Below are 72089 nucleotides of genomic sequence, written 5' to 3' on the forward strand. Positions count from 1 at the left end.
TAAGCCGATCCGGTGCCTTAAAGAAGTGCCGATGAAACAGATGCCCAAGGATGTACTCAAAGATCTAAAGTGGTGGTTTGTTGATTGTGAAACAGCTGAAGCAGTGATGGAAGACGAAGATGAACAAGAGCTGCTAAGAGTTTATGATCCGATGCATCTCGTGAACTTGTCGCAAGCTGATCTGCAGGTGCTGAATGAGAAGAAAATCTTTTATATTCCTGCTTGGAAAGACGAAGCGAAGAAATATCAAAAAATTGTATCAGTTTGTGTACGCGAAGGAGTTCATGCTTGAAGATGAAGATGCAAGATCGTTGAAGATTACAAGACACGTGTTTGAAGCTAAAGAGATGAAGCTACTGCCAAGGGGGAGTCTGTTGGTGCATGATGTCAGTAGTTCAGTGTCGAGTGTCTGTAATCGTGTTAGTTAGATTTGAGTTTTGTATGTAAGCGAAGTTGCTAACAAGTTCGCTGATATAGGCGAACTTGTTAGACAAGCGAAGTTAGTGACAACTTCGCCTGAACATGCCAGGCGAAGTTGTCGTGAATATATAGTCTAGGTTACGGATTAGATTAAATAATTGAGAGAGAGTTTGTATTCGAGTCAGAGAGTTTGTACTCAGTGATCTTTGTATCACGTGTTTACGGTTGAAATACAACGTGTGTTTGATTATCGTATCGTGTGTTGGCTCGTATCATTTTTCTATACTCGTAACGTCTTACGTAGGGATTCCGCACCTACGTAGAACGAGATATCTCGTGTAGATCCGGCTGGGAACCTACAAATATTAAAATTAGCACTTTCCTTGAGTCGTTGTGGAGACGACCTTACCTACCCGTACTTATTATAGATATTTAAGTCTTTAAAGTTGATTGTTTGACTAGACCGCGACAACCTACGTCAAAATGGCGCCGTTGCCGGGGACTCAACGCGCTTAGTGCTAGTTTAGTCTAGTCTAGTTTAGTTTAAATTAGCATAATTTAGTTTAATTTTAATTTATTTTCTTTTCTTCGTTGATTTTACGCGGGGTGTGCTTGTTCGGTGTGTGCAGTTAATCTTTTAGGTTGATGCATACGAGATTTTCCCGAGATAAGGAGGTATTTATTGCAGTTTGATCCTGAGATTGAGAAAGCCACGAGAAGAAACCGAGCAAATCAAAGAAAAGGTGAACCTCAAGGCCCAAAAGTAGAAGACATGAACCATCAAGAACATAACCCATACCCAATGCCACTGGTGTTTCAACCCGAGAATCTTAGCCCGCCACCTCAATGACCTACCACCACTCCACCAACACATTAACCAAAACCAAAACCCAAGAGCTCAAAGAAGATACCAAATGTGAGATAATCGTTCCATAAGGTCTAAACCACCAAATAATCAGGTCAATTTTGAGTTCGAAAGAGTAGCTATCGGCGGAGGTTGTTCGATGAATTCGACGTGTTTGAGGATGAAGAAGAGATGGAGGATGCTCAAGGGGGTCGATATTATATAAGACAACAACAACCCCATGAAACCGAACACCCGAGCCCATTCAACAACCAAGAAACCACCGAGCCCAAAGATGACAAGAGATTCCCGAGACACAATTTTCCGAGTACGAGTTTAATGATGGGGTTCCGAGGGCATTTGTTCCACCGCCCGTTCGGGGAGTTCAAAGCCACTTCATTCCACAAGTGGCCACGAACCCGCTTCCCATTGTCATCCTGGTTAGAGAAGGAAGAACGTTTTCGGTAAGACAAAGTAACCTAACCGGGATGCCTACTTTTCATGGGAAAGAATATGAAAACCATACTTGCACTTGAGAGAGTTTAATGCTATTTGTGCCACCATCTCAAGTCAAGGGTTCACTGCCGATGAAGTCAAGCTAGTTGTGTTTCAGTTCAGTCTCAAAGATCTAGCGAAACAGTGGTTCTTATCTTTACCGTCAGCAGGTATTTACATATGGCAAGATCTGGCTCAGTAGTTTTTGGACGAGTATTACACACAACAAAGAACGTCCGAGGCCTGAACTTCAGTCAGAAACTTTCAGCAAGGGTCGAGCGAAACATTCCATGAAGAACGTCCATGATTTATGATGACAAACGATACCCTAACCGAATTGTTGACACAAATGACCCCGGACAACACAATTGCCAATTCTATGTGTAGGACAACTAACTCAATGATAAGGCTTGATGATTCTAGTTCAAGTACACAAGAGCTTAAACCCAAAATGTTGATGAACAACCAAACAAACGTTACACGAATCAATAATCGCAAACACAAGCCTTAATCAACCAAATAACTAATTAAGCAAGACAAATTCATATAAAATCAATCAAGCTATATTCATTAAGCATAAGAATCTGATCATAACAATATTTCACACAAAACCATAGCCTAGAACGAACACATACGACTAGTCGGACATCGACATAATCGTTAAAGCACTTATCTTGATGAACATATGATCAATGACAGAACCGGAAGCTTCGGGATGGCTGAAAATCGTCCTAGAGCACCTCTTCTGCCTTTGGAAGTTGATCTATCCGAAATAGGGTCGAAAAATCGTTTATATAGTGAAAACCCTAACTTTTGCCGACATTGAGCATCTTCGCGTATCGCGAAGTTGCATGTCCTGCATCTTCTCGATACGCAAAGATGCAATTGACTTCAAATTCAGATTTGTCTCGTCAAGAAACATGAAATTCATATATTATGGATTCCGTAACTCATTTTCTAGGCCGAGATATGCCCGTTTTACTAAAGGACACTTTCTTGGTAACCGATCTTGTTTAGTTTTCACTTCGGCTTCAAATTTCTCATCCAATCCTTTCCCGAATCCTTCTTAACCCTCAATATATGTTTTCCCATCCTTCCATCTTCTCGAGGCTTGCTTAATCTTTATCTGGATGGCTCTGAATTAGCTCGTTTAAGCTCCATAACTTCCAATGTCCTGAAAACACATAACAATGCTTGAAGTACCAATGTTCATTCATTTATTTAACTAAATATAAATAATTAATATATAATAATAACTAACTTTTACCTAACCTTCACGCGACGCAAAGATGAAGCCTTGGCATGTAGTAGCGATGTGTGGAGTTGTGATGGAGGACGAAGAAGATGAAGAAGAGGAGGTGAATTTCGTTCAGGGTGAGAAGCGGTACAATAATGAAAATATGAATTCAAACACCTATAACATGAGCCTCTGGAACCACCCCAACTTCAGTTATGGAAACCCGAACACACAACAAAACCCGAATTTTCAAGGTAATTCCCAAAAAACAGGTTATCAGTCAAATCAAAGGCAGTATGGGAATGAGAGGGGTAATGGTCAAAGCGGGTATAATCAAAAGGAGTCGGGGGTTATTATAAGGATTATCAGCAGGGTCAGCAAAGTCAAGGGGCAGCTCAAGGTAAAGGAAGTTCTTCGGGTAACAAGGAAAAGTCGATTAAGGATGTAATAGATTTTCTGAAGCAAATGAAGACAGATCAGGAGGCATTAGAATAAAAGCGTGAATCAGATATTGGAGCTTCAAGAGAAAGCTAATGATGCGAGAGATAAACAGGTAAGCCAGCTTGCTGAGGAAGAGGCTAGTTTGAAGAGAAATCCATCCAAGTTGCCGAGTGATACCTTGAAGAACCCGAGCCATCAGAGTAGCAGCTCTTTAAACGGTAAGAGTGCCCATGTCAACCAGGTAAGTACCCTTAGGAGTGGAATGGTATATAATAATGGGGTAGCTCCACCACCTTTAGTTGAAGGTGTGGTGGAGGACTTGGGGGAAGATGGGAAGAGTGACGATGAGGTTGAAATTGAACCAAAAAATAAACCGAAATAGAAAAATAAAGATAAAATTGAAATTGAAATTAAAACAGGAACACCAACCGCTAAGGAGACGAGCCCAACGAATAAAATCGTTCCGTTTCCTCGGGCATTGGTGAACCCCAAGACCTCATCGGCACTTAGAAAGAGGGGCCCACGGCAGGAGGAAATGTGGGAAATATTTAAACAAGTAAAAATTAATTTACCCCTCATAGATACAATTAAACAAGTCCCTGCATATGCTAAATATTTGAAAGACTTGTGCACTAAAAAACGAACTCACAAGTTGCCCAAAAAAGTTGACATAACTGCAAATGTGAGTTCGGTTTTGACGGGTATCCTCTCACCCAAGCTACAAAATCTGGGAACGCCAATTATACCCATTCAAGTGGGAGATTTTAAAATGACTAGGGCGTTGTTAGATCTTGTGGCTGGGGTGAGTATTCTCCCAGGAAGCTTGTATGACCAGTACGACTTTGGTCCACTTAGAAAAGTCGATACCACCGTGGTGTTGGCCGATTTGACACTCAAGCTTCCTAGGGTAATCGTGACCGATGTGATTGTAATGGTAGAAGATTTCTATTACCCGGTTGACTTCCTGGTTCTAGACTACGTGACGTTTGACCTGAAACGGAAACCGAAGGTGATTCTTGGTCGGCCCTTTTTGGCCACCGCAAATGCTTTAATAAACTATAGAACCAGTGTAGTGGACATGGCTTTTGGTAATAAGAACCTTCGTCTTAATGTGTTTTCAAACGTGTCTAACCCTCTGATGAGTGACGAATGCTTCGCGGCTGAAGTCATTGACGGGTTAAACCCTCACGAAAGTAAGGATGATGCCACAGGGGAGTGCTATTTGTTGCAGGAAAACAATTGAGCACGCATTGCAATTGCAAGAAGAAGAAAAAGCATTGGAGTTGTATGCTGCGAGTATTGGGAAACCGATATTGTCTCAGCAGATAGAGAGGTTGCCCGATATGATTGATTCAAAGTTGAGACCATCATTGGAGAGTCCGCCGGCTGTTGAATTAAAGGAGCTCCCGAAACACCTGAAATACGTGTTCTTGGGGGAAGGAGAGACTTTACCGGCCATCATCGCGGCAAATTTGGAAGACGAGCAAGAGAAGGCGTTGGTGGAAGTCTTGAGATAGCATAAGGCGGCGATTGGTTGGACGATAGCAGATTTGAGAGGGATCAGCCCATCCATTGTCATGCATAAGATTATCACCGATCTTGAGTCAAAACCCGCTCATGATGCACAAAGAAAGTTGAATCCAAATATGCGGTAGGTAGTGAAGAAGTAGGTCTTGAAGTGGTTGGACGCGGGTATCATTTTCCCAAACTCAGATAGCACGTGGGTAAGTCCAACACAAACAGTTCCGAAGAATACGGGTATTCAGATAACCCGTAACGAGAAAGGTGATGAAATCGCCACCCGACCGGTAACAGGGTGGCGGATTTGTGTTGATTATAGGAAGTTGAATGCGACATCTAAGGACCAGTTTCCCTTGCCATTCATTGACCAAATCATCGAGAAACTTGCAGGTCAGAAGTTTTATTGCTTTCTAGATGGCTATTCGGGGTACAATCAGATTGCTATTCACCTCGATGACCAACATAAGACCACTTTCACGTGTCCATACAACACTTTTGCATTTAGGCGAATGCCTTTTGGTTTGTGTAATTCCCCGGCCACCTTTCAAAGGTGTATGATGAGTATCTTTTTAGATATGGTCGGGGATTCACTTGAGATTTTTATGGACGATTTTTCGATTTTCGGATCATCTTTTGAAAAATGCTTAAATGTATTAACTAAAGTTTTAAAAAGATGTGTGGAAACGAATTTGGTCTTAAGTTGGGAAAAGAGCCACTTTATTGTTCAAGAAGGGATGGTTTTTGGACATGTCATCTCAAGTAGGGGATTGAGGTTGCCCAGGCAAAAATCCAAGTCATATCTAATTTACCGCCACCTACTAATATAAAAGGGATTACGGCATTTTTGGGTCATGCTGGTTTTTACCAAGTGTTCATTAAGAATTTTAGTGTCATATCGAAACTGTTGTGTAACTTGTTGTTGAAAGATGTGCCATTTGTTTTTAACGAAGAGTGTCTTAAATCTTTTAATGTACTAAAAAAACAAATTGGTGGAAGCCCCGATCTTTTTGTCACCTGATTGGTCACTTCCATTTGAGATCATGTGTGACGCAAGTGATTACGCGGTCGGGGTCGTGTTGGGTTACTGGTGGATAAGAAGCCCGTTGCCATATACTACGCAAGCAAAACCCATTCCGATGCTCAGATTAATTACACCACTACGGAAAAGGAGTTACTTTCGGTAGTATATGCACTTGATAAGTTTCGATCTTACATTTGGGGGAGCAAGGTTATTGTTGTTTCAGATCACAGCGCAGTCAAGTACTTGATGGAGAAGAAGGATGCAAAGCTGCGCTTGATAAGGTGGATTTTACTGCTCCAGGAATTTGATGTGGAGATCCGTGACAAGAAAGGAAGCGAGAACGTGGTAGCGGATCATTTGTCGAGACTTGTAGGACAAGAGGAGGAGGAGAAAGACGAGAGGGCCATCAATGAGTCTTTCGCGGATGAGCAATTGTTTTTTGTTTCAACTTTGCCATGGTATGCTGACATTATTAATTTTCTTGTTGCAGATACAACTCTAGAGTTTTGGCCAAGGAAGAAGAAGTAGCATTTCCTCTCGCAAGTAAAGTATTATGTGTGGGAAGATCCGGAGTTGTTCAAAGTTGGTGCGGACCAAGTGATGAGACGTTGCATACCGGATGAAGAGTTCGGAGTGTCTTGCATCATGCTCAATCATCAGCTTGTGGAGGCCATTTCAGCCGCCAGAAGACTGGACATCGTGTGCTTGCGTATGGATTTTATTGGCCTACCATCTTTAAGGATGCAGTAGTGTTTTTCAAGAACCGTTTTAGATGCCAACAGATGGGGGTATTTCAAAGAGGGACGAGATGCCCATGCAACCAATCCTAGTTGTCGACATCTTTGATGTTTGGGGGATTGATTTCATGGACCCGTTCCCTAATTCATTTTGTAATCTTTATATCCTGGTGGCGGTCGATTATGTGTCTAATTGGGTAGAAGCAATCGCCACCAAGACGAATGACCATACTGTTGTTTGTAAGTTTGTCCGGTCTAACATTTTTTCACGTTTTGGTGTTCCCGCATTATCATTAGTGATGGGGGTTCACATTTCAAAAACTTCAATTTTGGCAAACTACTTAAACGGTATGGCGTAAACCACCGTATTGCCGCTCCAAATCACCCTCAAACGAGTGGGCAAGTGGAGGTTTCCAATAGGAAAATCAAAGAAATGTTACAAAAAACTGTAAGGCCTGATCAGAAAGATTGGTCAAATAAACTAAATGATGCTTTGTGGGCTTACCGTACCGCTTATAAAACGCCAATTGGAACCACCCCTTATCGGTTGGTTTACGGGAAAGGGTGTCATTTTCCTATTGAGCTAGCCCATCGTGCTCTATGGGCGGTTAAGAATATTAACCTAGATTATGAGTGTGCAGGTAAACAAAGGAAGTTGAACGTATGCGAGCTAGAAGAGTTAAGAGATGAGGCTTATGAATGTGCATCCGCCTATAAAGACAAGATGAAGAGGGACCATAATGCTAAGCTTAGAAGAAAGACATTCGAGGAGGGAAAACGAGTGTAGTTGTACAATTCGAGATTGAAGCTTTTCCTGGGCAAATTGAAAAGCAAGTGGACGGGACCTTATCAAGTCAAAAGAGTTGGAAAAGTATGGAGATGTTGAGATCGAAGATTTTGACAATCATCTGAGGCAAGTGGTGAATGGCCATCGTTTGAAGCCTTACTTGGGAGATGCGGATTTGAACAAAGAGATACATGAGTCGGAGGTTTGCTTCTTGGCGGACGAGCCGACTTATTCGGTTGACTGAGGAACCAAGGGATGTCGAGCTATAGACATTCAATTCAGCGCTAATTGTAACATTCATTAAATTTCAGATTCTAAAACCTGACCCATTTAAAATTTCTGATCTATTGTTATTAAATCAAATTAATTATTGATCATTTATTTAATTACTTATTTGATTTAACTATCAAAGATATACAACATATGCCCTTAATTAATCTTTAACCCAAAACTGTGTCCACCTCTATTGTTCAGGTACTTATTTGCAAAATAATATTCAAACACCCTTCTTCTCCTTCTTCCCTCTCTTCCGTCACCGACACCCCTCCCCCTCTATGGCAACTCGTGATTTTCGCCTTAAATCACGAAGATGATTAAACAAAATGATTTCTCCACTTAATTACAACCACACCGACACTATAATTGTAGTATATATCAACCATACGACAGCTAATCGCGTACTATTGAACCCGCGATGAAATCGACTCTTTAACACTATAAATACACGAGTATAATTCTATTAAACGTCACCACACCTTCCTCACAATATTCCGAACGTAAACTTTAACCTAATTGCATCAGGCAATGCTGCTAAGATCGATTTCTGAATTCAAGTTTGGGCCGTGAACCAGTTCATCAATATTCCTTAATCCATCATCAATTACAGTAATTAAATTATGTGTTTAGGTCGTCTTTAATCCACAATCAGTAACCCTAAATTAATTGTAAACAACACCGACCAATTAACTCGTTTTGAAAACCTAGGGTTAGTTTTGGGGAAGAACAAGAACCAGGGTTACTGCATTTAAATTTTCTGTTCTAGCTGAAAACAAACCTGCGTGCTAGCTCAGATGGACAACTCTGTTGTAATTAAGACATGTAAACCGGCCTGGGCGCGGGTTCGAAGCCTTCCAGGCCCGGTTTGTCATTTTATTTTTATTTTTGAATCTTTTCTTGTTTATTAACTATATACAAAAGGTATTATAAATAAAATAATGATATTCTCTACCACTCGCTTGACGAACCAAAACATATTACATATTCAAATAAATTTTTCGTTCAACTTTTCCGTCAATATATATATATAATATATATATATATATGCTTACTTACTTATCTATAATTAGTAATTATTTTATTCAAGCATAAATGTAAATTAATAATAATAATAATAAATAGAATGATTTAAAAACCTGAAAGACTCCAAATCTTTCAAACCGATTAAATCACAATAATGACATTCAAACTAATAGTATCCCATCAAATCTCAAATCGCCATGTCTTATTAATTCTTTTCCTCATTTATTAATTATACTATCGTTAACAATAAGATCTTTTGTTGACGCATTTCAAGGAGCTTGACCGTTTTTTCTTAAGTCTTATCGCCACTCTCATCTTCTTTAACCCACTCGATAATGTAAGTAATTCACACCCCCCTTTTTACCGTTTTACATTTTGGGGGCGTTATGCGTTCACAATTTAATCATTTTATTTCACACTACAATTCCATTAGTTGCATTATATGATATTGCTCAATTAGTTATATGTGCAAATGTGATTATGTGTTTATTTTATGTTTTGGTGGTTGGTATCCCATCCTCATCCTCATTAGTATGATCAAATGCCGTCAGAGTAGCTCGTTATCTATGTGATTCGAGTGAAAAGACAATTTTTATATTTATTGTTATGCTAGTTGTAGTAGTTCATATTATCGCAAGGAATTGCCATTTTTAATATTATATGTAATCAAAAACCGTGATTACTTGCTCAACTCTATGTTGAGAAACTATGTATTTTCACGCATGGCGCAGGTAGCTGTATTGAATGAAGAAACAAGAGATTAAAGAATAGATTGGACCTTAGGATGCATGATGAATAATGATGAACTTTATTTCAATTATTTGTAGTTGAAATGTTTATTTCTTTTTGAGACAATGTTTGTGATTTTGTGTACTTGATATATGAAATAAAGAATTTAGATATTGACACGTGTATTTTACTTTAGTGTCTTTTGAGCTATGATACAATTATGTCGCGCCCCGACATATTCCGCCTTAGGTTGGGGTGTGACACTAACCGAGAGGCAACCCGACATTTGTAAGTTGTATTCTTTGTATATTGAGTCTAATTAGCTAAGTGTTTTCCTCAAAACGTGCAGTATAGAGCAAGGATCGAGTGTGGGGAAGCGACATGTCGATCATCATTGTGGAGAATTGGTATGCACATGCGTCGCTAGAGGGAGCCCCAGGTACGCAGTGATTGGTATTTGGCAACCGAAGTTGGTGACGGGGGAAAAACAGCTTAAGAGACTTAAAAGATAGATATTTTTTAAAACACCAAAAACCGTAAAAATTACTGTGAAAATGCAACTTCGCTCGACGCGAAGTTGAGTTGCCAGGCTTGCATCTTCGCACGACGTGAAGATGCCAAAGTCAAAGTCAAAATTGAAAGTCAAAGTCAAGGTGCAACTTCGCGCGATGCGAAGTTGCGTGTCTGACATCTTTGCGCGACGCGAAGATGCTCAGATCTGACGAAAAAAATTATATAAAACCGGATTTCCTTTCACTTTCACCACACATTCTTCATCTCTAACCCTATCCACACATCAAAATCCGGCCGCCCCCTCATCCGTCACCACCGTCGCCGGCTGCCACCATCACCACTGTCACTATTATTGTGTATTTGCATCATCTACATTTAAACCGATTTAAAGGTATGTTGTAACAGCCCAGCTACCGCCGCACCATAATATTGTCCGCTTTGCCTAGGACGTACCACCATCACCTCACGGATTTGCTTTTGGTTGCCCAGGTGGAGACTTCCCAGGAGGTCACCCATCCTTATACTACTTCCACCAGAGCACGCTTAACTGTGGAGTTCTCCTCTCATCCACTATCATTAAGCGCCCAAAACGCGTTATAATGGGGAAGGTATCCACCTCCTTATAAAGAAGGCTTAGTTCTCCTCCCCAACCGATGTGGGATGTCACAATCCACCCCCCTTAAGGGGTCCAGCGTCCTTGCGGGACCTGGCACCACCGGTCCGGCCCTGGCTCTGATACCAACTTGTAAGACCCCGAATCCCGGGAATCCTACAGTTGGTAATCATATCCAAAAATTCTAGAAAATTTAATACCAAACAGATTCATCTTATTAAAATCGTTTCAGAGTACTAAACAGCGAAAAGTCAAAAACAGTTCATTCCATTAAAATAACCAATTTAGAGTATGATTCAGTGGAAAATCATAATTATTAAAAACAAGTTCCCAAGACCCGGGAATTATGCCCAAAATCAAATTTCAATGTATTTAACAAAACTTTGAAATAATAATGTTCATTATTAAAACTTCCGACTAAGTATGTCTTTCACCGTCAAAGTAGCTTCTTGCACGTCCAAGCGGTAATGCATCCTCCTCCCAACCTGAAACTCACACTAACATGCGCACAAAGTCAGCTTGAGCTGAGCGAGTTCAAGTTTTAATAATTGACACCTAAAATAATAATAATCATAATCATTCCAAGAGTTTTAAAATAAACAGGATACAACAGTTGGGCCATCATCAGTAATAAGTAATCATACTTATATATATATATATATATATATATATATATATATATATATATATATATATATATATATATATATATATAAACATCCATATAATTATATCCCTATAGATATCATCCAAGTAATAACATCAGGGTCGAGCACACGTACAACCCAAACACATAACATTCGATGATGATCATGCCACACGAGCCCCCCCCCCCTCACGAGCTTTCCAGGGCCCGCCACAGGATTTAAGAACCTGAGTAGTATAGTTTGGCCCGGCCAAGATCACCATCCATCCGTATGCAAACACAAAGTAGGCATACGCAACATCCATCCGTATGCAAACACAAGTATAGTCGGATAAAACTGTAATATGGTGTGCATGCTAGCCCAAAACGTAAAAAGAGTAAAAGGGGCATCATGAACTCGCCTGACGCAAGGCACGAATTCACCACGAGCTAGAGGACCCCTAAGTATTCTTGAAACTCAAACGCCTGTCGGTTTACATACAAACATCACTAACGACATTGAAAGGACTCGTTTATCCTACGAGACGTTCTAACATGGTTCGAGTTACATAAAGGCTCGACCTCCTCAAACTCATTCATAACAGCCCCCGGGGCCTTAAGTTTACCAACACGACCCTTAAATACTCCCTGGAATAAAGAATTCCCAAATTACCCCCGGAAGTACTAGGTGATACTATCACGCGCGTTTAAGAGTTGTTTAAGCTCTTAACATCCAACTCAGCCCCGTGTGGACCCAATATGATAATTTCACAGCCAACAAGTCCACACGACGCCACATGAGTCAAATGGGCCGGTAACTCGCAAGTACAACGCACTAACTATTCAATAAACTCAAATGCGAGTTGTACCGACCCGTTTGAGTAACCGACAACCAATTCAGCCCCAATACTTATAAAAATCATTTTCCAACAGCCCTTATATTAAACCGAAGCTATTCGAACTGAATTGGTCATCACTTAGTTCATCCCTCGCGTTAAACGCAACAATCTACCATTCTAGCTAACCGAAAACTATCTTTCAAACAACAACTAGTTGACCAATCAAACGAATACCAAAATACATGATTTTAAATATGTTATATGGGACATACCTAGGAAGATTTTGGTGCAAAAACTCACTTCAAACAGCCCCGACAAGAACACGATTGAACATCCACCGATTAAGCCTAAAACGAACTTATCGATCAATAACAAGTAAAACGGGCAGATTTTAGCATGCGAAGATGCATTTAATTACAATAAGCGCGTTAATATGATCAATCAAGGTGTATAGGACTTGGGGGAACATAGAACTAACCTTCAATTGAAGTTTTGGACCTTAACCTTGGCTGCACAAAAGAAAAACGAGGGTGGGGAGGCTGCACAAACTTCCGATCGGCTGAAGTGGGGAGGAAAGGGTTAGGGTTTTGTTTATGTTATAAAAATCTTACACTCTAGCCCCTCAAATTTTAAATAAGTAACATCTTGGTTGAACTTGCATGAAAAGTCAAGTATGATAGGCTTACGAGGGTGGCACCGAGCTCCCGGAAGAATGCCAGATCAAGCCCGAAAGGTATACACAATGCTACAAGGTTAAACTCTTTTTAAAGGAAATTAACGAGCATTACAAGTGAAACTCTATCCGCATTAGTTCCTGTCGCATCGGGATTCGGGGACGAATCCCATTGTAAGGGGGTGGACTTGTAACGCCCGCTAATTTTCGGTTTAAAGATTAAAGCATGTAGAGTATGTATAATTCTCGGGATTTAACCGACACTTCTCGGAAACCTTTTCGTCATCACGGTACGTTAGAACGTTTAACTTTTTAGCCAAGATGTTAATTTTTCATAATTTGAGGGACTAGATGTGAAAAAAATGTTTATAACATAAACAAACCTAACCCTAACTACCCCATTATTCCGATCGGCAGCTTCCAACCCCCCCCCCCCCTCCGCGATTTTCTTTATTACAACCAAGGTGTGAGCGTAAAACATCAATTGAAGGTTAGTTCTACGATTCCCCAAGTCTTTTACACCTTAATTGATCATTATATCACGTGTATTGATCGTTAAATTGCGTGTTGTAGGCTTACCGGGTGGCTGTCAATTCTAACCTTTTTGGGACTGTTTTGGTTGAGGCTTTTACACCAAAATCCTCCTAGGTATGTCTAGTATATCATACTTAAAAATCATGTTCATTGGTGTTCGTTAGGTTGGTCAACTAGTTGTAGTTTGAAAGATTGTATTCGGTTGACTAGAATTGTAGTTTGGTGTGTTTAACGCGAGGGTTGAAGTGATTAATGACCAATTCAGCTCGGGGGAACTTGGTTGATGTACGGGCTGTTGAAAAATCATTTTTATAAGTTATGGGGCTGAATTGGTTGTCGGTTTCTCAAACAGGTCGGTAGAATGCGCAATTTCATTTATTGAATAGTTGGTGCGTTGTACTTGCGAGTTACTGACCCATTTGACTCATTTAGCGTCGTGTGGACTTGTTAGCTGTGATTTTATCATATTAGGTCCACACGGGGCTGAGTTAGATGTTAATGGCCTAAACGACTCTTAAACGCGTGTGTTAGTGTCACCTAGTGCTTACGGGGGTAAATTGGGAATTCTTTATTCCCGGGAGTATCTAAGGGTCGTGTTGGTGAATGTAAGGCCCCGGGGGCTGTTATGATTGAGTTCGATGAGGTCAAGGCTTTAGGTAACTCGAACCATGTTAGGACATCTCGTAGGATAAACGAGTCCTTTCGGTGTCGTTAGTAATGTTTGAATGTAAACCGACAGGTGTTTGAGTTTTGGGTTACTTAGGGATTCTCTAGCTCGTGGTGAATATGTGTCTTGTGTCAGGTGAGTTCATGATGCACCTTTTTACTCTTTTAAGATTTTGGGCTAGCATGCACACCTAAGCGATTTTGCTTGATGAATTGTTTAAAATTATTTTGGATGGGCTTACTTGTATAGGGTAGGCCTTGAGATGGTATTATCGTATGTATGTATGTATTATTGTATGGCCAATATTTGGCGATGTTAGTAGTCGTTATCGACTACGGATGTTACATATGCCTACTTTGTGTTTGCATATGATGGATGAGATGTTACGTGTTTGGGTTGTACGTTTGCTCGACCCTGATGTTATACTTGGATGTTTAGATAAATATATATATATATAAGGATGATTATGTATTGATGATGTTGGTCTAACTGATGTACCCCTTTGATTTTTAATATCCTTGGAATGATTATTATGATTATTAATTATTGATGTTATTTATTAAAACTTGAACTCACTCAGCTCAAGCTGACTTTGTGTGCATGTTAGTGTGAGTTTCATGTTAGGAGGAGGATGCCTTGTCGCTTGGACGTGTTTGAAGCTACTTGGACAGTGAAGGGCATACTTGGATGAAAGATTTAAGTATTAAACATTTCTTTTTAAAATTTTTATCAAATATATATTTTAATTGGTTTTGGGCATAATTCTCGGGTTTTGGGAACTTGTTTTATTATTTATGATTTTCCGCTGAATTATACTCTAAATTGGTTGTTTCAATGGAATGAACTGTTTTCAAGTTTAAGTATTTTTATAAGTATTATGTATGAGTACCAACTGTGGGACTACCGGGATTCGAGGTATTACAAGTTGGTATCAAAGCCCTGGTTCGAGGGATCCTAGCATTCCCGAATGCTTGGACTCGAACTGTAAAAGAAAAGACTATATATGCCAACCGCGAGTAACTGCACGCCAAGAGGTAACTTTAATTGTTTAGTCATTCTTTTGAGTTTTAAAAGTTCCATTATATGATTAATTGCTTAAGTGTTAGATATAATGCTAATGTGGTTAGGGTCAGGGGGTGCTTAGGATGGGCAGGTGAGGTAAACAATAAATAACACTTAATCAACGTTATTAGCAGTTTACCGTTACCTTCCATTTTCTAAATACTACTTATGCTTGACCGTGTTAGGGTTCTGTCTTTGTAGGGAGAGGATATGGATAATGCTCGTGTCGAAAGCGTTACCGTTCATCTCATTCCTTGAATTCTCCCATTCATTCCTCAACGTCTCAAACGCTTTGTGCGTAATTGTTTAACTAAGGCGTAGCATGCTGTCACTCTGGACTCCTTTTAAATTTGTTGAGCTGCGGGCTTTGTTCCTGTTTGTAGACTTTGTGCCCGTAGAGGTTTTGTCTCTTCCGTTTCTTATATGATTAGATGATTAGTATTTGTCTCCATCTGCGCTCGTTCCTGTATAGTGGGATTCGGGGACGAATCCCATTCTAAGGAGGGTAGACTTGTAACGCCCGTTAATTTCCGATAAAAAGGGTTTAACCTTGTAGCATTGTGTATACCTTTCGGGCTTGATCTGGCTTTCTTCCGAGAGCTCCTTGCCACCCTCGTAAGCTTATCATACTTGACTTTTCATGCAAGTTCAACCAAGATGTTACTTCTTTAAAATTTGAGGAGCTAAAGTGTAAGATTTTTATAACATAAACAAAACCCTAACCCTTTCCTCCCCACTTTAGCCGATCGGAAGTTTGTGCAGCCTCCCCACCCTCGTTTTTCTTTTGTGCAGCCAAGGTTAAGGTCCAAAAATTCAATTGAAGGTTAGTTCTATGTTCCCCCAAGTCCTATACACCTTGATTGATCATATTAACGCGCTTATTGGTCGTTAGGGTTGAGTTTTTGTTATAACGATTTCTGACAGATTCGTACTCGTTTATTGTTCGGTCTATAAATCGATGCTAATATATTTTTTTTTGATTAATTCTTGTTTCTATGATGTTCTAATTTTAGTCTAGTTTCCAGAAAGGTATAATACATAAATTTTGGACGATATTTGAATACTTTTTATGATTTTATAAGATCGAGTGTCAAAGCTGATGTGGGATGACGGATTCTGGTCTGTCTTCCCGACATCATAACTCTTTTTCGACAAGTCCAAATTGGTTGGTTCTACTTCTAGAAGTTAATATTTTGAGTTAGGAACCAAACCCAATTGGAATCGTTTAATTTGGCTGGGTAATGATTTTTATAAAAATAAAACCATTTTGTTGCGCACTGAAATATCTGCACATACCTTTCTGTGTTGGAGGAATTTTTATGATTTTTGTGTCCACTGGAAAAATATAATAAAAATAATTTTATAAACCAGAGATATTTATTAAAGTCTGGTAAAGATTTAATTATTTATTTAAAAGTTTATCCTATGTAATTAAATGCATCTTCGCATGCTAAAATCTGCCCGTTTTACTTGTTATTGATCGATAAGTTCGTTTTAGGCTTAACCGGTGGATGTTCAATTGTGTTCTTGTCGGGGCTGTTTGAAGTGAGTTTTTACACCACAATATTCCTAGGTATGTCCCATATAACATACTTTAAAACCATGTCTTTTGGTATTCGTTTGATTGGTTAACTAGTTGTTGTTTGAAAGATAGTTTTCGGTTAGCTAGAATGGTAGATTGTTGCGTTTAACGCGAGGGATGAAATAAGTGATGATCAATTCGGTTCGAATAGCTTCGGTTTAATATACGGGCTGTTGGAAAATTATTTTTATAAGTATTGGGGCTGAATTAGTTGTCGGTTATTCAAACGGGTCGGTACAACGCGCATTTGCGTTTATTGAATAGTTAGTGTGTTGTACTTGTGAGTTACCGACACATTTGACTCGTGTAGCGCCGTCTGGACTTTTTGGCTATGAAATTATCATATTGGGTCCACACGGGGCTGAGTTGGATATTAAGTTCTTAAACAACTCTTAAACACGCGTGTTAGTATCACCTAGTGCTTCCGGGGGTAATTTGGGAAATCTTTATTCCCGGGAGTATCTATGGGTCGTGTTGGTAAATTTAAGGCCCGGGGGCTGTTATGAATGAGTATGAGGAGGTCGAGGCTTTAGGTAACTCGAACCATGTTAGAACGTCTCGTAGGATAAATGAGTCATTTCAATGTCGTTAGTGATGTTTGTATGTAAACCGACAGACGTTTGAGTTTTGGGGATACTTAGGGGTCCTCTAGCTCGTGGTGAATTTGTGCCTTTCATCAGGTGAGTTCATGATGCCCCTTTTACTCTTTTTTCGTTTTGGGCTAGCATGCACACCATATTACAATTTTATCAGACTATGCTTGTTTAAACTATTTGGATGGTATTACATAGCCTTATTCGTACTTGTGGATTTAAGAAAATATGTGTGAATTATACTCTATGCTTTGGAATATTCGAGGCTCATCTATGGTTATATATTTTATAAGGTTATAGACATTACTTATGGTCTAAACCAAGGATGTAGGCTTACTGTTATTGTAGTATGTCATGAGATGATATTTATGAATGGGTATGCCGGTGTTACTTTATGACCCTAGGCTTACTTTCATGATGGTATGTTTGGGATTATATATATACACACACACACACACATATAAATATATTTTGTGGCCAATAATTGGCGATGTTAATTAGTCGTTATCGACTAAGGATGTTGCGTATGCCTACTTTGTGTTTGCATACGGATGGATGGTGATCTTGGCCGGGCCAAACTATACTACTCAGGTTCTTAAATCCTGTGGCGGGCCCTGGAAAGCCCGTGAGGGGGGGGGGGCTCGTGTGGCATGATCATCATCGGATGTTACGTGTTTGGGTTGTACGTGTACTCGACCCTGATTTTATTACTTGGATGAGATGTTACGTGTTTGGGTTGTACATGTGCTCGACCCTGATGTTATTACTTGGATGATATCTATAGGGATATAATTATATGGATGTTTATATATATATATATATATAAGTATGATTACTTATTACTGATGATGGCCCAACTGTTGTATCCTGTTTTATTTTAAAACTCTTGGAATGATTATGATTATTATTATTTTAGATGTCAATTATTAAAACTTGAACTCACTCAGCTCAAGCTGACTTTGTGTGCATGTTAGTGTGAGTTTCAGGTTAGGAGTAGGATGCATTACCGCTTGGACGTGCACGAAGCTACTTAGATGGTGAAAGGCATACTTAGTCGGAAGTTTTAATAATGAACATTATTATTTCAAAGTTTTGTTAAATACATTGAAATTTGATTTTGGGCATAATTCCCGGGTCTTGGGAACTTGTTTTTAATAATTATGATTTTTCGCTGAATCATACTCTGAATTGGTTATTTTAATGGAATGAATTGTTTTTGACTTTTCGCTGTTTAGTACTCTGAAATGATTTTAATAACATGAATCTGTTTGGCTTTAAATTTTCGAGAATTTTTGGATATGATTACCAACTGTATGATTCCCGGGGTTAGGGGTCTTACATATGTCGTTCGTTTAATTTGAAATTGGTTGTTTACTTCTTGAATCGGTTATCTCAGATTGTTGAGGGTATGGAATGCATGTGTTTTGAGTGTGTATTTGGTTGGGATTGACGGGTTTTGGTGATTTAGTGGGTGTTTAATGTCGGTATTACCGGGTTGGGTTTACCGGATCGTTAAAGTTTTGACCGAAATTTGGTATAACTTGATGTGTTTTTGAAGAATGGTTATGTTTTTAAAGGTTTTTGGGGTACCGGAATATTTTCCGGCGAGATGTCGGGTCGGAGTTTTTGAAAAAGTTTGACAAAGTTTTCGATATAGTTCGTATTTTAGGCCCGATTTTTTATATATGTTGTTGATATTGTTTGTTTTTGGGTAATCGATTTTTTTTCCAGCAAAGTGTTAGTGAAAAGTTTTGAACATTTGACAGGTATGTGTGTCGGTTTGTTGAGATTGTAAGGAGTTTAAAGGTGGTTGTTGGTTTGTTGGGTTTGTTGGTTTTCAAAAATGTCGGGTATAATTTTTTTTTTTTTTTGGAAATGTCATGCTTTGTCTTTACACGTGCGCTTTGAGGAATTAGTTATTTCAAGTCTTTTGTTTTTACGTTGCTTAAAAAATATATATATATATATATTATAATTTAGATTATTTTTAGTTATAAGTTTTCTCTATTGGGGACAATCGCGGCCGAAATGCTATACGGTTGTCGCCCGTAGTTGTTGCGACATGGACTTACTTGGTATATTTTTGCCCAGATGACGAGAAAAGGGTCGAAGAAACAGCAGACTTTTGACTTTGCATCTTAGCAGTATACGAGGGTACCGATTAGATATGTGGTTGATGAGATAGAGGTTTTCGAGGCTTCTGTTGAGGATATCACGGGGGAGACGAGGAGGATCACATCATTCTATGATTTGTCCCCAGTACTCCGAAATATGAGGTATTTGAGTAGATTCGTGACATGCAGTTATTGAGACAGTGTACATTTGATTGGGACGTGTTGGAATCAATTGGGCGGCGGGGAGAGTTAATGGTTTCTTACCGGGACGTTGGGCCGATATTCTGAGGTTTGATGACAAGCAGTATGTGGAGTTGGTTTATAAGTTTTACTCTACTTTTCGACATAATCCTAGAGATTTTGATGAGCCACATGCAGTAAGTTTTGCTTTGGGGAGAGAATTGTTTCAATTCCCGTTTTGTTGTGATAGCGGGATTGTATGGGGCGCATGAGGTTGATGGTCCCGAGTTTTGGGAGAGTATTCGGGGTTTTACTACTGGTTCTACTGCCTCTCGGCCTCATGGATTTCGACTACTGAGTTGGCCGAGTTCTGGAGTACGATTGCAGATGGCGCTCATTTGAGTAATGTTGTTTCTTCGGCCGTTCGGGACCCGCTCCACAGGTACATACATCGGGTTATTGCTTTCACTTTCGTGGGTCGACAGTCGGGACACAATAAGTGTAATAATATTGATTTGATGTGTTTGATGGCCACGGTGGGAGGAAGAAATGTTAATATGGCCACTTTGTTGTTGAGTTCTTTGGCTAGAGGAGGTCGTCGAGCGAGTTCGGCCGCGCCTCGATTGGCATTGGGACCGATTATCACGAGAATTGCTTAGTCTTTGGGGGGTTTTTTGACGTTATCCGGTGAAGTATTTTGAGGAATGACCGGATACGGGTGTGGTTACACTTAATGATGCCTAGAAGGCGGGCATGGTTACATATGATAGTCCACCACAGATGGTAGATGTGAGAGCTGCGGGGTAGTTCGGGGGGACGGAGGGACAGAGAGAACTCTTCAACGAAAATCAATCTTGAAATTAAATAATAATAATTTCGTTCAGTAGGAAATTTTCATTTTTCATTTCATTAAATAAAAGATAGAATCGTTCAGTAGGCTAATCTTCAAAGTTTATCGATTGAGACAGCGGCAGGCCCAAAGAGCTCTACAGTAGTGCCTTGCGAGATCGTAGCTCGTTCACCTAAGATGGAAAAGCACTTGGTTGAAAGCCTAGCAACGAGAAAAAAGAGTCCCATGCATCCTTTAGTCAACAACCATTAGTAAAGAATAGGATCAGACCAAGTGCGAGATTGGATCAAAAATAACGTATAGAAAGGATTTGGAGGCAGCGTGTGGAAAGGCCACTTGCCCGGTCCACTCAGAGACGACAGCCCAGTCCACCACCGGTGCAGCACCCACAGCCCATGACGTTAGATTACATGTTTGAGTAGCAGTTACAGATGAGGGATGAGTTGCATGGGTACCGGGATGAGTTCCGAGAGTATAGGGATAAGTCACGCGGATATTTCATAACTATGTTCGATCATTGGAACATCCCATTGCCGGGTTCTTTGCAGCAGCCACTGCCAGCTACTGGTGGCTTTGATATGGGTGGTACTGGTATGGATATGGTGGAGGTGTTGGTAGCTATGGAAATGTGTCGGCTGCTGGATATAGTGGTTATGGTCAGTATGACATGAGTGGTTTTTATGATGCAGGTGTTAGAGGTTCTGGAGCTGGTGGAGCTGGAGATGATGATGAGGATGACGAGGATGAGCAGTAGGTGTTGATGAAGCAGCCGTACCAACCGATATTTTGGGTCCTATTTGCATTTTTCTTTTTATTATGTTTTTATTTTCTTGTTGGGTTGTACTGATATAATTATTATTTTGCTTATTGGTAGTATGGGCGGTTCGATTGGGTTACTTGAAGGGATTTATTTTTATGGGTGGTTGCTTGTATATTTTGTATTTGAACTTGGTGGGTGTACTTCACTATAAACCCTCACTAGACCATACTCGTCCACCAGGGCTACCGGGGGGTTTAAAGGACTTGTTGCATACGCTAAATGCAATCGTGATTCCTACGAAAGTGAGTTAGGTTTTTTAACATTTTTACTCACTTAAGAAATTTTGTTATGAATTTAATTAAGCTTGGTTGGTGAGTTAAAATTAATGATTTTTGCAAACGATTTAAAGACCTATATTTTTAACACTTGTGAGAAGCTTGCTTCTACATGTTTGAGAGTTTGCAGATTTTATTTTGAGAGTTGAAGAGGTAAGTTCACCAAGAGCATCACCGAGGGCACGAGAGTTGCACATGAGAGTTATATTTTCTATCAGGTGATTTCTTTTTCATTACCCTATTTGTTTTATTAGTTTTTGTGTTAAAAGTGTAGTTGTATAAATGTATAACCGCCATCACATTAGGCCCGGTTTTTAAAATTGGCAAAGTGAATTTTAACCACGTCCCTATTTTAGTTGTCATATTTTTAAACATTGAGGACAATGCTTGCCTCAAGTGTGGGGTGGGGGAGAAATTGAATTTTTTAAAAGTTTTAATGTTCCTTAAATCAAGATTATTGCACAATAATGGAAGATGATAGAAAAATCGGGGGTTGTTTTTCAAAACTATTATATAATATGAGATAATAAAAACGGGAATGCACTTAATTTGGGATGTGTCGGTAGGCTCAGCCTTGAGAATGAAAGGATGGTTTGGTTGTAAACTTAATTGAACTTTAAAATGCTTGATTTTTAGTGGGAAATGCCTTCAGGGTTTTATTTGTTAAGCTAAGCCTGTGTAAGGACTGAAATGATAGATTAGGCCATACTCAAGCCTTTTATTAGATTTGATCACCAAAATAATATTTTAATATGAATAGTTATTGTACAATGGTTGGATAGGCTTAACATTAGAGTATGCTAAATGGCTTGTGATATAAACATAAATGAAAATACTGCTAGTTTAAGTGGTTAACACTTCATAGGCGTATAATTTTATAGCCTTAAATCCTGTATTGATGGGATGCTTCAGGGTTCGGAGACCATGGGTCTGTATGTGGTTTATCATATGGGTATGCATATTTCCTAAGTTGATTATGTATATTATAAAAGCTTAAAAAGAGCAAACCCGCAGTTTATCTGCCAAATCATAAGTCATTAAACATGGTCACTATGTGCTTTAAAAAGTGCAAATTCACTACTGATTTGATCATCCACGCTGTTAGTCATATGGGGTCCCCATGCTCGCGTCTCATTATCATTAAGAAACGGACCACACGGGACATGTCATATGTAAGCCCTACAGATGAATTCGTGCCTACTCACCTATGGTGATGGACTTTAAGGTATTGCTTGATAACGGGGGTATGTCATGTAGTGGGGGCTATTTGCTAGTTAGTTACTTAATTGCACCTTAAACGTATCTAATGGCCATTCTGGTAAACTTTAATGCTTAAGTTTAGGTTTTGGTTTCGATAAAATATCCAAGATTGTCTTAACTATTACATATGGGCTTGAAAATTGTACACATGTGCAAAATTTTGATCGTCTAATTTTAAGGTTTAAGTCAAGTTTGGGGTGGTCTGGTACAGTAAAACTATAATAAAGCATGGTAAGGCGGCTTCAAGGCTTTGAGGTGTGGGTTCCATTTTAATCATATGAAATAACAAAACTGTCACACCTTATTTTTCCCGGTAAGTATTAAGGCATGGGTTTAAGTGGACAAAAATATCGGCAATCGCGGTTTTTGTGTCCTTATGCTTAATTAAGATAATCTAAAAAGTATTTCGAAAATAGTCTCTAATTCTGATTCCATTGCAAAATCTTTTTCAAGACGAAAAAGGATAAGTGTAGGGATGTGATGGTTGGGTAAAAGTTAGTTATTTTATATATTAATTAGTCAATTTCAGGGACATGGAAGTTATGGAGCTTATCGAGGATATTTACGAGCTTGGAATGAAGATTTAGAAGTAAGAGATTGGAAGCGCACGCATCACGATGCTGTAAAGAGAAGAAAATAAAGTTTTTCGTGATTTTACATCTTCGTGCGACGTGAAGATGTATGAGGGGCAACTTCGCGTGACGCGAAGTTGCAGGAATCTGAGCCCGACTATTTTGTCCTTCACGTGATGCGAAGATGAAGCCTTGGCACCTTCGTGCGACGCGAACCGACTTAAAACCGAAAAAATCTAGGTTTTGCGTTATATAAACCTATTAACTTCACCATTCGGCATATCATGACTTCCAGAGGAAAAAGAGGCTAATTAGGGCGATTTTCTATCATTCCAAGGCTTCCGGTTCATCTCGGGTTTGCATGTTCATTAAGATAAGTCATTTAATCGATATGTTGATGCTCGGCTATGTCTCGTGTTCATTCTAGGTTAGGTTTTGTGTATTTTAAACTTCTGACCAGATTCAAATGCTTCATGTTTAAGAACTTGATTGAGTTATTGCCTATATCTTGTTTAATTATTGTTTGATTATTTAAACAATTTGTGTTTTGGGATTATTAGTTAAGACATCACTTGTTTGGTTTTTTTCATCAACACTTACGATTAGCCTCTTGTGTCATTGGACTATTGATCATCAAATATTGTTCTTTAATTGGTTTTCACAAAATATAAATTGGTAATTAGGTAGACCGAGTTCAATTGTGTCATCAATTCGGTTAGGGTATCGTTTGACATCACAATCAAACTACTAGGTCTAGTAATTACTGCGTAACCAGGATAGGTGAATCTGGAATTAAGTTGAAAATCACATCACCCGACTCTAGAATGAATATTTTTATTAATAGTATTTACAAATCTTTTTAAGTAATCGTTAATTTTAAATAAATCTTTTTCTAAAAATCGCTTGACATCGTCTGTCCGCTTTAGTTATTAATTAATTTAGTAATATTAAAATTAGCACTTTCCTTGAGTCCCTGTGGAGACGACCTTACTTACCCGTACTTATTATAGGTATTTAAGTCTTTAAAATTGATTGTTTGACTAGGCCGCGACAACCTACGTCAGCATGCGATGCGATTTCTTTTTTACTTCTGGAAACTTAATATTTCTTGGAAATTGATTTGTACTTTGTACCAACTTTGGCAGAATTTTCAAATCTCAAGTACACTACCACTTCTAGAATCATGCGATTTGAATGTTCAAATCATATATTTTCAACCCGTAAACACAAATCACACAACAAACACCTTGAATCTTTATAATTTTCACCAAGAAACACGTAAGCGCACTTTCTTTTTCTTTTAAACTTTGTGAACTTTGTGATTTTCTTTTAGAACCCGTAGACACACATTCTAACCCGTAGACTCTTGAAACTTTTCAAACACACGTCTTGAAACTCACAAACAAGATCAAAACCCAAGGTTGTGATCCAAGAATCTCAACTAGTAGAGCCGAAAGCTCTGATACCAATTGTAGGTCCCGAGAATGGATCTAACTATTCTTTGATCAATCTAACTTAGTGCTTAGCGAAAATCACACTAAGTACCTTAGATCTCGGATCTTATCTTGAGGTTCTTATGTTCGGATTTTGAGAGAGAGATGGAGGGTTAGTTGAATGGATAAGATTTTCAAAAGCTTATATTGTGACATGCACATGCTTCCTATTTATAGGGAAGGTATGGCATGCCACCTTTCTATTATAAATAGCCCAATGGACTTTGTTTACAATGGCCTCGGGCCCAATAATGAACAAAGACGAAACATACGAAACGTAAGTAATACAAAACACTAATAATATACAAAATATGGCCCAACATTTAGTCTTTTGTATTATTTCGTTTTGCTATCGGTTGTATATTATGCTTTTGTTTCTTAGTTTATGTATGTTTAAGCTTGAGGCCAGTGTAAACAAGCCCTTTGGGTCTTATGAAAATAAATTAGAATGCACGAGACGTGCAAGCTTCTCATGCACACATAACCTTTTGACAAATACTAACTCCCACCAACTCTCTCTCTGTCTCTCTCCCTCCCCCCCCTCTCTCTCTCTCAACCTTATCTTCTTTAACTTTGCTAAAGTAGAAAATAATCAAGCACAACACAAGATCCGAGATCTTAGTTAGTTGGTGATTTCCTCTAACCAACAATCGAGATTGATTCAAGAACAAGTTGTAAGATCCGGTTTAAGGGACCTACAATTGGTATTAGAGCTTTCGTCTCTAGTAGTTGAGGTTCTAGGGTCAAAACCTTGAATTTTGGTCTTGTTTTCGTGTTTGGCAAGTGTGTTTAAGTGTACTACGGGTTAATTAAGGTGTTTGAAGCTTCCGATTTGGCTAAAGAAGTGTTTATGTGAAGATTCGTACGAAACAACGTGTTTTGCGATTTCGTACTGTCAATTAGACGATCACGTTCGCATGAATCGCATTTGGAATTCCTAATTGCATCATATTTGGAATTCCCAACCGCATCGCATTTGGAACTCCCAATCGTATCGCATTTAAAAACCCCAATCGCATCGCATTCTAGAACCCAATCGTATTCGCATCAGATTTTGCGATTACAATTCCCAGTACTTAGATTTTTTCAGAGATTATTGCTGATTTTGATATTGTTTTGGCCTAGTGTTTTACCGATCAGTTTACAAAGATGTCTTATGATCTATAATTGTTAAAGAGCTTCATGATACTTGAAAATAAAGTTGGGACCGTCAACAAACCACTTAGACTTCTGAACTTTGAAAGCAACTTTAAGCATTGGAAATGGAGGTTTAAGAACTTCATAAGAGCAAATGACTTTACAATCATAAGATCGATAGAAAATGGACCTAATAGACCAGTAACAATAACTCCTGCTGGACCAGTGGATGTTCCTCCTGAAAGTCTATCTAATACTGATAAAAAGGCATATGGCTATCTCATTATGTGTCTCTTTAGTGAAATCACTGAAAGCATAAAAGATGTGCTACTACAAAGGCACTTTCGGATGCCTTGGCGGAGAAATTTGAAGGAAACTTGGATATGAGGGAAAGCCGAAAGGAAATGTTGAAAGGAGAATTCAATATGTTCAAACATGTTCAACGAAAAACAGTTTCATCACTCCTTAACAAATTTGAAGCCCTGAACGCTAAAATAAGAAGTGCTGGTATCCTTTGGGACATGTCTAAAATCAATAAGAAGTTGTTGAACTCATACATTACACGTGTAACCGTAATGTAACTACCATCAAAAGAACCATGAATCTGAACACAACAACTCTTATGCAGTTAACCTCCACCATCAAATCATTGGAGATGGATGATAAGCTTCGAATGAATAACCACGCCAGTTCTCTAAATTATGTAAGTCTTTCTACATGTTCAGGGGTTGAATCAGCTTTCCTAAGTCGGTCACATCCTACTGTTCATGCCGTTAATGGGGTTAATGGGGCTCAATCTACAGTCTTAGCTGATTAGAACAAAGCTTTCATATCATCTGTGAGTGCATCAGAATCGTCAACATCAAACTCTGTTCAGGAATTGGTAAACCAAGCTGTTAATCAAGCTCTAAAGGCTCATGGCATCAACCAGTCTTCAAGCATCAACTCAGGTAGTTCAAGCCACTCCACTAAGCATGTTGATGACCCCAACATTTCACTATTCCATGCCTTTATGGACAGTTATGAAGAATTGTTGAATGGAAAGCTACTTACTGTCATACCCCAACCTACGACGAAATGCCGGGGCGCAAATTGTTGGTTCGCATCTCATAAGACACTATTATGCAATTTATGACTGTATCTAATTTATTTATTTCAAATTTCAAATCAAGTACACAATGTTTCAACAATTACAAAATGATCCCAAAAGAAAACAATTATTCTTAGACAAATAATCCAACTAAAATAATTCATAGCACTTTATCTTTACATTAAATAGCCTATTGTCTTTTCTAAGTGATCATCACCTTCGCTTCACATCATATGATACCTGCAATATACGTACAAAATATATATGCTTGTCAACACGAGGTTGAGTAAGTAATCACTAGTTTTTGACACCAACTATAATATATGAGAAAGACTGCAAATCAATACTGTGACTATAAGTAATTAAATAATGAGCAAATAATTTGTGTCATTTAACTATTGCCTTGCGAATTGGGCTTTGGATACTAAGACGAAAGAAATATAAATAAGGGTGTCCGTTGACCATTGCCTTGCGAATCGGGTGTTGGCTACTTGCATAATAATAATAGTAGTGGTTGTAGCACTAGTAGTAGTATGAAGAGTTTAAAATCCTAAAACTAAACTTCAAAGTTCTTTTAATCATATTATAAGCTAATACTTAATGTTACTTTAGTTAAAAATTTCAAGCATATATAACACATAAAAAACTGAAATTGGATTATAAAATTTTGAATGCAAAACACATTGCATAAATAAGAGAAGTTACTCAAGTTAGACTAGCTCAGTTTGCTTTTTAATTATTTTTGATAAATAAATGATAATGGGCCAACCTACACTCCATGAATACAACATATTAACTCCTGCAACGGGCCGGAGTGTTGTATATGTATTGAATTCTGATTTTGGCGTTTCACTAATTCTGTTAGTAGCGGGTTTCATGCTGCTTTAAATAATATTGAAAGCACCACATACTTTCTGGTATATAATGATTACTAAGGTGAAATATCATTGATTCAGCTAGGGTTTGAACTACTTGATTTTTTCCTTTCGGAAAATTATTATAGTTATATGTATATTAGGTTTTTATGCTTACTAGCTCAAAGATTTACTTCATATGGAAATCACCCACTGAAGTGATTTCTTTTAATTAATTTTCATCTCTAATTGCAATAATATGTGGTCCTGAGAGAAAGAAGCAAGGCAAAACTACTCGGATGATTTTTTTTTTTTTTCATGTTTAGGCCGTTTAAAGCGCCACTATAAGTGGTCAACCAAATATAAGTACCACTTTTGGGGTAAGGGCTTGGGCGAAAAACACTTATCAAACAAATATGCATTAAAATTTTGAAATTAAAGAATTCTAAGGTACATGTCATAATCAATCTAGGTCCTGCTCATTTTGGATTAAGCTGCGGAGTCGGTTGATCAGAAGGCGAAATATTCAAGCAAACAAGAAGATGTAAATATAACCTGTTGTTGTATTAGAATGTGACTGTGTGTCTATGTGTTACAAGATATGAAATGAAAGTGTACTACAAAGAGTCTAACTGCCCACTGACTTTTCTATAGTCCCGGTCTAATAACAACAATATAAACATAAAAGGTTCAGACGGTCTTCATCCGTGAAAACACTTGATTTTAAACGACTAAAAGAATGCTCGGTGTGGTTCCCATCTAGCTTAGGAGAGAACGTTAAAATTAGAAGTTATATGGTTAGAAAGTCCTTTATTAGATGACTATATTGGGGTATTTTTTGCTCATGAGAAAACCCAACAAATTTTAATATTCATGGGCTATTATATATTACTATTATTATTTAGTAATGATAAAGAAAAAGAAATATATATATATATAGAGAGAGAAGATAAAGAGAGAACTCCTTTTTAAAGAAAGAACTAGAGAACTAATAAAGAAATATTTTTAATTTAATTTAAAAAAAATATTTTTAAATTTCCGTTTTTGTCATTATTCTTATATTTTGTTACCATTTACTCGAAAAATATAAAAAAAATAAAAATAAAATAAAAAATAATAATAAAAACTCGTTGTAGTGCACATATGCAATACATCGATTTTTTTTTATTGCATATATGCACTAGTGTGTATTTTGATATGTACAATAATGTTGAATAGCATATATGCAATATTTTGTATTGTATTAGTGCAATAGTGTTATATTATATACAAAAATACCAAAAAAACATTATAGTGCATATGTGCATTAGTGTTGTATTACGTATATGCGATAGTTTGTTTTGAGTACAATTATTAGTGTTTGTATTTGCATGTATTAATAGTGTGTATGCAATTGTGTTGTATTATATGCAATAAAACACTATTGTATATATGCAATACATATTAGTGCACATATGCACTACATCGCCGTTTTTTTTTAGGAATAATATCATGTTATTAGAAGGGCGAAAGAAAAAAAATCACAAAATATTTTTTTAAAAAAAGTTAAAAATAGTTTTTATTGATTTCTATTAGTTCTCTAGTTCTTTTTTAAAAGGAGTTCTCTTTATATCACACCCTTATATATATATATAAATAAATAAATAAATATATATATATATATATATATATATATATATATATATATATGTTTTCACGGATGAACAAATACACACAAATTATACTTGTGTTTTTTGTTTTATGTGGGCCTTTAGTCAAAGAATGGTTTTGTGTGCTTCCTTTGGGGAGCACGAAAAGAATATTATAAAAGGGTTTTTTATGGGCACATACAGACAACGTATGAGACCGGTAGTTTTCTCGTTGGTGATTCCTCTTGCTCGTTACTCTTTTGTATTTGATTTCATATATTTAAGGTTAGTTTGTACCAAGTATATGATGATTTGTGTATGCCTCTAGTTTTACCTAGAGAAGACTTTGTATTGCTATTATTGGTGATAGTGGATTTGAAGCGGCTCCAGTAGTCCTGTGGTTTTTACTCTCGCCTTGAGAGGTTTTCCAGCTAAAATTTTTGTGTCACTTACTTTTAGATTACCTTATTTGTTTGCATCCTTATTGGTTCATTCGGGTCGGGAAAAAGTTTAGCCAAACGAAGATTAATTCCGCAATTTTGTTTACCGTTCGTGGCTAGGTGGTCGCTTTTCCCAACATATATATATATATATATATATATATATATATATATATATATATATATATATATATATATATATATATATATATATATATATATATATATATATATATATATATGGGTGGGTCCAATGAAAACTCCTCTTAAAGAGAAAACTTAAAAACTCTTAAAAACATCTAAAAACTATTTTTAACTTAGTTTTTTAAAAAAAATTTTTAAAGTTTCTTCTTTTTCCATTATTCTTATATTTTGTTATTGGTTTAAAAAAAAAACCTTGTCGGTAACTTCGTCGGTGTAGTGCACATGTGTAATGGTGTGCATTGCATGTATGCAAAAGTGTTTGTATTGCATAGTATACAACACTATTACACATATTTGATATACACTATTGTATATATGCAATATAAGACTAATACGCACATCGATTACACATTAGTACGTATGTGTAATACAACATTAACGCACATGTGCACTACATCGACTTTTATTTTATTATTATTTTTTTTCATATAATACAACACTACTACACATATACAAATTACAATACACAAATATTGAATATATACAACTAAACACTATTGAACTTAAAAATACATAGTAATACACATGTGTAATACAACGGTTTCGCACAGTAGTACGTATGTGCATTACAGCGGGGTTTTTTTTTAAATTTATTTATTTATTTATTTATTTTTTTATTTTTTTCGAGTGAAGGGAACCAAAATATAAGAAAAATGGCAAAAATGGAAATTTGAAAATATTTTTTTATATTTAATTAAAAATAATTCTTTGGGAATTTTTAAGTTTTCTTTCTAAAAATGAGTTTTCTCTTGATCCTCTCCCTATATATATTAGCAACAGTCGTGGCCGCCCCTTCTAATTAAGGGTTGTGTCGGTTAGCTATTAACTGCCATCATCTTCATGTATATGCATCAGGCATATCGCAAACATTCGTAAATATCTACGAACATATTTTACATAGAAACATTATTGTTATGCATAGATACTTTGTTGTTTTAACCACCTTATTTAACATAAAGCAAGTTATATGTGGTTGTCAATATTAATAAAGCATTAAGCCTCTTTTTCTAAATAGGCCCGAATGGTCCACCATATAATTGGAGTTATTTACGTTGTCTACATATGTGAGATTGGTTTAATCATACACCATCATATATTATTGATATAAAATTCTATGTGATTGATAATAGGAATTCATTGGAAAGTTAGAGAATTATATATATGCAGATCAATATTTGACATACATATAATGCTTCCTTTTATTTGCAGATAACATGAATCAGACTTTTACAGCTTCATAAGAACTTGCTTACAGATTCTTCATCAATTCAATTCCATTTGGAGGCTGGAGCTTTTCTCTCTCCACACAAGAAACTTTGCAATTGAATGCTGTCTGATCTGCAGTACCAAAAGCACATGATCATAGTTTTACTCCCTGTGAATTAGTTTTTATGCCTTTAATACCTTTTAATTATCAAAGTACATGGCCACAAAATGAGTTGTGATTTGCAGGTATTTATCAACCATCACATGTAAATCAACTTAATTTTGCTTTCTTGTATTCATTTTCTCAACTATAATCAGTTGCTATTTATAATAACAAAAATTGCATGTTTTAGATCTGGAAAGAAAACCCTAGTTTTTGGTTGATGTGTTCTAGAAAAATATTTAACTCATATTTCACTCGTCTACTTTTTTGATCTTCTTAATTCAAAGCAATTTGCCTAGTTCAATTAGTTACTTATTAACCTAAGCAAACCCTGATATTTCAGAATATAAAAAAGCACAAAAATCTTGTACATCCCAGATGAAGATAAGTAGCCTATAATGCAAGAAATAAGATGTTCAAACAATACTTCAGGAGGAAAAGACTTTCAAGCGAAGCAAGAAGGCGATAGCAATGAGCCGATGTTACCAAGGTATACATCATCTTCAAGACAATGGGCTGGTTTTAAGAACCCGAGAATTGTAAGGGTATCTAAGGCTTCTGGAGGTAAAGATAGGCATAGCAAGGTATACACTGTAAAAGGATTGAGAGACCGAAGAATTAGGCTTTCAGTTCCTATGGCTATTCAATTGTATGATCTTCAAGATAGGCTCGGATTGAACCAACCTAGTAAGGTCATAGATTGGTTACTTGATGCAACTAAAGATGATATTGATCAGCTTCCACCCCTCCAAATGCTACCTGGAGATTTCAATCAATTTCATCCAATATTGCCACCATCCTCAATGCCACAAGAAGCAGTCGAAAACAAGTGTAACAAGCATGAAAATGGAGATGGAAATAGAGGTTTGAACTTATTTCCTGTACCTCAATATTCTTATCCATTTATGTTTCCATACAACCCTTACTATAATTGGGAACCTTCTTCAAATCTATCAATATCCCAGTTTGGAAACCAAGGACGAGTTTCATCTCAAACTGATTCATTAATGTCTCTACCATTTGAATCCCAATTTTCATTGTGTCCTTCTGCCATCACGCAATCACCTTACCCACCATATCTCATGCCTAGTTTGAGAGAGCACCATGATCTTATTAGACAGAATAATCACTTTCATTTGTTAAGCTCAAGTTCCCAAGACGTACCACCAAATTCGCTCATGCCTTGGTTTAACGTGAGTGATTCTCAAGACAAAGTACCATTTGCTTTGGATGCCCGTCTCATGGTCCAGTCCCATAAAAATGATGATAGGTGATCACTTCAATGGAGTGTGATTTAAGACATCACTTCGCATATATAGTTTCAATACACAAATTCCTATGTATGATTTCTTGTAATGGATATCAAGGGTGTGTAGTATATATATAGATATATGGAGACAAGTATTTGGTGTTTGAGTTACTTGTTATGGTACGTATCTTCATTTCCATAAAGGGGTATGACTGTATGAGCCTAAGTTTTTTATTACTGAAGATACGGAGACTAATAGCTAGCTTGCATCATCTACAAGAACCTCTACTTCTACAATTCTTGTAAGTTCAAGTATTTTTCAGCATCATGAGCCCGACTCCTTGTTTTTGTGGTTATATTTGTTTCGTAACTATGTTAAATTGATCGATTCTTGTCGACAAGCAATGTTTGATTTTGGAGTAAAAGGGTTTGTTTATTGTTTGCATTTCAGCTAGCTAGTATAGTATTTATCAGTTATTGATGAATTCTCATGGGATGGATTAACATTTGTATTTTATGTTTGTGAATATGTATGAGCTAGGCCAAGCCCAACGGGCTCTCTGTAGCTGTAATCTATTACGGGTTTACCCTTACGGAATAGATGATTGAATCACTGTTACCATAACCACTTTTATGGTATAGAGTACTATAGAGCCAAGGCTTTCAACCAAATTTTCTTGTGCAATCCTTATGTCTCACCGCCGCTAGCATTGCAACCGCTGATCGAAAACAACCATCGTTTCGTCAAGCCATGTGCCCACACGCATCACCTAATTCTTTTCCCGACGACTCAAGTTCTACAGGAATGTGACAACGTGTCGAACCACCTTTAGTCATCGGTTTTTCATAGGTTGGTCAGAATCCTTGTCTGATCATTATTATCACGTTGGTTTTTTGTTTTGATAGAAGTTTCTTTTTTCTTTTTGTTATGTCTTGGTTAGTTTGCGGGTGTTCAAGTTTTATCAATGACTGACGGGCAGTGGCAGAGCCACATTATTAACACCAGCTTCGGCCGAACCCGGACATTTTTCAGTTTTATATATACCCTATAGTGTCAAATTAATGAGCGAACCTATTGTTTTCTAAAGAGCGAACCCAACTTCGTTTTAAATATATTCGAAGCCACTAATTATGAAAAATTTAGTTATATTTTTAGTAATGAATATTCTTTTTATAAAATATTAAAAGCGTTTAAAAAAGCTATAAAAATTATTAACAAACATTATATATGGGTCACTAATAACCCATATATAGTTTATTAAAGGAATATTGATTTTTAAAACTCTCAACTTATACCCGTTGGCTGATAACACTCCTAACTTTCGATTTTTTACCCATCACTCTCAACTTTCGCTCTATTCTTTTAGTCACTCCATCACTAACGAACAACTAACGTCATTAGTGAAATCCTGTCAGAAATCATACCAGATTGCCGGATGCACTTCACAAACGTTGGTACGCCCTTGCATCTTATCTATTGGTCCATTCTTTGTGTCAATCAGACCTTGGAATTGCTGCAGCCGCCTTTGGTATATATTTGAACCACCCTGAATCATAGGTCGCCGACTACGGAGGAAACCTAGCCGTGTGGCCTACCTTTTATCTGTTTCCGATCGTCTACTTCGCTGGAAATTCGGGATTCTCTAGAAACCCTAGTCGCGCCACCTCCCGCTTCTTTGTTTCCGGTCATCTGCTTCGCCAAAAATGGGGATTCCACTAACGGTGTTAGTCGTCCGTTAGTGAAGAAGTGACAAAAAACAAATAGAGCGAAAGTTGGGATGGATAATAAATCGAAAGTTGGGAATGTTATAAGGCAACGATGAAAGTTGGGAGTATTAAAAGCCAATATCCCTTTATTAAAAAGCTTAGAATTACTCATACAATGGGTCAATAAGCCCAACCTAATTAGCATTCTTAAACATAATCAATGTTGTAAAAGTAGGTTTTCAAGACCGATTACTCCCCAAGTACTCGCTACAAGGTATGTTGTCGAGAGGAGTTTCTTTAATTCTGCCTAGTTACTAAGAATCGATTAAAATTGTCAAACTCAGCCAGAATTGCATCTGGTCGGTGAACTTGGGCTGATTTTGACTTAAAAAAATAAAACATAACGCGTATTTCTTTAATATTAAAGAATAAATATCATTTTTTTACTTAATAACTAACAATTTTTAAAATATTTGTTATTTTAAATTGTATTTCACTTATATAAATTGATATTCACATATTTTGTTTATAAATATTAGTAAATTTATGATATTTAGCATATATATAATATCCAAAAATTAATTTTCTTTATATTTACCATGTCCAAGTACTCTCCGAGTATTCCCCGAATACTCCGAGTAACCCAACTCCCCAGTCGAATGTCTAGGGTCCGCCTAGCGACTTTTGTAACCTTGAACATAATACCTAAATAAAAAACAAACAAAAGCATTGGCCATCGCCTCGGCAGCTGACCAGCTTCTTTCGACCAGACGACAATTGTCTCATCGCCTTTGGCAGTTCGCCTCAAGGTTTCAACCATCGTCAACAACCAATATACGTTGGTTTATCCTTTGAGAAATGTTTTTCTTCGTTGAAGTATGTGAAGACGGATTTGCGTAATCATTTGGGTGACGATTATATGAATGATGCTTGTATTTATTATATTGAAAATGAGTTTTTTTTCAAAGTTGCAATTAAAGATATCGTCTTCATGACATGAAACGCGTAGAGAACAATTATAACATGTAATATCTTGTTATTTTAATATGATTTTGTATTTTATTGAATGTTAATGATATACTTTTATCATGATAGTGATATTACATTTTATAGCATGACCGAATGATCGACCCGACCCATTCATTCAGGCCTGAAACTTCGACACCGGAAAAGAAATCAAGCATCGAAAAATCCCGAACCCATAGAAAATAATTTTGGCTCCGCCAGTGCTGACGAGAACGGTTTAATATATATATTTTATTATCATTTAGTTTTTCTACACGGCCTATTATTTACGTAGACAACCCATATGCTGTCCCCTAGTAAGGTTTTGTGTATCCGTCACTATGCCAGGGTATACCTGGCCCAAGTTTAGGGTATGTTGCACCTTTAATAACATAAAATTGGTTCATTTAAATCAAATTTCATGCCTTTTCTTTTACTTTTAAGTTAAAAATTGTTTTTTGATGCTGCCTTCCGGTAAGCCAAGATGGGAATTATATAGGTAACGTTAATCTCCCACATTTGAAACAACTACAATTAAATTTCATAAAACTCTAGATAAAATATCATCAAGTGTGACAACAATATCCTCATACAAACTCCACACACGTGGCACATCTTTATCCCTTGCTGCATAATCCAATCCTGTAACGCCATTGAAAAGTTTGGAATACAGATTCCGGAGTTGAGCTCTTTCCATTCCAGGCTTCCCTTGAATTATGGTATATATGTCTTGTTTCAAGTAAGAAGCACTCTTCCTCAATTCCTTTTGAGCCTCTTTCCATGATTCCAATTCCAACAGCTTTTTCACTTGTACCAAACTCATTGCATGTTCCCTGATTCCATTCTCGGCTTCTTCCACCGTTTGGTCGGGCACGGTCATTCTAAACATATCTAGAAATGAGGATTCGGTTGCACATGCCGGTTGGACATGGAATGGAATTGGAGAACATATGAGGAGGAGGAATAATGATGATGCTTTTCTTCTTGTGATGTGAGTGTGTTTGGACTTCAGTTTGGTTTGTTTCATGCGGTTTTCATTCGGGTATTTTGCATACGAGCATGTCAACACGTTAGTGCTCGTCGCGCTCATGTGGGTTTGATTCGGTTTCGGTAAGTGGCTTTGAGAGGGTGTTTGTGAAGGGAAAAGAGAAGAGGATATAGATGGTTTATCGTATTTAGAAGTTAAGATAATAATAAATTTATGATTAAAATTATATAATAAATTGTTTGAATATGAGAAAGAAATTAAAATACAGGCTCTACTTTACATGTATGATGATATTGACACCTTTGTTTTTGTACATTATATCGTTGGGACCATGGGCCAAAACATTGCATGTGATCACTGTGATGAGAATGTGAAGGGTATACATTATATAGTTGTTTGATTATCATTATTATTATTATTATTATTATTATTATTATTATTAATAAAATAATAAGATTTAAAACATTTTGTTTATTTCTTCCATCAAATACTGATTTGATGATACTATTTTGGGTCATATATTCTTTAATGTTTGGGAACATAATGTCAATTGAACAAATGTTATGTTATCCTTTTCAAAATTTAATCAATTTTATTGTCAAATTAACTATAACACTTTATTTGAAAAATTATTTATTACTTTTCAAATTAACTATAACACTTTATTTGATTAATTATTTATTACTTTTCTATAGCAATATTGTGTTTTATTTTCTGTTTTGTTTGAATATATTTATATTCTAACTTTTACACAAGAAATTATATGTTATTTGATATTTCTATAAACTGGAAAAAAATTTATTAGATATAATATAACTGAACAAAATAAAAGTTATTTGATTCTATTAACAAAATTGCACCTTGTGCAGAAATCTGGCCATCCAAATAGAAATTCACGTAGCACATCTTGTGTCGTCCCCAAATCATTAACAGGTGTGTACATGTATAGTGATAATGTGGAAGAAAGAATCCAAAGAAGAAAACAAATTCATTCAAATTGAAGTTGGTATCACGACAGTAATTAGAAAACTTAACATTCGTGTAACGATTATTTAAACTTAAACCACCGACGACACAACGCTCATGGTCAAACGGGTGAGGTGTACGATCCAATACTCAAGTTGGAAACAAACGAAGTATCTTGTCTAAACAGTTCCCCAACGTTTATAAGCACGGGCGAATATACGTATAACTTACGAGATACAACAACAATGTATAGACATCAAAACGATAGAATTAAAAAGAGATATTAAGTAATTAGAACAAAGTTTAGGGTCTTCAGTGTAAACATACCAAAGGTATACATACTTTTTCCAAAACAGAAACCATCAAGCTGAAAACACTTAACGCCTTAAATGATTGTACACCATGCATAAGAAACAGTACACTAATCTGGTTTAAATAGTTCTTCTCTGTCATAAAGAAAAACCCGACTAATAAATAAACAAATCCGGGTGGTCCGGTTTAAAATTCAAGCGGTTAAAGTCACAATATATACACCGACAGACAGCAGTTGGTTGTTGTGTTCCTCTATCTTGGCTTCCATCTAGATCTGATTCAAAACCCACTTGGGTAAGTACTTGCTTTATGTTTGGATTCATGTAATGTTTCAAATCCGTACGGATCTGTAATTTGGTGTAGTGTTTGAGGAAATGTTGGTGTATGTTGCTTTTAATTTTGTGAATATTTGTTAAGATCTTGGATAAATATAATAATGATGTTTAAATTAGTTGATTATGAAGAAAATTTAAGAGAGTATTGTGTTAGCTTGTTTTTGAAGCATATATGATGTAACTTAATTATTAGATAGATGGTGGATTGAACATGAATAAAGGATGGATATAGAGATTATGTTATTGGTGATTAGGGTTGTAAATGAGTAGAGTCAACTTGGGTTCGAGCTCGAGCTTGAGCTTAAAGCGAGCCAAGAGCTCGAGCTCAGTTACAAAAATGAGCCAGCTCGCAGGTCATTTCAAATTAAGTTTTCTTAGCTAGATTTATTTGAGCTTTAATCGATCGAGCTACAAGCCGTGAGCTTTTTTTAGAAAGGGCTAGCGACGCAACTTGTTACCCCGTTTGCCTTTTGTCTTGACGTAAAAACTACTTTTTATTATTATTTAAAATCCCAATTTGGGTCAAAAAATAAAAGACTGTAGGTGAAAAACCTATATGTAAACAAATAATATGTGGTCTGGCTTCCCGAGTCTCATTTAACGGGAGAAAAGAAAAGATTTGGAAGTATGTTAGGAAAAATTGTGTTTCATAGTTTTTTTAAAGGAGAAAAATGGAAGGAAAGCAAATCCTTCTAAATTGGAGAGATTTGAAGGAAAGGATTTTTAACACATAAATTGTTTACTTTCTTCTCATTTCCTTTGTTAAGTTTTTTAAATCTTTCCCGAGTCTCATTATAAAAACTTGGGAACACGTATGTTGATTTTTTTGTTGGTGGATGTATAAGCAGAGTAATGGGGCGTGGAGTTAGTAGTGGTGGTGGACAAAGTTCACTTGACTATCTGTTTGGAAGTGGTGAGCCAAAGCCCACCACAGGCAGGACAGAGGTGGCGGCTGCAGCTCCATCTCTACTAAAGCCGGCCTCCAGTGAGCCACCTCCTAAGCCAACAGCCACTGTCCCCCAGCCAGATGTTACAAAACAGATTCCTGCTGGGATCCAAGGGACTCAGACCAACAACTATTTCCGAGCCGAGGGTCAGAATACTGGCAACTTCCTCACGGTATGCTAAATTGTTGTCCGTTTATGACTTTATGTTATGTGTGTTTTGGTGGTGGTTTTAATGTTTTACACTGGTGATTGTTATGCGTACAGGATCGACCCTCGACCAAGGTTCATGCGGCACCAGGTGGTGGCTCGTCTTTGGGTTACCTGTTTGGTGATGGTAGCAAGTGATACACTATGTATGCCAACAAGTGATGCTTGATGTCAATGTAGACCCTAGTAATGGTTTAAACAAATTCTACTTTCCATTTCTTGGTACTTGTTGACTTCACATTTGTAATATATTTTATCAACCATTGCAGTCATGTTCTTATGATTTAAATGTAGTCAATTTGTTCATGATTTTCACAATCAAAATCTAAAACTTTCTGCATTTCAAAATATAAGAAATAAAAAGGGTGCTTGTCGTTTAGAAACAATGAGCTTTTCAAGAACGTGTGGAGGTGCTTTAGCAGGACCTTCATGAGCTTGTCATTGAGGAATGACAAGCTTTCCAAGAACGTGTGGAGGTGATTGAGCAGTACCTCCTGGAACCATGAGCTTTCAAGGAAGGCGTGGAGATTGAGCTGGACCTCCTGGAACTTTATCGTTGAGGAACGACTCCGGACATGACCCTCTTATGACTTATAATGCTTTAATGCTAGATCATGAAACCTGCATTTTTCTAGCATACTGCATGTATCATTTCTAGTCTTTATATCAAGAGGCGGGCTGTTTGACGAAGATTGACTTTCCGATGTCTATAAAACTAGCAAAAGGGATGGATCTGAACAAACTTGCCATTGTTCTGATAGATGGGAAGGTTGAACAAAAGCTTATTATATAACGATATAAGTGTCAAAATGATATTTAACATAATGATACATATAGATAAGAGAAGACAAATCATGTATTGTTAGTTAAACTTATTCATGAATGCAAGATGAAAATTTAATGGTGTATTTATTATATGATACAAGTGAATCATCTAATATTTATATTAAATGTTGTAAGGTGCAACAAAAGTATATAGTTAGAATTATGCAACAAACAGTTTTAATAAAAACTAACTTTACAAATAATAATTTTTTTATTTATCAAGTTTTAGCTTGCATCAAGAAAGCTCAATTTGTGGACAAGCTTAGCCAAACATAAAAGCAAGGCTGTCGAGACCTTGTTCTTGTTTCTCCATTAATCTTTTGTCAGACAAGCGGACGGTTGACGGACACTCTGACAAACGTAAATTCAAGTTTGTGTACGTCCATTAAGGAATTGTGTTTGTTTACATTCATTCGTGTATGTTCCTTAATTTTGTAAACGAACGCAAACGAACACTAAGTTAAACTATCGGACGCAACTGGGCGTTAACTATCGATAACGGACCTTAATATACAAATAAACATAAACGACCCTAATGGGCAAACGAATAAAAACACCACTAATTGACAAACGAACATAAAGGATTGCATATTAATTCAAGAGTAAGAATCGTAAATCCACACAAATTCAGCTACAAATCCCGAATTACATCCAAAAGAAAAACAAAAAAAACTTTACAGTTTACATAGTAATTGAAACATACAGTTTACATGCCAAACAAATAAATAAAAATATTAACATTAAAACATATTACATAAACCTAACAAGACGGACATAAACAAACCTAACCGGACGCACGTAAACGGATGTAAACAAACAATTACCGAATGTTCACGAACGCGACCTCTGTTTGTGTTCGTTCGTTAAGCTTACCGAACAGAACTCAGTTTTGTTCATGCTCGTTCATTTATTAAATGGATGAACATAAATAAACTTCTCACCAAACGGTTCACCATATGTTCGGTTCATTTATCACTCTACATACAAATCAACAAGACATTGGATACCACGCGCCTAAGTCTCCCCTAACCTCTAGGGTAGGTCTCATGCCGAATGAGACCTACCCTAGAGGTTAGATTGTCATAGTTGTATAGTCGTTGTGCTTTATATGATATGAATGACTAGTTGAGAGTGGAGCGGTATGTGGTTCGACGCAGACCGGCACCAACGACTATACAACTATGACAATCTAACTAATATATTAAAGCAAAACCAATTTGTCCACTTGTCCTTCTCCTAGGGCGTCCACATAATGTTCCATGTCATCCACTTTCCATGCTAAAAATTTACACATAATTAATCAAATTAATTTTAATCCTAATGCTAATTATCATCTAACTAATATATTAAAGCAAAACCATTTTGTCCACATGACATTCAATTAGACCCTCCATATTGTTGGTGGGAATTGAACCCAATACATTGATTTTAAAATGTTTGTGGCTTACCAACTCAACTAGGATGAAGTGATGTTAGCCTCCTCATTTTCTTAATTGGTATAGATTAACAAACTTCCATTTTAATTTCTTATAAAATACAAATTATTTTTACTAATCTATGTGTTTTATGAAATTATTTACATCTTATGTATCTATAAGATATGTTATTATGTATATTATTAAATTTAACTTTTTTATTTTATGTTTTTAACCACCCGTGTATCACACGGGCTATATCCTAATTTACACCAATATATAACACAAACATTGGTCAAACTTAACATTTAAAGTTATGAATTCATAACTTAACATTTTTTTTGACCAACCTAAATATAAAAAATTTCAATGTTTAGATTACATCGATGCAGAAGGCAAGCGGACAACAAGCTGCGCCGCTACCTCTTTTTGAATTACAAAACCCAATCTTTTAAAAACTGCATTTGCTGATCTTCAAGTCATAACATTACTATGCAAATCCGCTGAACACGGGTAAGTAACTCCACAGCTTCAGACCGAGGAAACCAAAAGTGTCAAAAGCAAAAGGAATAAATACATGTTGGTTGTCAAGACACGTCTTAACATTTATTTTGACTTTATTACATCTAATCTAACTAATATATTAAAGGAAAACCAATTTGTCCACTTGTCCTTCTTCTAGGGTGTCCACCTAATGTTCCATGTCATCCACTTTCCATACTTATAATTTCCACATAATTAATCAGTTAATTTTAATCCTAATGCTAATCTTCTTAGTATGCTATTAAAGCAAAACAAGATATCCACATGGCCTTCAAATAGGACGCCCACATAAGCTTACAAGGTTTCCATCTCTAGAATTGTCACATAATTCACTAATTAATATTTTCTAGAATCATAACCTCACTAATTAATGTTTTCTATAATCATAACCAACTATTTCCTTTCAAATAATTTAAAAACCGATTTTGACTACAATTAATTATTTATAACTAATTTTTGCTACCTTTTTTAGTATGCCTATTATTTTAGCAATTCAATGATTTGTATATTTATACAGTTTCTCATTCACACCGTTTATATATTTTTTTTGTCTACATCTTGTGGTTTTGCTGAAAACAATGTGAAGAATTCTTATGATAGCTATATATATATATATATGACGTTTGAAATTTTTTCCATCCGTGTATAACACGGGCCACTATCCTAGTGAAATAATAAAGCATGTCGACTCACATAGAGAAACCGCTTTCATGAGATTTTTCACTAATATTATATATTTTTTATTTTTATTTTGACCATTTTCTTAATTGTTTACTATAATTATTATTTAATTAAAAATCATTTACCCTTACTTCACCATAAATTTATTATATGTTTTTTTAACAATATCGGGATACATTCAATGACGACATGCCACCCACGCCCGCGATCACATACTACGCTAGTGGCGCCGCCCGTCACCAATTACAGGAGAAACCCACCGCTCGAATATCAAAAGTGGACGTAAAACCCTTAGCTCACACATGGCATTTTGTCACGTACGAGACTCGAACCGATGGCCTCCTCTAGAGAAAGTTGTTGAGGTGCCGCTAGAGCTTATAGTTATCCCTTTTAATAATAGTTTTGACCCTTGCTTGGCCATTTCTGGCTTCATGTTCAGGTGATTTTACTGTTATTACTATTAATGTGATTGCCTTAGGAGCATAATAGTCTTTTTACAATTTACTTGAAAGTACGAAATTTTATGTTTTGTTAGTTGGTTAATTAGTGCAATTGGATTAATTAGTTAAATTAATGATGGTGTAGATATTGAGCTTGAAATAAAGAAAGATGTTTCTTTCGAAAATGATCACAAACACAAGTTGCTGCAACTTTAAGAACACTCTTGGTAACTAACTACTGACACAAAATGGGAGCTGACGAAACTTCACAATGAGGGCTGATGAACGTTCTAGGAACATGTGGAGGCTCTTGTGCAGGACCTTCGGGAGCTTGTCATTGAGGAACAATGAGCTTTCCAGGAAGGTGTGGAGATTGAGCAGGACCTCCTGGAACTTGTCGTGAGCAGGTCCATACTCGTACTTGCAAGCTGGACCCAACCCAATCGCATTCGCAAGTCCGGCCTAGCCTACTCGCATTCGCAACTTGTGTGCTAGCCCACTCGCATAATTTAATTAACTTGACCTAATTTACATTTTACATTCTAGGCTCTTGGGCTTTTAATCTGCCCGATCTATGTTTATTATATAGGCCCATTTGCCAATTAGGCCCACTAAATCCGTCCGCAGATCCTGGATTGCGGGTGCACTTAAGAGTTAAGACCATTCGCATGACTGTTGCTTTGTGAGGGCCCTGCCTCCCATCCGCATGTTATCATTATTATTAGTTTATGAGGGTATTTGGTCCATTTGAATACCGCACACTCATCTCAATCAGAAAATAAGTTTCAAGACTTTCACTACAAGGCAATTCCATGTCTTCTACCAATTTCCTTAATTTCCGTTTCCAATGATACATAACTCAACGTGCTAAGACCATTCACAATCTATTTATCAAATTTAGTGAGCGAAGTTTTTATTATATAAGGAGTTGTTTAAAGTGTTGTGAGTGGATGAGAGAAAATGCAGTGATTTTTATTATATAAATTTTTTAATATATTTTGAGAGTGGTTACGAGTGAATGAGAGAAAAAAGGTAATGGTAAATGTATAAAAAGTATTATTTAATTAAGAATGAGAGAGAAAATATAGTATGTTTAATGTAATTTTGGATTTTGAGATTGGAAAGATTGGGAATGCTCTAACATGCTGAGTTTGGACTTTGGACCAACCAAGTGTTTTTTTCCTTCTTTTTTTGTGTAGGCCCTAATTTTTTAAGGCTTTTTGTTGACAAGTTTTTAACTTTCCAAATCTACTAAACCGGATCTATTAGCATGCCAGGTTTTATCTTCAAGCGAGCTCATTTAACGAATTATTTTTACTAAAACGTACCTCGTATAGAACCGGGTTAAATCTTGAATATTAAACGAGCTTAGATCCTTAAAGATTCCTTGTTCTTGATGTAGATAACACAAAACGAGCTAAATTACTTTGTTCTTGAATCCAAAATATTAAAAGAGTAGGAGTGCGTCTGTTTTAAGGCATTAGCAGACCTATGTATCGTTTAGGAGTGCCGGCCGACCCCTGTGAAATTTTTTTAGTAGTATATATGTGTTATAATCCAAACCGACCCCTGTGAAAATTGAACACCGACCCTTATGGAATTTAAGGACGACAGAACGACCACTGTAGAATTCTATAACGATCCCCATGAAAATTTGTAACACCCGTTAATTCCGGTTTCAAGAATTAAAGCTTGTAGAGTATGTATAACTCTCGGGACTTAACCGATGTTTCTCGGAAGCCTTTACGTAATCCCGGTACGTTAAAGAACCTAACTATTCCTTCCATTTTGCCTTACACTTCAATCTGGAGGGACTAAAGTGTAATATCTTATGTTATAACAAAAACTAACCCTAGCCCCCCTCCATAGCTGCGATCGGCAGGAAGAAGGGAGCCAAGACCCACGATTTTCTTTTTTTGCAGCCAATTCTAAGCCTTAGAACTTCAATTCAAGGTATGTACTACGATTCCCCAAGTCTTTTTCACGTTAATTGGTCCTCATATTTCGTGTATTGATCGAAAAACGTCGTGTTGTAGGCTAACCGGGTGGCTGCCCAATTGAGCTTTTCCGGGGCTGTTTCGAGTGAGGTTTTTGCATCAACATCCTGCTAGGTATGACATGTAAATCATATTATAATTCCATGGCCAATAGGGGTGTTTAGGTCGGTCTATCGATTTTAGTTCGAAAACTAGGGTTTAGCGGGTGTAGAATTGCAAATTGTTGAGTTTGATGCGTTAATTGATCGGGTGACCGACCGAATCAGTTTGTACAGCCCTAGGGAGGGTTTAAGGGCTGTGGAAAAATTAATTTTTTGATGCTCGGGGCTGTCGTGGTCAGTGCTTCGTCAATCGAGTCGGCGGTGCGCGAATTTTCATTTAAACGTTAAAGTAAGAGTTGTAAAAAGGAACCGTCAACCCTATCAACTCGGGTGACATAATCTTGATGAATGAAAAGGTTTAAAATGGAATTTGGTCCATTCGGGGCTAATTCGTTTAACTAATTGTTTTATGGTTTATTACGCGCGTATTCGACTCGATTTGATAAGTGTTGGGCCTTGGGCCAAATGTTGGGCCTTGGGCTAAGTTGTTGGGCCTCGGGCCAAGGGTTGGGCCTTGGGCCAAGTTGTTGGGCCTTGGGCCAGAGTGTTGCGCTTGAACGGCCCATTAGGCAAGAGTGTTCTTACGGTCCAATCTAGTAATGTGTTGTGTATAATTTACAGGCCCTTGCTTGTGATCGTGTACTTAGGAATTTCCTAGCTCGTTGCAGGTGTTCGTTTGATTTCAGGTGAGTTCATGATGCCCCTTTTTAACTCTTTTAACTTTTGGGCTAGCATGCATACCTAAGTGTTTTCCTACTGGATTAAATGTTTTAAACGATTTTTATAGGCTTGCTAGCGTATGGTAGGCCTTGGGATATTAAATATATATGTATGTATATACATTATTGCTTGGCCTATATCTGGCGATATTGTAGTCGTTTCGACTACTGATGTTGTGTATGCCTACTTTGTGTTTGCATGCACTGATGTTACGTGTTTGGGTTGTATGTTTGCTCGACCCTGATGTTATAAGTGGATGTTATATATATATATATATATATATATATATATATATATATATATACTGTGATATATATAGATGTAGTTGAAAGGATGTTTACATATACATTTTGTATATGTATGTATGAGGATGTTTAGTTCTCGGTAATGAGGATTTGATGGATGTACCCTTTTACTTTTTAAAACTTTTGGTTTGACTATCTTAACTATTACTACTGATGTTATTTACTTAAAACTTGAACTCACTCAGCTCAAGCTGACTTTGTGTGCATGTTAGTGTGAGTTTCAGGTTAGAAAGAGGATGCCTTATCGCTTGAACGTGCACGAAGCTACTTGGATGGTGAAGGGCATACGGGAACCGAAGTTTTACTATTAAACATTTATTATTAAAAGTTTTTATTTAAAGATAACTATGTTGATTTTGGGCAAAATTCCCGGGTTTTGGGAACTTATTTTATTATTTATGTTTTCCGCTGAATTATACTCTGAGATTTTTGTTTTAATGGAAGAAACCGGTTTCAAGTTTAATTATTTTCTTAAGTGTTTTGTATGATTACCAACTGTGGGGTTCCCGGGGTTCGGGGCCTTACAAAATTTGAAACCGGCAATAATAAAAATAAATTTATATATCTATTTACAATTATAACTATATAAATGTGTATAAATAATTTATCCGATTAAACTTGAGTTTAATAAAAACACTTTTAATACATATTTAATTCCAAATGTCTCAACCAATCTATACCCAATTTTTAAATTTGTGGCCCAAAGTCCAAACCCAATCCATATTTAACCAAATTAAAAAAAAAAATTTTGATGGCGCACATAATATGTAGAGCGAGTTCAAGGGATTAGTAGATTTTGTCTTAAAATAAAATGTTTCAGTTTTCTATACACATTGTTTTGCTCGTCAACTTCATCTGCACTGATGTATCGTTTATTAAAGTTAGCTCTCGTATTACGCGTCGCAACCGTAATCGGATAAGTGGTGAGAACTTAAATGATGTTTTTTTTATTGAAAAAGATTTGCTTATGAATGTTAAACTAGATGATATTTTGATTAAAGTTCAAAACATGAAACACACAAATAAGAACTTTAGATATATTGTATTTTAATTACGCATTTCTAATGAGGTTTCGCTTACTTTTTTTGTCGTATAATATTTTGATTGATGATCTCGTTTTTCTATATGACCCAACCCGATTTGACCTAACGAAATAGCTGAACCAGAGCAAGAAAAATTATATACCGATTACCTAACCCTTGGGGAGGGGGGGGGGGCAGAGTTAAGCTGGCATATTTATATGTCAAGTCCATTAACCCTTAAACCCATACTCTTTTCTCAAGCCCATATCCATAACTTATTATTTATAAATAAATAATAACTCCTTATAATTATAATAAGGTATATTGGTTTTTAATGGTCCTAACTATTGTCTTTTGATCACTGCTGGTCCCAACTAATAAATTGGCTACTAATGGTCCAAACTTTTAAAGTATTTGTTCCTAATGGTCCGCGACTAACAGAATCCTAACGCCATTAGTTTCAGGTCGTCCGGAAAACGTTTTTGGCCGGAAAATTCAAATTTGTTGCCGGAAAACACCGCAAACCACCGTCAATTGACTCACCACTAACCAACTACCACCACTTGAGCACCATCAACCTATTCCGACGATGGTTTTAAGGTTTCCGGCGACCTGAATAATTGGGGCTTTTACTAGAAAAGGGTTCCTAAAGGTCCAATACGAAGTTACCAAGATGTTTGGGACGAAAATGTTGAGTTTTCGGGAAAAAAATTGAGTTTTCTGGCCAAAACTGTTTTTCCGACGACCCGAAACTAACGACGTTAGGATTCTTTAGCGCGGATTGTTAGAAACAAATACTTTAAAAGTTGGGACCATTAGTAGCCATATCATTAGTTGGGACTAGCAGTGATCAAAAGGCAATAGTTGGGATCATTAAAAACAACACACCTTATAATAAAAATCCTTATTGTTATCATTTACAAATTTTTGGATTTTACATATGAAAATACTTGTGATAAAACAACAAATGTTATATATAAAAAGATTTTTTTCTCAAATTTATAAAATTGAGATTCTAAACTTCTTATCGTTTAGACTATATATTCATTTCTTTTTTACTTTTAGAATTCGTGTAACATAATTTTATATTTTTCAAAATTTAAAAAAAATCTCTTTGTTTAAAACATTTGAGGTTGCATTAATAATTTAAAATTTGAATATTGTTAAATATTCATATTATTTGTATACTTTTTTCCTCTTTTTTATGTGAGTAAACAATCGTACACCCCATAACGTTGGAAAAGTATAAAATAATGAGCGCATGGAGTACTATGTACTTTCGACAAGTGATGTCAATAGTCATGCATTTTATGTACCTTATCAAACATACACCTTTCATTTTTCTTAACATGATCATAGTATCTAGAGAAAATCTAGGTAGTATTTCATTTTCTGGACTTTCTCATGTTTTAGATTATCACACACTTAGTCATATAACTTATATGATTACATGATAGTATATCATTTTTTTTTACTTTGACTATATTATAGAAAACTACATCTAGCATAAATATTGCATGAATAAAATTAGGGTGTCTACATCATTGTTGTGTATCGTCAAGAAATGTCTTTTATGTCTGCGACTTTAATTGTTGCATCATCGATCAAACTAGATGCTTCTTGCTTGCTTTAGGCACCAAAACAACCGGAACCAATTTCTTGTATAACGGTCCTAGTAAATACATATGCTTTATAGAATAGGGCCTTTTAGGATATGATTACAATCTTCAGTTGTGATTGACATTGATCAAGTAGGAAATCACGTAAGTCGATTTTTTGTGCGATTGCCGAGGAATTGAGACAGCTTCATTAGCTCCTTAGGTGCTATAAGATGAGACCAGAACGAAACATTCAGTTGTCAACCTATACACTTTGCCGGAACGTCGACCGCAAATGAAGGATAGCCAGTTCCTAGGGTTAGGGAATTCCCTATTATGTTATAAGCCTACTCAGTATGATTATAATCACTCACTACATGCACTTACTGTTGGTAATACTGTATTAGAACCTGAAACAATAAAATAGAAATAATAGACGTTAACGGTGAACCGGGCTTGTCTTTAACACAATTCCCTTAAATAGATTCGCGGTCTGTTTGCAGGTAACGTCGGTTTGAAAACAGCCGTAGCGTGCTGCCGGACTTGACGACTTGCCTGAAACGAAATCAAATAATGCTGTAGAGAAGAGAGTGTTGTGTCTGTTTTTGGTGTGTCTAGAACTGTTGCATATGGCCTGGTTTATAGTCACAAAACCATAACAGTATTCAAACTGAATAATGACCATTAAAGTGTAATAATTCTGAACAACGGTCACTAGTGCAACAGTATATGAAACTGGAAATAATAATAATAATAATAATAATAATAATAATAATAATAATAATCAACAGCAGAATAACGATTATTAATAACCATTGACCAACAGTTATGATTTTGAATTCTAAAAAACAAATGCAAAAAATTACCTCACACGGGCTTGGTTTTCGGAGCTGCATTCGTGTCCGCGGGACGTACGCGCACGCAAGAATTCGATAGATTTTAGTCCAGAAACCCAATTTTGCACCCCCCTATGCGCGGGTAGGAGTTGTAGTAAAGCACATCAAAAAACTTCAAATGAGTAGTAAAGATAGCACCTTATAAACCATTTTTCACTTTGTTCCCCAACCGATGTGGGACAAGGTTTTACCACTTCAATTTTTGAGACATCATTCACACATACTTATACCAATCTTCCAACAATCCCCCACATGAATGGAGGTTGAAACTGTTGGGTTTCGGTGATGATCAGTCAAAAATTTATTATTAAACCCGGTTTAATAAAAGTGACAAATAATAATTTATCTCATTAATTAATAAATGCGCAGCGGAATATAAACGAGTAGTCAGCACCGAAACTATACCCGACAGGATCCGGTTACAAAACCATACGAGCACAGTAATAATAACAACCAACTTAAATATAAATATACAAACCAACAATATATATTTAATTGTACCTTGGTTAATAAATAACCGGTCGAGACACCGAGAGTTAACGAGCGACGCCAGGTGACGAAACGAGTGGCGCGTGAGCTGCGATAGCGAGTCAGCAGCAACAGCGAAGGACAGCGCGAGCTGCGCGTGTCGTACGATGGTGGCTGGTGGCTTGAAACGGTCGCGAGCGATGCACAGCAATTCCGTTTCTTGCTTGATCGATGCTGTGAAAAACCAAAACCAATCTCACGGCTGCACCTTTTGTTGCTGTGCATGCATCTATCTAGGTTATACTAATATATATATATAAATAGAAGATTATATTGATAATAGTAATTATCAATAATTAAGCATAACCTAGTCCCAAAGCCCAACTCGTTTAAAAGCCGCTCCATCTTATTTATCTAATAAATAAGCTTTTAAAATTATTATTTATATATAGTATAAATAATAATCCCGTTAAATATCATCAATACCGGTTAACTAATTTAAACGGATTTTATGCTCGTTACCCAAGGTGTAACTCTTACGGGTCAAAACTCGGTCAGCCACGTTGACTTTTGATGTGTGTCTAATAACCCTATAATAATGACCCTCACAACTAAGCTTTAATATTAAAATGAAAATCCTAAAACCACACACAACCGGCAAGTGTACCGATCGCAAGTAGTATAGACCTAGGAAGTCCGAGTATCGAACACGTGGACATGTAAGACGCTAACGATTACTAACCCTAAACAAGACCTACCTTAGAATAATATTTAATTGATTTTTGATTTCTTTTAACTTAACTGAACTAACCTAACTGACTGACTAAAGTTACATAAAATAGAAAACTTAACGGGGAGCTAACTGTGTTAACTTAGAATGGAGAAAAACGTCTACCTAGGTCTGAATCAAATTGTAGGCCTAACAAGCTAATTGATTGAATAATATCAAGACACCGGTCCCTAAAGATGACACGACTAAGGATCGCTCGGGCTCACTGGATTACCTCTCGGTCTCACACAACAAGCCTAAACTACTCAAAATCGGCTAAAACGACCAAACCAGGAAACAATTGCTAACGTGTTCTAATGAAGGATCACCTCTCGGTCTCACAAACACTCGACCCTAATGGTAATGAATACTACAATTCAACTTAAACCAAAATAGATCAACTAGTCGCTCAAAACACCTAAACCTGACAAGAAACGAACTCGCTCTCGCGCAATCCTTATTCTAGCATGCAAAGGCAATGAGACAACCCTAACTTCTTATCACCTCTCGGTCTCAAAGAAGGTGTATAACCGTTGTACTTTAACCAAATAATCATGCAACAAAACCCTACGGTTGTTCCTACCGCAAACAAACCCTAAACACCAAGTCTAGAATCAAACAATGCACCGATCAATCAATACAAAACTAATTTATCAACACACGGGGTTTATGCAACAAATTGATATAATTTCCAGCCACTAAACACAACCTATTTCATGTCTAAATCAAACTTTACAATAGCAATTAAGGTCTATCAATCAAACAACACAACAAGCTCATCAAACATTAACAATTTTCATCTTTCCTAGGTAGAACTAACAAGATTAGCCTCTCATAATTTTTGGACAGCAGCAAACACTCAACAAAATCATCATTAAACTCATACCAATCATCATAATAATCATCCAACAATCAATACTAATCAATAACAAGTCAATCCTTAAAGCAATTGCAAAACTAGTTAACAATTCAACAAGAATAAGAAATATTGATGAACAATAGTTTAAAGAAAGGATATGTGTTGGTTTTCGGCTGCTCTTGCTGCTGTGAAACTGATGTTAAACGACCACCGAGGCTTGTTCTTGCTTGTTCTTCCTTCCCTAGCCGCCACAAGTCTAAACCCTTGCTCCAAAAAACTTTTTTTTCTTTTTCTTTGAACCTGCCGATCGCAGCTCTTCTTCCAGCCCTAGGGTTTTTTTATATATATTATAATGTAATGTAATATTTGGGCCTCCATGATGCATACGGGCCGGGCCTTGAGTTGTTTCTTGAAATCCTATGCGTAAAAGGCCCTTAACATGCTCGAAAAGCTCGGTTTCTTCTTCCTTGTAACCCATAACCTACAATATGAATAAACTTATGTAAAACCTATATAAAACGAGTTAAAACACATAAAATATAATATATTACGTAGATAAAAGGTGCGGAAAATACGTGTGTTTTACAACACATCAAATATCCCCACACTTAAGACTTTTTCGTCCCTGAAAAAGAATACTACACAGGATCATATCCGAGTTCAACCGACAACTCTTGGTTTTATTTATTTATTATTATTATTATTTTATTTTTTTTTCTTTTTAAAGTATCAGAACAAGTGACCCGTTACCCAATTATCTCTTCCAACTTTCACCTAATAAGCTAGATCAGGTCGATTGCCGGTATTGCTGTCCACTTTAAACCCATGCCCCTAATACTTACCGAGGCAAATAAGGCATGACAATTTCATTAATTTGTATGACTAAGTGGAACCCACACCTAAAAGCCCTGCTGCCACTTCACCAATTCCATTATGGTTTTACCGGGCCGAGCCACCCCAACTTGACTTAAACCTATTGCCACATGATTAAAACATTTCGACTCAAATACAAACTATAAACTCTAGCTCTCTTTCAAGTGCACGCAATTACAAATGCATTCTTTCTTTTTCTCTTTTTCTGCCTTTTGGCTTTTTGTAATTTTTTTTTGAATACTCAAAGTACATGGCTTTGCCTGAATATAAACAAATACAAAAGATAAAACAGCTAATATAAACAGACGATCATGTGACTCGAGGCTTGAGTATGACCCGGCTTTTCATTCCAGTCCTGTCACGAGCTTAGTTAAACAAACAAAACCCCTTAGATGTTTCCCACTAAAGTCAGGCCATTTAAGAGGTTCAATTAGGTCAACAACCAAACCGCCCTTTCATTCTCAAATGCTGAGCCTACCGACACACGATTACTGAGTCTAAACCGTTCGGTTTCCATACATTACGTGCGGGTCTAATGGGCACTGTTCCTATTTATTATATATATATATTTTGAAAACACCAAGAAGTTATAAAATAACCACTACTCGGTAATAATATCATCTCCTGTTTAACGTAGAAAAAACAACTTTCAAGGGACTATTTTTTTTCAAAATTTTTCAAATTTTTCATTTTTTGTTTTTTTTCCTACAACTAAGTAAAATAAACCCCATCCCCACACTTAGAACGAAATCGTCCTCGATGAGTATAAGGAAAAGAAATAAAATTAAATAAAATTAAAACAGAAAATAAAAATAAAGTATACAAGACTAAAACAAAGAACGGGTTACTCCCCTGGTTTGTGTGAAGAATCCTCAATAGCTGAGTAGTATCCAAACGACCGTATAGCATTTCATTTGCGGCCGCAACCTCAGGAGAACTTGTTCCACAACGCCATCGTAGCTACCATGCGCATAATATAACTTGCAGAACTCAAACTCGCTCGCATGTAGCGGCGTACAACACGGAAAACAAAAACATAAAGAAATAAACATAGTTTTGTGTTTTTGGTTTTTATAATTTTTATTAATTTTTATTTTTTTAATAATGGAACACCCCTTAAATCGACCGACTCGAATGGAGATTGAGTACGAGCGGTTTCATCTTGGAACATCCTGAAATAGACAAAACAAATAAAACAGATAGCACAAACATATAACAAAAATACAAACTCTACAACTCGGGCAGTCTCCCGAGTGGTGCATCCATCACGTCTATGTCTCATAGAGCGAGTCAAGGTAGAATACCTCGATCGTCTGATCAGTCACCGGCTCTCCTATGTAGTGCTTCAGTCTGTAACCGTTCACCTTAAACTTCCCGCCTTTATCCTTTATCTCAACAGTGCCGTACGGGAAGACCTCAGTGACCGTGAACGGTCCCGACTATCGGGATCTCAACTTTCCCAGGAATAACCTCAACCGGGAGTTATACAATAAAACCAAATCCCCACACTTGAACTGTTTGTTACCCTTTAACTTCCTATCGTGCAGTTCCTTCGTCCGCTCCTTATACCTAAATGACTGCGCGTAAGCGTGATCTCTCAGCTCCTCTAACTCGTGCAACTGGTGGAAATGAGTGCTCTCTCTGACAGACATATCAAAGTTGACCCTCTGTAGGGCCCAAGAAGCATGGTGCTCTAACTCAACAGGCAGGTGGCAGGCCTTCCCATAAATCATCCGAAACGGTGTGGAACCGGTCGGAGTTTTGTAGGCTGTACGAAAGGCCCACAACGCGTCATCCAACTTGTCGGACCAATCCTGAAGATTCGAACCTACCGTTTTCTCAAGAATACGTTTGATCCCCCGGTTACTCCCTTCTACCTGCCCACTATTCTGTGGATGGTAGGCGGTTGCAAGCCGATGGGTGACCCCATAGCGATGCAACGCCTTCTCCATCTGCGCATTGCATAAGTGAGTTCCTCTATCACTGATCAATGCCTTCGGGACACCAAAACGAGCAAAAAGGCTCTTGAGAAAACGGAGTACAACTCGGGCATCATTAGTGGGTAAGGCCTTGGCCTCAACCCACTTCAAGACATAATCAACCGCCACGAGTATATACTTGTTCCCACGCGAAGATGGAAACGGTCCCATGAAATCAATGCCCCACACATCGAAAACCTCACAAACCTGAATAGCATTCTGGGGCATTTCATTTCGCGACGAGATGTTGCCGACGCGCTGGCAACGATCACAACTCTTCACAAATGCGTGCACATCCTTAAAAATCGAAGGCCAATAAAATCCACAATCAAACACCTTCTTTGCCGTCAAACTCGCACCATGGTGACCTCCTGCCGGTCCAACATGGCAATGGCTCAGAATCTGCCATCCCTCCTTAACGTCAACACACCTCCTGATCAACTGGTTAACACCTATACGAAAAAGATACGGGTCGTCTCACAGGTTAAACTTAACATCAGCAAAGAATTTCTTCTTTTGCTGGTAAGACATCTTCAGGTAATACCCGTCCGTAAGATAGTTCACGAATTCGGCGAACCATGGGAAACCCTCATCCTGAGCCGAAACAAACATAAGACTCTCTGTTGGAAAGTGGTCATTAATCCTGACCCCCGGCTCTCCTAACTCAGCTCCCTCAAGACGTGAAAGATGATCGGCCGCCACATTCTCGACCCCCTTTTTATCACGGATTTCGATATCAAACTCTTGAAGCAAAAGGATCCAACGGATAAGACGTGGCTTAGCATCCTGTTTGCTAAAGAGATAACGAATAGCAGAATGATCCGTGTGCACAATCGTCTTGGACAGAAGAAGATAGGACCTGAATTTATCGAATGAAAACACCACTGCTAAAAGCTCTTTCTCGGTGGTGGTGTAACTCTCTTGTGCACCATTCAGGGTCCGGCTCGCATAGTAAATCGGATGGAAGTGTTTATCCTTCCGCTGTCTAAGAACCGCTCTGACTGCGAAGTCGCTCGCATCACACATCAACTCAAAAGGAAGCGGCCAGTCGGGAGAAATCATGATTGGGGCGTTAACGAGTTTGTCTTTTAAAAGATCAAACGTCTCGATACACTGCTCAGAAAACACAAATGGGGCATCCTTCTCCAAGAGTTTGGTCATGGGTCTCGCAATCTTAGAAAAATCTTTAATGAACCGGCGATAGAACCCAGCATGACCCAGAAAACTCCGGATGGATCTCACGGAAGTGGGCGGGGGAAGATTAGAGATGGTATCGACCTTCGCTCGGTTGACCTTTATCCCCGCACTCGAAATACGATGCCCCAAAACGATGCCCTCGCGTACCATAAAGTGACACTTCTCCCAGTTAAGAACTAGGTTGGTGTCAACGCATCGGGCCAACATCCTCTCAAGGTTGGAGAGACACTGATCGAAAGAGCTCCCAAACACAAAAAAATTGTCCATGAACCTCCTTGGAGTCCTCGATCATGTCATGAAATATAGCCACCATGCACCTCTGAAATGTGGCTGGAGCGTTACACAATCCGAACGGCATACTTCGATAGGCAAACATACCGTATGGGCAGGTAAACGTGGTTTTCTCCTGGTCATCGGGAGCAATAGAAATCTGAAAGTACCTGGAGAAACCATCTAAGAAGCAGTAATACTGCTGACCTGCCAAACGCTCCAACATCTGATCAATGAAAGGTAAAGGAAAGTGGTCTTTCCTCTTGGTATCATTTAGTCTGCGGTAATCAATGTAGACTCTCCAACCGGTCACAGTCCTAGTAGGAATGAGCTCGTTCTTCTCATTGGTGATGACAGTCATGCCACCCTTTTTAGGAACCACTTGGACTGGACTAACCCACGAACTATCAGAAATGGGGAAAATGATCCCCGCATCAAGGAGTTTGATGATCTCTTTCTTCACGACCTCCTACATCTTCGGATTGAGCCACCGCTGCAGCTGAATGACAGTCCTATAATTATCCCCCATGAGGATTTTATGCGAGCAAAATGAAGGGTTGATACCCTTGATGTCGACAATCTTCCATGAAATGGCCTCCTTGTGCTCTCGAAGCACCCTCAACAGTCTCTCTCTCTCGACCTCCGTCAAAGCAGATGCGACAATAACCAGCAACTTCCTCTCCTCGTCCAAAAACGCGTACTCCAGATGGGCAGGTAAATCCTTAAGCTCTAAGGAAGGAGGGGGCTCTCGACAGAAGGTCGGTCCATCGGATCGTCATGTACGATCCCAGCATACACTTCAGACACAGGGTGAGTATACCAATATCAAAACATCTTAGGGACTAAGATCCATGAAGATGATTTAATGCGAGTTACATCCAACGTCATTCATGATGAGGTATGTGAGTTTGGAAGTCAACTCCTTGAGTCCAAAGTCCGAATAGTCTTAATTCAGAGTCGTTCCCACGAGTCTGACCGACTACGGATAATTTAGAATATAATATTCATGGATTAAACGTATTAAAACCGAACACATTTATATTATTCAACATTTGCATTTAACCATTAAATCAAAAGAGAATTTAAAGTATAACTGTTGAAATGTTCACACATCTAAATACTAAATCATAAACAAACTACTAGCTAATTTAAGACCGATAGCATCTCTTTGATGATCATCTCTAATAAACGAAGTGGGGGAAGTTTGCTTATGTGTCTACTTATATTATCCTGAGTCATCGGTTTAGTGGACGAGTCAGCTAGGTTTTAATAAAACCGAACACATTTATATTATCCTGAGTCATCGGTTTAGTGGACGAGTCAGCTAGGTTTTGATATGTGTCTACTTTGCTTATTATGATGTCTCCGTGTTCCAGTATATCCCGTATATAGCGGAACTTACTTAGAATGTGCTTGGCCCTGTGATGAGATCTGAGCTCTTTGGCTTAAGCAATGGCTCCTGTGTTATCACAGATTACGTCGATCAGTTTCCAAAAACTTGGAACCAGGTCGAGGTGGGCTATTAATTTCTTCATCCAAGCAAACTGTGAGCGAGAAACATCTCGGTCATTTTGGAAGCTAGCATCAGTGTCACACCTTACAGTGAGCTCTTCTTCCACTCCTCCAAATACTAAAAACATATCCTTGGTCCTTTTCAGGTACCTAAGAATGTTCTTTATTGCAGTCCAATGGGCAATGCCAGGATTTTGCTAAAAATGACTAGTCATGCTCAACGCATACGAGACGTCAGATCTAGTACATAACATAGCATACATGATAGAACCAATCCTGAAGCATATGGAATTGCTTGCATGTGCTTAGTTTCAATGTCCGTTGCCGGAGATTGCGATTTGTTCAACACGGTTCTTTTAGCCATGGGGACAGCTCCTTTCTTAGAGTTATCCATTGAGAAGAGTGCCATTACCTTGTTTATGTATGTACTTTGACTCAGCCCTAGAAGCCGTTTAGACCTATCTCGGTAGAGCTTTATTCCAAGAATATAAGCAGCTTCACCAAGATCTTTCGTTGCAAAACAAGATCCCAGCTAGTGCTTAACTTCCTTAAGCATAGGAATGTTGTTTCCAATTATCAGTATATCATCCACATACAGGATGAGAAATGATATAATGCTCCCACTAGCCTTTCTGTAAACACAAAGCTCATCTTCATTTTTGATAAAACCAAACTCTTCGATTTTCTCATCAAAATGAAGATTCCAACTGCGAGATGCTTGTTTGAGTCCATAAATGGACTTATTCAGTTTGCACACCTTGATCGATTTGATCATAGCAATGGACGAGAAGGTTTCACCAAAGTCAACACCTTGAGTTTGAGTAAAGCTTTTTGCTACTAGCAGTGCTTTATAGGTGTAAACATTTCTATGCATGTTGCTTTTAATTTTGAAAATCCACTTGCTCCCTACTGCCTGACATTCGAGGGGTAGCTTAACCAAGTTCCAGACTTGATCGTCACGCATAGATTGCATCTCGGCGTTTATGGCATCTTGCCATTTCTCAGATTTCGGATCTAAGATAGCAGATTTGTAATTAGCAGGTTCGTCGCCTGACTCAGCTACTAAGAGGACTTCGAGACCATCTAGATGCCATAGGTATTTAGAATTTGGTACGTGAGTCCTATTACTTCTGCAAACGCTTGTGTTTATGTCTAATGTATCAGCAACAACAACTTGTTGATCAGACGTTCGTACTTCCTCAACGGTTGTTTGTGGTTCTTGAATTTCTTCAAGATCAACAATATTATTTCCAGTTCCTCAATCAAGAATTTCCTTCTCGAGGAAGTGGACCTTCCTTTGATAGAAATCTTATTTATATCAGGATGGAAGAAATATTATCCGCCTTGGTTATAGTATCTGACTAAAACAACTTTTATGCCACGAGGATCGAACTTATCATCAGAATCACTGGTGATATATGCATCACATACCCATACTTTAAGGAAAGACAAATTGGGTTTACGTTTACGTCCATGCCATATCTCATATGGGGGTTTTGGTTAACTTTTTAGTTGGAGCCAGATTAACAGTGCGGGCGGCGGTCATAAGGGAAAAGCTCCAAAAGGAGTGAGGCAAGTTAGTTCTACACATCATCGATCGAACCATGTTTAGCAAGGGTTCGATTTCTCCTCTTGCTCACGCCATTGTGTTGGGGTGTGCCGGGTGGAGTGAGCTGTGAAACAATTCCACGCTCTTTCAGATGATGTATAAATTCTGAGCTGAGATACTCTCCGCCTCGATCTGATCGAAGCATTTTAATAGTTTTCCTGAGTTGGTTTTCCACTTCGTTTTGAAACTCTTTGAACTTTTCAAAAGTTTCGTGTTTGTGTTTCATAAGATACACATAAGCATATTGACTGTAATCGTCAATAAACGAAACGAAGTATCTTTCATGATTTCTAGACATAGTTCTAAAGGGATCACATACATCAGTATGTATGATTCCTAGAAGATCATTTGCTCGTTCATCCTTATGAGTGAATGAGTCTTTGGCGAGTTTGCCAGCTAAGCCGGATTCGCATTCATCAAAAGAGTCCGGTCCTGTGGATTCAAGAATCTCTTTGGATTGGAGTCTCGTAACCCGTGCCTTGCTTATGTGGCCAAGTCGGCAATGCCATAGAAATGTATCATTGATGCCAGATCTGATAGGTTTAGAAATATTATATACATTATTGTTAATTTGAACATCAATCTCATAAATACCATTTTGAGGTTTAGCCTCAAAATAAAAGATATCATTCAAGTAGGCAGAAATAGCAATACCATTAAAAGCGTACTTAAATCCTTGTTCAAATAGTAAAGAAACTGAAATAATGTTTCTGGTCAAACCAGGTGCACACAAACAGTTATCAAAGTAACTACAAGGCCAGATGGACAAGCAAAACGATATGTGCCAGTTGCAAGAACTGGGACTTTCTTCCCATCACCAACGATGAGTTCCATGTTGCCTTGTTTCAGCTTCTTCCAGTTTTCTTTCTCCTACAAGACATTAACGATGTGATAACCACATCCGGTGTCAAATACCCATGTGTTGCTAGAGACAGTGAAAAGTTCAATAACGTAAATGGAAATACCTTTAGAGGAGCTTTCACCATTGGTCCTCTGCCTTTTCAGCTCAGCAAGATAGTCGGGACAGTTACGCTTCCAGTGTCCCATTTTGTTGCACCTATAGCACTGGAGCTTCTCAGGAGGCGGTGGTGGTACCTTTGCAACGCCTTTGTTAGTGTTGGTGGCAGACTTGGCAGCAACAGTAACCTTTTTCTTACCTTTACCATTATTACCCCGGTTCTTGGGTTTAGGCTTCTTGACACCAGCAGATTGAACCATAAGAACTTGATTAGTCTTATTGGGAATATTCATATCAGCGGTTTTGAGCATTCCATGAAGCTCCGGCACTGTCTTCACCCAGCCATTCATGTTGAAATTCATTACGAAATGGCGTAAAAGTTGGGAAGAGAGTTCAAGATGAAATCCGCTGCCATTTCATCTTACCAGGGATAATCAAGTTTCCTCAACTGGTCAATGTACCATTTCACTTTAACGACATGCGCACTAACAGATGATCCCTGTTCCATTCTGCAGCTGATAAGCTGCTTCACAGTGTCATAGCGTTCTTGACGGGCTTGTTTATGGAACATGTCCTTGAGTTGCTCCAGCATCCCATAGGCACCAAAATATTCCAAGCCTTTAGCAAGCTCGTAAGACATGGTGGTTAGCATAATACAGGCAACTTCAGCAAAGTCGTCTATATGCTTGTCAAGAACCTCTTTGGCAGCAGCAATATTGTTTTCAGGCTCGTTTGGAACAGGTCCATCGAGAACATAGTGCTTCTTTGCCATTTTGAGAACAATTCCCAAATTGCGGTTCCATTCAAGAAAGTTGGTGCCATTCAGCTTTTCTTTCTCAAGAATAGACTTGAGAGTGAATGAGGAGTTATTATCAGTTGACATCTGTTAAATAAGCAAAAGTAATTTAATTAGTATTTTCGATGTTTTAATCCTGTTATCAATGACCCAATAACATTAATAAAATAGGAACTTCTTAATCTGGCTTCCAGTTACTAATGACAGCTGTTGCACACAACATTAGTAAGTGGTTAGGCAGACAGACAATGATTGCCAATTGTAAATAAAGCACAACTCTCGGTTATGAGGCCTATTAAGACAACACTTGTCTAAGTAGATACGTTTACCCTCATCTATGCCCACCTTAGTCTCCAGACAGCTGTAGCACGTAACAAGAGAGTAAAGTAATAGTCGCTCTAGTATAGTCACTTGTGAAAGGGCCGGATGTGTTAACGAAACTCTTTCACCTTAAAGGGATAGGCTAGAAATCAAGTGCGGTGCTGTAGCTCCAAACACTTGAAGTTTCGCAGTATGCCTCAAGTGTGGCTTATAGTAGGATGAAATAGACTATTGATTTTAAAATTGGGATTAATTTTAAATATTACCGAATAGAGAAAATTCTAGTTTTACTGTATTAATCGGGACAACTTGATGAACCCTTTCATTTCTAAGGACACTTAGTTTTATATAACCTATTAAAACTAAGTTTGTCGCGATATAAATAACCAACTTTAAGTTAATAGTTACCTATTAAGTTATTAGTTTTGGAAAATCAAATTTAGTTTAATTTTGCAAAACATGATTGGTTATAATTTGTTTTAAAATCAAACTTTGTTTTAAAGACAAAATTTGACAAGTTGTAAAACTCCTTTTAGAATTTTTTTTATTATGATTGTTTTTAATATTTTAAAGCTCCTTTTAAAATATATATATTGGTTTGAGGTTGGTTATTATATAACAATTATAAAAATAAGCAACCACAAAAGCAATAAATAAATATGTAAATCTATATGGCCAATAATTGTTCGATCTTGCTAGAGCTAGTTAACAAGAACGAACGAGTCACGGGGTCATAATCCACAAACAACCACAAGGATGGACTTGAGTGCATCCAATCGTCGTCTTGAGCAACTCGCACTGACTTCGTGATTCCCGTTTAGTTTTCATAGTCTTTGTCTTCGGGTCTTCGTTTATTACAATATTTATAAATGAAATACAATATTACAAAAATATTTATAATAAAGGAAAAACCCTAACTATTACAAATTTGAACCATTCATATGACCAAAACCAAAAACCAAAAACCAAAACCAAAACATCACAAACAACCACAAACACGGTCGGGGTAGATTTACATATTGCATAACAACCAACCAAAATTCGGGCAAGCTTTTGGTCAAATACAACAAAATAAAATTTTGACCAAAATATAAAGTTGCCCGAAAATTAATTAGACCATAAACTTTAAAACTAGTTAAAGTTTGTGCTCTAATTCCGGTTAAAAGACCGGTACCAACTCGTACGTTGTAACCACGGCTCTGATACCAATATTGGGTTTTAGTGGTGACTAGTCAAAAATTTATTATTAAACCCGGTTTAATAAAAGTGACAAATAATAATTAATCTCATTAATTAATAAATGCGCAACGGAATATAAACGATTAGTCAGCACCAAAACTAAAACCGACAGGATCCGGTTACAAAACCATACGAGCACAGTAATAATAACAACCAAATTGAATATAAATATACAAACCAACAATATATATTTAATTATACCTCGGTTATTAAATAACTGGTCGAGACATCGAGAGCTAACGAGCGACGCTAGGTGACGAAACGAGTGGCACGTGAGCTGCGATGGCGAGTCAGCGGCAATAGCAAGGACAGCGCGAGCTGCGCGGTGTCGTACGGTGGTGGCCGGTGACTTGAAATGGTGGCGAGCGGTGCACGGAAATTCTGTTTCTTACTTGATCGATCCCGTAAAAAATCAAAACCAATCTCACGGCTGCACCTTTTGTTGCTGTGCATGCATCTATCTAGGTTATACTAATATATATATATATATATATATAAAGATTATATTGATAATATTAATTATCAATAATAAAACATAACCTAGTCCCAAAGCCCAACTCGTTTAAAAGCTCGCTCCATCTTATTTATCTAATAAATAAGCTTTTAAAATTATTATTTATATATAGTATAAATAATAATCCCGTTAAATATCGTCAATACCGGTTAACTAATTTAAGCAGATTTTATGCTCGTTACCCATGGTGTAACTCTTACGGGTCAAAACTCGGTCAGCCGCGTTGACTTTACCGAACCGGTCCATAAAATCCAACATAAACAACATTATTCCGATTAGATTTCAACAATTGAATCTTACATACAATATGTGGATGTTACTATTTGAACCTTTGCTTATGAAGCGCACTTAGCCCACTGGCTCTGAGTAGACAGCGATGTCTTTTAACTCATCTGTCGTTTGTGTAGACGACAATACACTTCACACAAGACTCTCCGTGACAAAGTTTAGTCCTTATAGTTATGTTCGTTATGGTCATGAGCATGAGCCTGGTTCTATGAGAGCCATTAAGTATTGTGCCCAACAGTACCCTTCGAAGCGACCCCACTTCTCTCTCACGTAGATGATTCACCATGTATGCTTACCTTAGTCGAATCATTAAAAGCCATAGGCTTAGCCTCACACTTGTCACTTTTAGGAATGGACTAGGAAGTTTACCATTTATGTAGTAAACTGCCATTTTAAATGCGTAGGGTTATCCCCCCCCCCCCCCCCCACAGTGACCTAATTATTTCATACAATTAGGTTTTCCTATAGAACTTAATTCTTGGGATCTCCAGTCTGTTGAGTTAGGTTTCCTTCGTATGATCTTTTAATTTTTCAAGGACTTTAGTCCCATTCCCATGGACGAATTCTGAACTAACTCTCTACTTAGGCCTTTTGTTAACAGATCCGCAATATTATCCTTTGATTTCACGTAGGCAACAATGATAATTCCTGTAGAGATTAGTTGTCGTACTGTATTATGTCCACGTCTAATATATCTGTTCTTACCATTATACATTGTGCTATGAGCTCTGCCAATTGCCGATTGGATATCAAAATGTATACAAATGGCCGATGCCGGTTTTGGCCATCTTGGTATATCCTCAACAAGCTGAAGTAACCATTCTACCTCTTTACCTGCTTTATCTAAGGCGATGAATTCTAAATCCATCGTGAATCTAGCTATAACTTGTTGCTCTGGAATCATTCGTGTCAGATATCCAATTTGCATCAATGTGTCCTTCGATAACTGCCGGATATCTGTTATAATGAAACTCGTATTCCCGAGTGTATCTTAGGTACCAAAGCAACCGAATCAAAAAGTTCCAATTAATTGAACTTGGGTTGCTCGTGTATCTACTTAGCTTGCTCACAACATATGCTAAGTCTGGTCTAGTACAACTCATATGATACATCAAGCTGCCGATAATTCTTGAGTATTCCAACTGGTTAACGGGTTCATCTCTATTCTTAGCTAGATGTTGGCTTGTGTCAATGGGAGATCTAGCTACATTAGAGTCATTTGCATTAAACTTCTCAAGTATTTTGTGTAACATCTAGGATTTTTCGTATTTGTATTCGTTTAAGTTTAAATCGATTCGGGAATGTAATTTGGATCTTCCGAACTATTTAAAACTTGTATTTATTGGTATTTAACTTGGTTTAACTTATTTTATAATTTCATAACTTTCAATTATGCCAAATAGCCCTTAGAAACCTTTAAAATCGCTTAAAACGGCAAAGAATCGCATCTTCGGGAACTATAGGGACTAGTTTTGCCATTTATTTCCCATTTTCGATTAAATTAACGAAACTTAAACTCCAAGAAATGTCATAGCTGGTCCAATTCGCTTTTTTTTGGTGTCCAAGCCAAATTTTATTAGTTATTGTACTAGATTTTCTCATTAAATAGCTTATTTTGTTTCCTAATTTGTTTTTAGCATCCAAATCGCCTATTTTTGGTATAAATCGGGTAATAAAGGTCAAAGAAAAGTATTATAACTAAAATACAAGTCCATATTCTTAAATTACTGATAAATCACGAAATCTTTGATATATTACATCGATATTCTCATTAAAATCGTATTTTGTTACTTAAACGAGTAAATCTTCCAAATATAGTTCATTTTTGTAATCTCTATATAAATACATTATAATTCTTTGCCACAGACATGTATCCTAACCCTAGAGAGACCCCCTAGCCGTCACCTACCTCTAACCATCACCAAACCCTTTGGTTTTTGCTTATTCGTTAAAGAAACAATGCTTGTTCGTTTGACTTTGCATGTGTATGGACCTTTGACTTCCATTTCTCATCGATCCTTTCACTTTCTGGGTAAGTTATAAACGTAGGAATCGTTCATACATATTCCTTAGTCAATAACCTTCAATCAATTTTAGTGGTTGAAGGGTGTTGTCTGGTCAAATCATTTAAAACTCGATAAAGGGCAAAATAGTCAATAAGTTTGACTTAACGTTTTCTCATACTTCTGGTCAGATTTAATGTTCGGTCCAGAAGACTTTTATTCTCGAAACGAAATTTTAAGGCTACCGACCAAAACTTGACTCCCGAATCGCTGTTCGGATTCTGATCAGTACCAGCTCGCTTAAATCTTAAATATAACATAACTGGAGTTCTAAGCGTCCGTTTGGATTGATTCCAGTGGCAACACGTTCTTTTTTACTTATATTATCATATCCTAAAATCTCAAATTCTGAATTGTTCATAACATTTGATGTGTAGTGGACGACTCGCTTATTCATAGCTCGTTAATCGCACTTATTAATCGCTTGTCATTAATCTAAGGTGAGTTTGATCATTCCCCTTTTTATACATTGTTTTCAAACTTTTTGGGCACATATGCGTACTTACTCATATTTTCTATCCTATATATATATACACACAAAATCGCAAACATAATCATTGTGTGAATATCAGTTGAACGCTATTTTCTAATTGCTACATGTTTAATTGTTTACTTGACAACATTTGGAGATTCTCATTAGTATGATCATACGACCGTCTTAGTAACTGGAGCCCGATTCGCTTGGCAAAGGTAACCGACAATTTTAGTCATTGTAATCAATGCCCGATTCGCTGGCAACGATTCATTGGCACACTAGCGCGATTTGGTTATATACATGTTTTGTTATGATTTGATTGATTACTATCACATGGTTGGTTTGCGCATTTATCAATTATCTATTTATATATATTATTATTTGTTGTGTCGTAATTGGTGATCATCTCACTCAACATGTGTTGTTGACAAACTCTGTTTTCTACGCATATGTAGGTTGCTTGAAGTTGAAGTATGGACACTTAGAAAGACCTTAGGGTTATAATGAAGACAAAGATGGATTTAAACTTGTTATATTTATTTACTTGAATAGATTTGTTGTATTTGGATATTGTGTGTATTCTTTCAATAAAATAATTAATTAGATATTGTCACTTATATTCATGATAGTATCTTCGAGCTGTGAGCAACCGGATCTTGCCCCGGCATTTCCGCCTTAGGTTGGGGTGTGACATTTTGTTCACGTAATGGGCTTGACTTAAAACAAGTCCACTTTGGGTTAATGTGATTTTAACTCCCAAAATCGCATCCGCAAAACCCATGTCTTTCATGTCAAATCTTGCCTTTAGCATGTTCTTTGTGGACGTTATGATTTTGTCATCACTTCCAGCAATGAGCATATCATCTACGTATAGACACAGAATAACATATCCATCTGATGTGTCCTTCACATATACATATTTGTCACATTCATTGATTTTGAACCCGGCATCAAGCTTTTGATGCCATTGCTTTGGAGCTTGTTTGAATCCATACAAAAATTTTACAAGTTTATAACTTTCTTTTCTTGCCCAATGGATATGAAACCTTCAGGTTGTTCCATGTAAATATCTTCCTCCAAGTTTTCATTCAAGAAAGCTGTTTTCACATCCATTTGGTGAACTTCCAAATTTCTAATGGCGACAATGGAAAGAACCAACCTGATGGAGGTTATTCGCCTAACTGGCGAATATTTATCAAAGTAATCTAAACCTTCTTGTTGTTTATATCCTTTGATCACCAACCATGCCTTGTATTTATCGATGGTACCATCTCGTTTCATTTTCTTTTTGAAGATCCATCGATATCCTAGTGGTATTTGGATATTGTGTGTATTCTTTCAATAAAATAATTAATTAAATATTGTCACATTTTATGTATGATAGTATCTTCGAGCTATGAGAAACCGGATCAGGCCCCGGCATTTCCGCCTTAGATTGGGGTGTGACAAATTGGTATCAGAGCCGAAGGTTATAAGATAGGTCGTTGGAAATGGTCCTAGACATATGTTAGGAACCCTATACGTGCTTATCTAAACTGCCTTATGTGCTATTTAATAAATTGTTTACAGCTTGCTTAGATTAATTATTTTATTGTATTTATCTTATTTATTTATTGCACACACACACAAATTCCGAGGTTTCGCCTCACTTTCAAAATATTTTTAAATCCTCTTATTTTTGGTAGATTGCCTTTTATTGTGGGAAATTCCTAAAGAATTCCCTTGTTTTGTTTTATTTATTCACCTTGAAGCATGGGGGTATGACAAACTTTGTATAACCATAACTTTAAGTGGTACCCGTAATCGGCTAAACGGTTGCGTGGTAAACATAACCGGCTAAACAGTTATACTTCCAAATTGTGTTTTTAAATTATTTTAAATGCTTAGTTGGGTGAAGAATCCATGGAAATCCACGGGCACTCCAACTATCCATTTCTTAAACCATTTTCGATTTAATTTTTGGTTGGAACGTATCGTCCGGGGTGGTTCCCGAGATGCACTAACTACTCATATTTGATTCGTTGATTTGATATTTAGTTGGGTTGGTTAAGTGCAATGTAACTCTCATGGTCCGAACAACTCCATTGATTCGATAATTCGTTAATTAGTTAGGTTAGTTAAATGCCATGTACACGCTCATGGGCTGAACAACTCAATTGTTTATTTCTCGTTATTTCAATTGGGCCAATAAATTGCCATGGAACGCTCATGGGAGGCCAATTCACAAACTTTTATGTTGCTTTATTTACTTGGGTCATTCAAATTGTTGTGGAAAGCTCATGGGAGGTCAACTCGTTTAAAAGTTTTTTATTATTTTATTTGGAAATTTTGAGAAACATTGTTTATTAAATTAAATACCTCAAACTTATACACATTATTTTAAATTCCGACTCGTCATCGAGTCATCACTTGCACAATTCTATTACACTTCTCTATTATTCCACATCAACTCATTTCCACAACTTACCCATAATCTTATAAAGTTTCATCTTTGGTCCTCATAGAACGTCTCTCCTAAGAGTCAATTCTCGTAATCAACGTAGTTCGCCTGCTTCTCGTGATTGTTGTTCGACTACTAGAATCGATAAGGAGTTTGCTGCTGTATTTCGTTAACCAAACGACCGCCAATCTCGACAAAACTAAAACACACCGAACAAGAAATCTTATACTAACTCATATCCGTTAAATATTATTTAAATAATCTCTTCTCATTTATTTCCATATTACCAAACTATAAATTACTAAGTGTATTTAAATCCTTACCCTCAACTTTAAACTATAAATATTTTATTATCTCTTGTTTTTTGTAAGGCCCCGAACCCGGTAGCCCTACTTTAGCGTCGGATTTACTCATAAACACAGTCCTTCAAATCAGAGTTTATTAAAACTTTTCGCGGAATATAAAACATCAATCATTTGTTACAAAACATTAAATCTTTTCTTTGATACCATAACACAAAACTTTATATTTAAAACATCTTTACTTCTTTCTTCAGATGCCAGCCGTTCAATCCATGCCGTGTGTCATCCTCATGCTAACTCTATAATCAGCTCACCTGCGTGCATACTAAAAGTCAGCTACGCTGAGTGAGTTCTAGTTAATCAAGCAACTTATCATACAACCACTTCATACAATATATATACGTATCCGAAGACACATAGTCCACTGTCTAACATGCCACTGTTTAACCACTTAATTACCCCTACAGCTTAGCCACTTAATTACAAAGGCACGTATAGGCTTTCCCTATCACGCACTCACACTATGCCACTTAATAACGAAGGCACGTATAGGCTTTCCCTATCACGCACTCACACTATGCCACTTAATAACGAAGGCACGTATAGGCTTTCCCTACCACGCACTCACGCTATGCCACTTAATAACGAAGGCACGTATAGGCTTTCCCTACCACGCACTCACGCTATGCCACTTAATAACGAAGGCACGTATAGGCTTTCCCTATAACGCACTCACGCTATGCCACTAACACCCTTACTAGACTCCTGCTACCTCTAACACACTCTACCTCAACCTGCCTTGGCCACACTCATATTAGTTTAGTATTTACGTAGTGAACAAGTCACATCACAACATTCATACACACTATCAACCACTTGGCAATCACTATCCTTGGCGATACGTGCAATATCCGAAGATCGTTCACGTACCGACAAGCATTATAAATATATACCTCATATAACATCTATAGCATACACTTACCACTTAAAGTAAGTGTATTCACACTTCACATCGAGTATGCACACAGCCCCGAAAACGTAACACATAAATGGGGCTAGAGACTCACCTGAACTCTGCTTCTTTTTCTGATAGCTGTAAATCCCTTCCTTAACTGAGCTCGGTTGACTGTACAAGTTACACGTATCAATACTCGTCTGATTTAATCTGGTGGCCTGGTATTTACTTTAACTTATCGCTTTTAATTTATTTCCTAAACGAACTTCACTTCTGGCGAAGTTAAACCTTAGGCGAACTTGGCTTCAGGCGAAGTTATCCTTAGGCGAACTTGGCTTCAGGCGAAGTTAAACCTTAGGCGAACTTGGCTTCAGGCGAAGTTAAACCTTAGGCGAACTTGGCTTCAGGCGAAGTTATCCTTAGGCGAAGTTACGCTTGAAGGCGAAGTTACGCTTGAAGGCGAAGTTCATCAGGCGAACTTAATCTTGCAGGCGAAGTTATCGCGCTGCAGATCTGTTTGCCCATAAATCCTTCGTTTCTTAGCCAATTAACTCGATTTTGGTACCCACGGAATCGTATGATCGGCGCCTTCAAATCCCAACCATCAAATCGGCCTAAAATCAACGTTTTAGGGGTCCGATTTGGGCAGTTTGGGTTTCGGGTCCGGTTAACCCATCCAATACTAACCATTTACAGTAATATAAGCTTTGTTGGATTTGTTCTTACCTTACCAACTCAGATCTACCAACAAAATCTCGGGTCTCGGCTCTGAATCTTGATCGGTTAGAATGTGTGTGTATGTGTGTTAGGAGTTTTAGGGTGTAGGGTGAGAATGAAGATATTTTGGGTTTAGGGGATATTTATATCCTTTAAATCCCATTCTCATTTAACCCATCTCAATTAATCCAAATCCATAACCAACGTCCATTACCCGACACTAGCCCGACCCATACCAACTCCTATTCTTTTATTTATTTCCTGCTAACCCGAGTAAACTTTCCCTCTATTATTAAATAATATAATTAATATTATCTTGAAATTTCGGGATGTTACAAGTCTTCCCTCCTTAAAGAGGTTTCGTCCCCGAAACCTAACTTATTCCCTATAAAAGGAAAACTTCTTATATTTACACGCTTTATTGAATCGCCTTCGCTTTCTGAGTTATCCCTCTTACTCCTGACTTGTAGTCATCGAGCGGTGATCATGTGTTTTAGCCATTACGGCAGCTTGTCCATGATGCCCTCGATGTACCAAGTCTCGTATCGCCTTCCCGAGGAACCTCGTTTTATATAATAACGCTAACTCCTAAGGCGACGCTTTACCATCACACAACTATTTATTATAACCAACATGCATTCAAGTTAAATTCATAGATCGTTCATACCAAAGCACAAGAAGTCACAAGTACCTCATAACATAAAAGGAAATCATTCAAGCTTGCTAAACAAACATAGGTTCAAATGTAACATAAAACACTCTTTAACTACTAAACATAAAACAACTGTGACATGCCACTTACTTTCCTGCTACCTCCTTAGCAGTTAATAGACCATCCTTTCACGCGTTTCCTCTTCCTTCCATCACTGTTACGGCTTCTCCACACTCCCTAGCTATGTGACCTGACTTACCACACCTGTAACACTTCTGGTCCTCGGTGCATTCACGGGAGAGGTGCCCCTTTCTCCCACATCGGTAGCACTGGTTTGGACCAGCCTTGCATTCCCCCAAGCGCATCTTTCCACACACCTTACATGCTCCATTCCCTGCCATCTTCTGTGTCCTTCTTCCTGCATGCTCCACGATATCCCCAGCTCTTTTAGTTCCTTTCCCTTTTTCCTCATCTTCCACTCCCACATCATCCGCCGCCAGATCATCATAGACCATCTCCGCCAACTCGACCGCAGACTCAAAGGTGGCAGGTTTGCTTGTCCTGACTAACATGCGGACTCTCTGTGGTAATCCCCTCACGTAACACTTGATTCTCTTAGCCTCAGTGTTCACCATGTCAGGTACCAACCTAGACATGCGGTTGAATTCAGTAGTATACTCACGATGTGTCAAAGTCCCAGCTTTCAAGTTTAGGAACTTCATCTCCGCCCTTTCAACCTCGGCGTCAGCACAGAACTTCTTCATCACCATGTCCTTTAGGTCATTCCATCCCATTGCCTTGATCTCTTCACGGGTCTTCCTCTGCTCCACACTCTCCCACCAATACATAGCCTCATCTTCAAATGATTGGGTGGCATAACCGACAGCTTGATCGGGACGGCACTCGCTAATGCGGATAACCTTGTCCATAGCGGTTATCCATTGGAGAGTAGCAATTGCGTCTCCCAACCCGGTCAGCTTTGGCGGGTCGCATCCTTTGAAGGACTTATAGCTGCACCCACCTTGTCCTCCTCTCCTATCATCGACTTTCACAGAC

General features: G+C 37.4%; 4 protein-coding genes across 4 annotated transcripts; 3 read left to right on the forward strand and 1 right to left on the reverse strand.

Moving 5' to 3' along the window:
- The first annotated feature begins 4206 nt into the window (after positions 1-4206).
- On the forward strand, positions 4207-4954 carry LOC143559304 (uncharacterized). The gene is made up of 2 exons (XM_077047924.1): positions 4207-4613; positions 4669-4954. The coding sequence occupies exons 1-2, from the start codon at positions 4207-4209 to the stop codon at positions 4952-4954; spliced, it is 693 nt and encodes a 230-aa protein (XP_076904039.1).
- A 26521-nt stretch (positions 4955-31475) lies between these two features.
- On the forward strand, positions 31476-32813 carry LOC143559297 (uncharacterized). Its single transcript, XM_077047918.1, has 2 exons — positions 31476-31526; positions 31911-32813. The coding sequence occupies exons 1-2, from the start codon at positions 31476-31478 to the stop codon at positions 32790-32792; spliced, it is 933 nt and encodes a 310-aa protein (XP_076904033.1). The 3' UTR covers positions 32793-32813.
- Positions 32814-36011: 3198 nt separating this feature from the next.
- On the reverse strand, positions 36012-36659 carry LOC143559298 (psbQ-like protein 3, chloroplastic). Its single transcript, XM_077047919.1, has one exon. The coding sequence runs from the start codon at positions 36567-36569 to the stop codon at positions 36021-36023; it is 549 nt and encodes a 182-aa protein (XP_076904034.1). The 5' UTR covers positions 36570-36659; the 3' UTR covers positions 36012-36020.
- Positions 36660-38001: 1342 nt separating this feature from the next.
- On the forward strand, positions 38002-39506 carry LOC143559299 (protein SPIRAL1-like 1). Its single transcript, XM_077047920.1, has 3 exons — positions 38002-38039; positions 38929-39199; positions 39292-39506. The coding sequence occupies exons 2-3, from the start codon at positions 38933-38935 to the stop codon at positions 39370-39372; spliced, it is 348 nt and encodes a 115-aa protein (XP_076904035.1). The 5' UTR covers positions 38002-38039; positions 38929-38932; the 3' UTR covers positions 39373-39506.
- Positions 39507-72089: the final 32583 nt, after the last annotated feature.

The sequence above is a fragment of the Bidens hawaiensis genome, unplaced genomic scaffold (genome assembly GCF_021521415.1).
Source record: "Bidens hawaiensis isolate Kalapana, Puna unplaced genomic scaffold, B.hawaiensis_p1.1 tig00019804_1, whole genome shotgun sequence".
Classification (NCBI taxonomy): Eukaryota; Viridiplantae; Streptophyta; class Magnoliopsida; order Asterales; family Asteraceae; genus Bidens; species Bidens hawaiensis.

Excerpts from the sequence above, each read along its gene's own strand:
- LOC143559299 (XM_077047920.1), top strand. The coding sequence starts at position 38,933 with ATGGGGCGTGGAGTTAGTAGTGGTGGTGGACAAAGTTCACTTGACTAT. Across the intron at positions 39,200-39,291 it reads ATACTGGCAACTTCCTCACG|GATCGACCCTCGACCAAGGT; the intron begins GTATGCTAAATT and ends TTATGCGTACAG.
- LOC143559304 (XM_077047924.1), top strand. The coding sequence starts at position 4,207 with ATGACTAGGGCGTTGTTAGATCTTGTGGCTGGGGTGAGTATTCTCCCA. Across the intron at positions 4,614-4,668 it reads GCGGCTGAAGTCATTGACGG|GAAAACAATTGAGCACGCAT; the intron begins GTTAAACCCTCA and ends TATTTGTTGCAG.
- LOC143559297 (XM_077047918.1), top strand. The coding sequence starts at position 31,476 with ATGCTGTCTGATCTGCAGTACCAAAAGCACATGATCATAGTTTTACTC. Across the intron at positions 31,527-31,910 it reads TGATCATAGTTTTACTCCCT|CCTATAATGCAAGAAATAAG; the intron begins GTGAATTAGTTT and ends GAAGATAAGTAG.
- LOC143559298 (XM_077047919.1), bottom strand. The coding sequence starts at position 36,569 with ATGAGCGCGACGAGCACTAACGTGTTGACATGCTCGTATGCAAAATAC.